Source organism: Echinops telfairi, unplaced genomic scaffold (assembly GCF_000313985.2).
Source record: "Echinops telfairi isolate 266 unplaced genomic scaffold, ASM31398v2 ScPeMD7_70;HRSCAF=299, whole genome shotgun sequence".
Lineage (NCBI taxonomy): Eukaryota > Metazoa > Chordata > Mammalia > Afrosoricida > Tenrecidae > Echinops > Echinops telfairi.
The window spans coordinates 46814507-46886595 of record NW_022103968.1 but is presented as its reverse complement, the minus strand read 5'-3'; the positions used below and the strand labels follow the sequence as shown (position 1 = coordinate 46886595).

At 39.2% G+C, this 72089-nt stretch overlaps 1 protein-coding gene across 1 annotated transcript; it reads left to right on the top strand.

Annotated features, from left to right (window-relative positions):
• The first annotated feature begins 44451 nt into the window (after window positions 1-44451).
• Window positions 44452-48628, top strand: ZWINT (ZW10 interacting kinetochore protein). Its single transcript, XM_004701369.3, is given in 8 exon segments — window positions 44452-44509; window positions 46507-46597; window positions 46705-46819; window positions 46968-47134; window positions 47279-47335; window positions 47782-47912; window positions 47992-48091; window positions 48093-48628. Coding segments are annotated over 8 exon segments (801 nt in total). The 5' UTR covers window positions 44452-44468; the 3' UTR covers window positions 48192-48628.
• Window positions 48629-72089: the final 23461 nt, after the last annotated feature.

Sequence of the window (72089 nt, the reverse complement as noted above, 5' to 3'; positions counted from 1 at the left end):
CCTTGCCAGTTGAAGCAGGGAACTGGCTAAGGCAGATGCACCCTGGTCCAACCATCAGAAAGCAAGAGACCCGAGAACTCGAAGGCAAGGCTCACCGAGGAATTTATCCCTCCACCCTTCAATTAATCCCACATGTGTTTTTCGGCCAGGTTGGCACAATCAACTAACTACCTCAGTGTGCGACTGTGAAATTTTGCTTCCTGCTCAGGAAAAATGTCACAGAAACTGTTGTGATGTTGAACATAGCTTAGAGCATAGGGCAGCGCTATGGGAAAACCTCAAGTGTATGACTAGTTTTCTCATTTCACAAAAGGTGAAATGTTGATTGATGACAAACCTCATCGGGACTTCCATCAACTTCTGAAAGGATGAAAATGTCGACCAACTTTGTGCACTTCTGCTCAAAGGCCTATGATGGATCATTAAAGAGATGGGGAAGTTATCTGGATTATCTTGGAGCTCAGTTCAGCGAATTTTAATGGAAGATTTTGGAATAAGAAGGGTCACTGTGAAATTTATGCCTCAGGTTCTGACTGACCAGAAAAAAACCCCAAAACATCGAGTAGAAACATGCCATGCTTTAAAAGAACAGCTATGAAGTGACCCAGACTGTTTTTTGAAGATCATTGCTAGTGACTAGATATGGTGCTATTGTTATAACCCTGAAATGAAATATCAATCAAGCCAGTGACACCATCATCACCTCACCCGGAAAAAGCTCATCAAGTGAAATCCAAGATCAAGGTGATGCTCACTTGTTTTTGATGTGAGGAGCATAGTACCTTTGGAGTTCATTCCACCAGATCAGACTGGTAATCAAGCTTTTATTTACAGGCGCTGCAAAGATTAGGTAACAGTGTGTGACAAATAAGGCCTGATTTATGCAGGGCAGAAGGGGCACTGGTTTTGCTACCATGACAATGCACCTGCTCATGTAGCCATCTCAGTGTGCCAATTATTGGCAAAAACCAGCATGCCTCTCTTGCCCCACTCACCTTAATCACCTAACCTCACTCTGTGCGACTTCTTTAGGTTTACATAAATGGAGAGGGACATGAAAAGACAGCAATTTGATGACATGGAAGAGGTGAAGAAAAAAATGAGGGAGGTGCTGTCAGCCATCCAAACAGATCAGTTTGAAAAATGTTTCCAAGAATGGAATCACACATTTGACAAACCTAGTACATGTAATAGAGCGTACTTTGAAAGTCATAAAGTTGTTTGTAAAAAATTTTAATACAAAGCTTTGTAAAAGAAATATGTTAAGGTAGGGAAGGTGTCAGTGAAGCTGACCAGGCAAACTTGGGTAGAATGTTGGAGCCCACAACCTGTTCTGAAAACAATAGCTTAGAACAATTTAAAGTGCAGATAAGTTAGATTGAATAGAAATAATGACAAAAAATTGCAAACACATGTGGCAAAAAATAGTGAGGAAACATGAGGAAAAGGTGATGGTCATGATAAATGCATATATTTCCCAAAGAATTAAGCAGCTTTCCAAGAGAATGAACTGAAACAAGAATTGCAACTTTACCATATCCTGCCTATAGTAGCTGCCTAAACAAGTTGCTATGCAGATTCCAATGTTTGGCCAGTATGTGTGGATCAGCACAAACCTGAGCTCCATAGGGTTTTCATTGGCTGTTTCATTTGTATTTTGTTTATGTTGTTGTTTTCTAGAAAAAGATTGCCAGGACTTTCTTCCACACTCCTCTGGTTGCATTTAAACACCAAACTCTCTGTGAGCAACTCCAGGCAGTCACCATTTGCACTTTATACTATTCCTGGGAACGGCTACATGTGATATGTCTGGGCATTTCTTAAAGGGAAAAAAGACATAGAGAGGTTATTTTTGGTATATAATTGGGGATTATTCTCCTTTTAAAAACAACTTCTGTTCTGAGGATCTGTTTTCAGGTTTCTGTTTAGGGAAAGTTACATTATCACATTAAAACTCAAAAATCAGACATCTGTGAAATTTTGTGTTAAAAGCCAAGAAGTTGAAGCATACAATTTCATTCTGCTTCCCCTTGATATAAATTGCAGATCAAACAGTGATCTGGATTGACAATGACCATATAAACTGAAATGAGTTGTATTCCATTTAACATCTAAAATGTCATACTGGGCATTACATGGGGCTTTAATTTTCAACTGCCCAGCCTTGTTCTTGGTGTGTGGATTTTCCAAATGTGCGACTTGACCTTTGGATGACAGGATTTTATACCTTGCATGAAAAAGTAAAAGTGTTTTTACATTGCTTTTAGCCAGAAATTGCTTATTTATTCATTCATTTATTTTAAAAATACATTTACTTTTTAAGTCAATATAACTTTAACTGATTTATTCTTAGCAGATGGTAACTCAAAAAGAAAAAAAATGTTTTTAATATTTTGTGTAATAGGAAGTACTTGAAAATTGAGACCTAAAACCGATTTCCTCAAAAATCAAATATTAATAGCCATAACTAAAACAATTAGCATATATTTGATGTCTCCTTTATGCCACATTTTTTTAAAGAATTGCTGAGCCTCACAATGTAGTTGTTACAAGCGTACTGAAGTTTTTTATTATCTGCAAAGGGAAGGCTATTACGCAGATAAAATAAACCCTCTGTTACAGAAGTTCACTGTGAAAGAGCAACATTCACAAAGAGGAATGTTTTCTCTATTGCTTGACTCACCAGATTTTCCCAGAATCTCTTTGGTGCATGCACATAAAAAATAATGTTAGAGGGAGGGGGAAAAAAAGACAGAAAACAAACTAAAATTTTTATTTACTGCTTCTACTGTTGTAAATTAAAATTAGGCAATGAAAAAACTTAATTATGTACAAATGATAATAAAAATAGAATAAAAAGCATAGGTGATTAATGAGAGCTAGTATACAGTATTGGGGGCCTTTGAAATCACACTATTATCTGACTCAAGCTCTGTCACTTCCTAGATGGTTTTGTTTTATTTTTAAATTGTAGAAATCCACTTCTTTGAGCTTCAGTTTCCTTATCTGTAAAATGAAATTGGTAGAGCTTCATTTCATGAGGACAACAAGGACATCTACCTTAACAAAGCAAAGAGTCATTAAGAAGACAAGAAAGAAAGGACTCAAATGGATGCCAAGAGGCTCTGAACTTGCTTTTGAATGTAGAGTAGCTGAAATGAATGGAAGAAATGATGAAGAAAAATTCCCAAGGGCACGCTCCAGAGTACAAAATAAAGGATTATAAAAAACTATGCAAAGACCTAGAATTACAAAAACTAAAGGGAAAAACATATAAAACATATAAAGGATTATTAAAAACTATGCAAAGACCTAGAATTACAAAAACTAAAGGGAAAAACTAAATGCAAAAAAGGAAATGTTAAGCCTCGAGTTGAAATATTGAAGGATTCTATGGATAAAATGTTGAACAGTGCAGGAAAAGAAGATGGGAAAAGTACAGTATTATTTTACATTCTGTATTTACTGTATTGAAAGCAACTTTGTCTGTGTTCAACAATTTCATGAGGTAGCATGTGATTCAGAATGAATGGTATGTAAGGAAGATGTACAAGTTGTACTGAAAGAATTAGTGAAAAACAGCCTCCAGGATTTGATAGAGTACCAATGAAATGGTACAACAAGCTGATGGAGCATTGGAAACACTAGTCTAAGCAAAGACATTTTAAAGACCACCAACTAATGAGAAAAGATGTTTATGTTCATTCCAAAGAAAGTTGACCCATTGAAATGCAGAAATTATCAACCAATATCATTCATATCACATAAAAGTAAAATTTTGCTGAAGAAAATTAAGAAATTGAGCAATATAATGACAAAGAGCTGTCAGAAATGCAAGCCAGATTGAGAGGACATAAAAAGAAGTATATTATTGCTGAATTGGCTTTATGCAAATAATACCAGATATATATTTACTTGCATTTTACTGACAATGCAAAGGCATTTCTCTTTGTGGATCATAAAACTACAGACACCGATATGAAGACTGAGAAGTCCAGAACAATCTATCATGTTCATACAGAATATTTACATGAACCAAAAGGTGGTTGTGGGTAGTCGTTCAAACAAAGGAATAAAGCTGCAATTAAAAGCAGGAAAGGGGTGTGTTAGGGTTGGATCCTTTCACCATACTTATTCAACCTGTATATTGCACAAATAATCCACGCACTTGGACTACAGGAAGTAGAACTTGTTACCAGGATTCATGGAAAACTTGTTAATAACCTGTGATACATCGATTACACAATCTTGCTTGCTGAAAACAAGTGGATTAAAAGTAACTAGCTGATAAAAATCAATGACCAAAACTTTCAGTATATATTGCAACTCAATGTAAAGAAACCCCAAGATTTCACATCTGGGCCAAGAGATGACATCAAAAGAAGTGGAGAAAGGTTTGAAATAGTCAAGGATTTCAGTTTACTTGTATCTATGATTAGCTCCATGGGAACAACAGTCAAGAAATTAAAGGATGTGTTATATTGGACAAATCTGCTGCACAGGGTCTCTCAGAAGTGTTGAGGATATGCCTGATCTAAGCCATAATATTTTTAATCACCTCATACTCATGTATGCATGTCAAAGTTGGACAATAAATAAGGAAGACAAGAGAAGATTTTATGCATTTGAATCATGATGTTGGCAAAGAATATTGAAAGAGCCACGGAGTGCCAAAAACAAACAAACAAAACATAAAATAAATCTGTCTTGGAATAAGTATAGTCAGCATGCTTCTTATAAGTGAAAATGGTGAAACTTGTCTCATACATGGATGTGCTGTTAGGAGAAACCCTGAAAAAGGACATCATACTTGCTAACCCAGAGGGTCAGAAAAAGAGCAGACCATTACTGAAACAGATGGGCTTTAATCATGAACTGATAGGCGGTTAATGAACTGACATTTATTTTCTCACAGGTTAGGACACAGTGGCTGCAGCAGCTGAACCAACCCTAGCTTTAAGGACGGCATAGTAAGAGGTGTGCTTCATGATTATGGTTGCTGTGAGCTGGGGCTGGCGAAGGCACCTAACAACAACAGCAAAATCAAACCAGATAAGAAAGTCCCTGGTATTTCCATGGGATGCAGAGGTTTAAAGAACGTTCTCACTCATCTTTAGAGTTGGTCCTCACATAACCTACTTTCTATATGTCTACATCTCGTTCTTTTTCAAAAGAGGACACTAAAAATCAAAGTTCAGACAATTTGTCCAATAATAGAAGGACCATATTTCATTTTTTTTCATTAACTCATTTATTTAATTATCACAAATATATTTAGTACCTCTTATGTTTCAGCAATGGATTAGATGCTAAGTGTACAATCAGTGTTTCAAAAAGCTTGTAGAAAAATTGAATGAAAAGATTATAGTACTTTTCCATTAACTTTTCTAAGCTCCCTCCTACTCCAATGAGCAAAACCAATAAGATATCTACCTATCCAGTATTGAAGTGGCTTTAAGGGACTGCAATTTACTTTCTCACAGAGTACGAGAAAGTCCAAATCCAGGGCTCTAGAAAGAGACTCTAAATATTTTCTCTAGTGGCAGATCTTTGTCTCTCTTCACCTTATTTTTCTAAACTCTTTGACAATCTTTTGGAATAATCTTCACCTCTATTTGTGCTTGCTTGCCTAATCTGCTATCTTATATATTAAAAGAAATTAATTTACAACACACCCTACACTAATAATTTTCCTTACATAACAAAGAAAACCTTATTCCTAAATGGGTCTATAAACAAAAAGGAAGCAAATCAGTCTTAGAAGTAATACATCCAGAATGTTGCTTTGAAGTGAGACTTACCTTACTTACTTTGGGTTATGATTGACAACAGATATTTGGGGTTGGAGGTGCATAATTTAATTCATAAGAGCATTATCCTTTGTGATCTTTATTTCACATTCTAATGACATGGACAAAATAAGTATGAGAAGTAAATATCATGATAATTTGAGAAACGTATCATGAATAAATATATAAAAGTAACAAATGAAATGATTTCTAAAAACCTGTAGAAACTGGAAACACGTGGGTGATCATACAGAGGAGAGTGTTCCATGGAGAGAGAATATCATATTTGAAGTCTTCTCACCTACTATTGTTTTAGGACAGTCCTGCACTATTGGTTGTGCTGTGTATGTTGTCAGAAGAACAAACAAATTAATCATAAAGACATAGGATGCCTCTGAGAAGTAATGCAAAGGCTTTGGCTCCCTTACATTGGACATAGAAAGAATGTCCAATTTGTAGAAAATGATACCAGAGTTGGTAAAGGTCAGCAAAAAATGAGGGAAATCCTCAACAAGATAGATTCTCAGTGTTGCTAAAATAAAGGACTCAAATATGCACGCAATCATAAAGATTTCAAAGGAGCATGCATTGTCATTCCATTCTTTATGAATAGAAGTGGAATCAGCAGCAACATCCTACAACTTTGTATTTTTGTTTAGGTATGTGATGAGAGAAGCATGGGTAGAGGTGTGTGTTTTTAGTGTCTTCTACCCATTATCATAGGTCTCAATCCCTCAGTGCTTGACCTTCTAGTTATGTTTGCTGTGATGCTTTTGATAAGACTATACAATGGGAGAAAGTGATCAAGATTAATACTTTGTGTCCATGATCAGGAAATGTTGGCCCCAGGAAACGTCTGCTTCATCTGCAGGCTCTTGCACATGGATTTTACTGGATCTCACCACCAAGGGTGAAGAGGCAGATATCAAATAAAGATTTCTTAAATTTATGGGTGCTCGATTGCATCTTGCCAAATGTGGAAACTGGTGAATTCTTTATGGTCTTAGTTTTACCTCATTAATCTTGTTAGACCTATGTATGTACATTTATATAGCAGGTAACAATGATGACTATAGAACTACACTCAAGGGGAATTATTAAAAGAATTGTAGGTGAATGGATATATTGGCTGGTGTAACATATGGCTGGTGTAATAAGGGTTCCTGGTGGGTAGAGGGGGAGAGGGAAGGAATAAAGGGGAGCCAATACCAAAAAGTTCAAGAATAAAGAAAATGTTTTTTAACTTATGATTACAGTTGTACAATTATGCTTGGTGTCATTGAATTATGCATTGTTATGATACTTGTCAGAACTCCCCATAAAATGATTTTTTTTAAAAAATAAGGCAGTTAAAGACATTCCCACTGGTCAAGCTGTGATCATTTTGGCATTAGCAAGAAAGCAATAGTGGGGGAGCTCCGTCATGTTGGCAACTGAGTAACACAGCAGAGGGGCTCCAGAGAAATCAGCGCTGGCGAGAAACTGAGAGGGAAAGTCCACTCTGCCAGGTCACAGGAGGAGCATCATAAAGAAAAGTAGACTCAGATCCACCGGGTTTTGAAGAGCTGAAGGCTTTTGGATTACCGCTGCGGAAATCAGCTGGGCCTAAGCTTTAGCCCCATCGTAGCTGCGGCCAGTACCTGGCTACTTTGGTTGGCCCATGGGCTTTACTCCAACACAGCAACAGTTGTGCTGCCTTTGGACAGGCTTTAAACCCTTCCAACCCCACCGTCAGGCTGTTGAGTTTATCTATTTTTTTTTCTCACTTTTTTTTCTCTCTTCTCTTTCCTACCACAGTTGCGGCTGGCTCAGTTTTTTTCAGGGTTTTTTTTAACGCCCTGTCTTTCCTTTCACATGTCACTGCTGGCCTCCAGAGCTCTCCCATAGGCCTAGGGCAACTCCCCCCAACTTCCATCCAGCTGGGTGAACTCCTGCTTGCCTCCTTTGACTCCCTCCAAGCAACTGGGGAACTTCTGCCACCCTTCAAATGGCTGGGGAAACTCCCGGCAGCCCTCCTCAACCCTCCAAGACATTGTAAAAATCATGCCCACCCTTTGGAGTGCTCCACTAGGCTGGGGGAATTTCTGCCACCCTTCCACAGTGCTACACGTAGCTGGGGGATCCCCTGCCTGCCCTCTGCAACCCTACATGTGGCTAAGGGAACTTCCTCCCACTTTCTTTAGTGCTTCAAATGGCCTAAGGCAGCCCCTCCAGTCCTCCCTAGCACTCCATGCTGCTGCAAGAACCTCTGTCTGACCTCCATGGCAATCTTCCTAACCAAGGCAATTCTGCATATAATCCGCAGTGCTTTCTACCAAATTGGGCACACTCACCTGCCTTCCTCGAGACTCCCATTGAGCAGGTATCACCCACACCCTCCAAGGTGTTCTAAGCAGCCATAGGCAACACCACCACGGCTTCCTGTGAGATAATCCAGCACAGCGCTATCCTTGTGGGCTCACAACCACCAGACTAATGTACTCTGAGAGGGCCATCCAACTTGCCCTATAAATAACAGGATACTGGTTGGCTAGGGAAAGAGTGAAACCACAGGAGGATAAAGCAATAACCTGACCACCCCAGCACAGTTAGCGGCAAGCAGTTTGAATAAGCATTCCTACGAGTCTCCCAAGGAGAGAGCCTAGTGCTATTTGACTCTGGAAAGTGACACTGGGCTCCACTAAAACAACACACAAACAGCAACCAGCCCCAAAAACCTCAAAGAAAAAAACAGGAGAAACAAAAGGCAATGTCAGAAGAAATCCTGAACCTAAAGATGTGCATAGAAGAAGCAGCTGTTTCTCTACCACAGAAAGAAATCTTCAGAATGCTGCTTGGAGTCATACAGGATATGAGGGAAGCAAAACAGAAAAAGGATGAAATGATAGAGGAGAAAAAGGCCACGTACCAAAGGGAAATACAAAAGTTAAGGGACAGCACCAAAGGGAAATACAAGAGATAAGGGAAGAGGTAACAAAAGCAAATAAAAAGTTAACAGACATCACTAACAGACCAGAAGAAGCAGAGAATCGTACCAGTGACTGCTAGGACAGCCAGGCAGATTCCAACAAACGGGAAAGACTGCAAAACAAGTTCATCAAGAAGCTGAAGGAAACCTAAGAACACCATCTGATGCCATGAAAAGAACCAATATTCAAGTAATTGGATTATCAGAACAAGAAGCCAACTGCAAAAATAGAGAGGGAATTCTTGGAAGAAAACTTCCGTAGCTTAATGAATGAGAACCAATTAACCATTCAGACCACATGCTGGGACACAAGTCAAATCTCTGTAAATTCAAGCACACAGAGATCATACAGGCTTCCCTCTTGGATTACTATGTCATAAGGGTTGTAATCAACAAAAGGATAATTAAGAAAATAAGGGCAAACAATTAGAGGATGAACAGCTCTCTATTGCAAAAGGAGTGGGTACTGACCAGATCAGAAATGAAATTAGGAAGTTTCTAGAAACCAACGTGAATGAGAATACATCATACCAAAACCTTTGGGACAAAGAAAAGACAGTTATCAGAGGAAGATTGATAGAAATACATGCACAGATTAAAAAGGAAGAGAGACTTATGACTGAGATGCTGGCACAAAACTTACAGCAATTAGAGCAGAATAAACAGGACAATTATATTAATAGCAAAAGAAAAGAAATAATAAATATCAGGGCTGAGATACATGAGAGGGAAAACGAGAAAGCTAAGAAAAATCTTAATGCAGCTAAAAGTTGCTTCTTTGAAAGGATTAACATAATCACTGGACCGCTGGCATATCCAACCAAAGAAAGGAAGAAACAAATTTCATTAGCAAGGATGAGGGATGAAACAGGGGACATTACAACAGACCCTAATGAAATCAAAAGGACAATTACACAGTACTACAAAGGCCTGTACTTCAATGAATTCAACAATTTGGAAGATATGGACAAATATTTATGGACTTGATTGGAAAAACAATCCCTGTCTAGACTGTCCCAGATGGATGTCAAGAGTCTCAACAGACCCATAGCAATAGAAGAAATAGGCAAGGTTATCAAGGGGTTACTAACAACAAAAATCCCGCAGGCCATAAGTCTTCATAGGATAATTTTACCAAGCATATAGAGAAGAACTGACACCAATCCTACACAAACTCTTCCAGAGCATCGAAACAGACGGCAAACTCTTGAACTCATTGTATAAAGCTAGTATAACTGTCTATGTCTGCAGGGATCCCACAAGAATCAAGAACTACAGAGCAATATCCTTAATGAGCATCGATGAAAAAAATCCTTAACAAAATACTGGACAATAGAATACAAAAATATATAAAACAAATAATTCACGATGACCAAGTGGGATTCATACCAGAGATGCAGGGATGGTTCAACATATGAAAATTGATCGGTATTATTCATCACATGGACATGAAAAATTATAAGAACCACATGATAATATTGATACATGTGGAAAAAGCATTTGACAATATCCAACACCCATGCCTGTTTAAGACAATCAAGAAGATAGGAAAGGAAGGAAAATTACTCAATACAGTATAATACAAGCTATATATGAAAAAACAACAGCCAACATGGTAGTCAATGGAGAAAAGGAGAAAACAATCTCACTGAAAAAGGGGACCAGGAAAGGATGCCCCTTGTCCCCACTCCCATCTACCATCATTCTGGACATCCTAGCTAACAACATAAGGCAAAGAAAAGACATCAAAGGCATTCTTCTGGGGAAGGAAGAGGTGAAACAATCATCATTTGGAGATGATATGATTTTATATATAGAAATCCCAAAAGCTCCACAAGGGGAATGCTGGAAGAAATAGCAGTGCTGGCAGAATGGCAGGATACACGATCTAGAAACAGAAGTCTATCGGAAAGTTATACACATCAGACAAGACCATGGAAAAGGGGATTAAAAAAGTAGTACCCTTCACAATAGCCAAGCACAAATTGAAATATATCAGGTTATATCAGGCTAAAAAACCAAAAGATTTGTATGAAGAAAATTCAGAGCACTAAAAGAAACCAAGAGTGACCTCAAGAAATGGAAGAATATCCATGCTCATAGATTAGAAGAACCAATATAGTAAAGATGTCAGTTTTGCCCAAGGCACAATTTAAGTTTAATGTTATCCCAATACTAATACCATCATCTTTCTTTAAAGAATTGGAAAACTTATTACCAACTGTGGTAGCTACATAATCTGGTGTCAATTTGAGACTTAAGAGTGAAAGGGTCGAGTTTAGCCTGTCAATCAGGTTGCAACTTGATCTCATTTTGAGGTGCTAAGGAGATAAATAGTTCACTGGAGACAGGACACTTACACACTCCCTTTGAGACATTTCGGCCAACAAGACACATGGAGCTACACTAGAGCCCTGGAGCTGAAGGAGCCACATGGAGACCCCTGCCAGTGCTGAGATGCTTCCACCGCCACTCAATCCAGAATACTTTCCACCCACTGGCCTGTGACTTTTCTGCATTCAGCATCATTGCATGTGTCTCTTTAATCTAAAGAGGAATTTACAAATTGGTATTGGACATATGGACTAATATAGGACTTATGGACTAGATCTGGACTGGGCTGGGATGCTTTCTCAATATTCAATTGTTCTTATATATAAAGCTTTTTCTTATACACATATGTGTGTCTATGAATTTGTTTCTCTAGCCTACTCAGACTAGCACACCAACTTCATATGGAGAAGCAAGAAGCCCAGAATTAGCAGAAAACTCCTCAAAAAGAAGGACAAGGTTGTAGGGCTTGATTTACCTTACTTTAACACCTATTATACAGTACAGTGGTCAAAACAGTGTGGCATTGATATAATCACAGATACTTAGATTAATGGAAAAGAACTGAAAACCCAGAAATACTCTGCTAGCTTACAATAAGAAAAAAAAAAATTGCCCACTGAGGAGATGGGCAAAGGACCTGAACAGAAGCTTCATAAGGCAGAAATCCAAATGGCCAATAAACATATGAGAAAATGTTCCTATTCATTAGCTATAAGAGAAATGCAACTAACACCCTCAAAGATAGCCCAATTCAAAAAATCAGAAAGTAATAAATGTTGGAGGAGTTGTGGTGAGATAGGAACTCTTTCCCACTCCTGGTGGACCTGTAGATATGTTTAGCCATTATGGAAATCGATTTGGCAATATCTATCTCGAGCAGATGAAAATTGAGCTACCATATGACCCAGCAATCCCCCCCTACTGGGCGCATACCCAGAAGAGGCAAGAAACAAACCATGGCCAGACATCTGTGTCCAATGTTCATTGCAGGGCAATTCACAATCTCAAGGAGTTGGAAACAACCCAAATTTCCATCACTGGACAAATGGATTAAAAAAACTGTGGTACATACATACATACAATGGAGTACTACACATCCCTAAAAAGCAGCGATAAATGCCCAAGGCACATTGCCACATGGGAAGAATTGGAGAAAATGATGCTAATCAAAGTAAGCCAAGCACAAAAGGACAAGTACAACGTGAGTCCACTGAGGTAAACTTAAAAAGCAAAAAGGGCATAGGGGAAAGGCTATTATATGCATACATTTATGGGGTTAGGTCCAAGTACTATGGCAGGGGACAGACCCAATCCAAGGATACATATGGCAACCAACTAAAGAGGAATGGAAAAGAAAGAAAGAAAAGAAAAAAGACATGGATAGTGGGGGAATAGGGCACTAACCCACCGAAGGTAAGGGTATTGTTTATACCTCACAGTAGAGGGAGAGAGGGACCAGACTTCAAGCTGTTGCACCAAGATGTGAAGGCAACATACTGGCATGAAGCAGTGAACCAACAGAGAGGTCTGCGGGGCCAGCCTCAATCCCGGCTACGTGAAACACACCCCCCCCAAAAAAGAATGCACTACAGAGGACATCACTGAAGCTACAGCTCAAGGATAGCGGCATGTCTGATCAGAGCACACAGGAGCAAACAAAGGGGGAAGAAGAGAGAGTGGAACACCTCCTGGCCCACCCAACCCAGAGGAAGATATTATTACTCATAGCAGCCAATGCACAGAGAGGATCATACAAACGGCCCCACTACGAGACACAACATTCCTCACTGATCTATAGTGCTATGGAGGACAACACTGGAGACAGTGTGGGAATTGTGCAGGGTCTGACCCCACCATACCGGGGTGAAACATTAAGGGCGTACAACAGAGCAGCAAGGGAAACAAAGCAATGAAGTCCCTGGGGTATACCAAAAATAGACTTGGGGGCTAGGGTGTGACACTCCATCAGATTCAACTGGAAAACCCTCCTAAAGGTCAACAAACAGACCTGGAACTATTTATAGATTTTTCTTTTCTGTTGGTGTTTTGTTTTGTTTTTGTGCTTATTATTGTTTTTGCATGTCTATCTAGATAAGATAGGCAGGATAAGCAATCCGGAGGTGAAAACAAAGAGACCAATGGTTCCGGAGGGATGCAGGAGAAAGGAAGGGGGCTGCCTATAAACCCAGGGACATGAGAACAATAAGTGATCTAAAATCGATGGTGAGGAGGGTGTAGGATGCTTGGTGGGGCTTGATCTAGTGCAGTGTAGCTGAGAGGAATTACTGAAATCCAGAATGAAGGTAGAACATACAGTGGACAAGAGGAAAGAAAAAAGGAAATAGAGGAAAGAACTAGGAGTCAAAGGACATTTAGAGACATCTAAATACAGGCATGCACATATGTAAATATATTTATATATAACTATAAGGAAATAGATCTATGTACATATATTATATGTTAAGTATTAAAGTAGCAGATGGACATCGGGCCTCTACTCAAGTACTCCCTCAACACAAGAACACTTTGTTCTAATAACATGGCACTCTGTGATGCTCACCTTCCTGGCAGGATTGCTGGAGACAAAGCAGGTGCATAAGCAAATGTGATGAAGAAAGCTGATGGTGCTGGCTATTAAAAGGTCTGGGGTCTGAAAGGCTTGAAGATAAACAAGCTGCCATCTAGTTCAGAAGCAACGAAGCCCACATGGAAGAAGCACACCAGCCTGTGTGATCATGAGGTGTCGAAGGGATCAAGTATCAGGCATCAAATACCCAGAACAAAAAATTACATCAATGTGAATGAGGGGGAGTATGGAGTGGAGACCCAAAGCCCATCTACAGATTTTGGACATCCCCTCACAGAAGGGTCACAAGGAAGAGACGAGCCAGTCAGTGTGCAGTATAGCACCAATGAAACATCCAACTTTCCTCTTGTTCTTTAATGCTCCCCACCCCACACTATCATGACCCCAATTCTACCTTACAAATCTGGCTAGACCAGAGCATGTACACCGGTACAGAGAAGAGCTCGCAACACTGGGAATCCAGGACAGATAAACCCCTCAGAACCAATAATGAGAGTAGCAATACCAGGAGGGGAAGAGGAAAGTGGGGCGAGACAGGGGGAACCAATCACCATGATTGACATATAACCCCTTCCAGGGGGACAAACAACAGGAAAGTGGGTGAAAGGAGATAACGGTTAGTGTAAGACGTGGAAAAAATAATAATTTATAAATTATTAATGTTTCATGACTGCAGGAATGAGAGGGAGGGGAAAGAGCTGCTACCAAGGGCTCAAGTAGAAAGAAAATGTTTTGAAAATGATGATGACAACATATGTACAAATGGGCATGATACAATGGATGGATGTATGGATTGTGATAATCAAAAAATTATTTTTTTAAAAGAAAGAAAGCAATAGTGAGGTACAGAACCATAAGAAGTGTACCAAAAGAAATACAGGCATAAGATTTTAATGGTGTTTACAGAAATTATCACATACTGGCTAATTTAAACTATGTACATTCTGTATTCAAGGTTTGGCCAACAGCAAAATTTCATCTTGACACACTAAACAAAATATCGAAATCTCAAAGGGGTGCAAAATCTAATTAGTTCTCCTTGAACAACAAATATTTGTGACAGATTTTATTATAATTTTAAAAAGACATAAGCTTGGAAAGTCCAATTATCTTCTAACAAGATGAACCTAATGAACACCAACTCCTGATGAATCATCTAGAAGCCTCCTGCAGCCCTGCGCTGTGCAGGACATGAGCGTCAGACCCCACAGATTCTCAGTGTGAGGTGACCAGAGATGATGAATCTGTGCCCCTCATGGATGAATATTTGTAACTCGGGAACAAGAAAGGAATCTACCTGTGGTCTTGTAGTGTTGGTCAGGTTGATATATAACAAGCTTTGTAACTGATCCATAATTTCATGTATGATTTGATTTTTAAGATGTTTGAAAATAAAAACCTATTACGTTTCAAAAACCAATCAACCAACAAACAAAAGGTGATAGAGCTGTGGGCTTTTCTGAGATGTTGTACTTTCTCCTTTTGTTTTTCCCATTAAAGTGGCATTTTGCATTAGGGGAAACAAATAGGCTTTTCATAAAATAACTGGAAACACATATAAGCGCTTTGAAGCTATAAAGGGTATTTCTTTCACTAGTAGATTTTTCCTTGAGAAAAAACATGAAACTGGTATAAATGGAAGAATGAAAAGAACCACTACCAAAAAAGTGTCTTATTCTCATGCTATTCAAATTATCAACATTCCCACGGGTTTTTGGTTTCAGAGGAAGTTAAATATAAAGAAGCAAAGAGTAAATTACTAAAATTTTTATGTTCTTCCAATGGACTTAAACTCCAAAGGCATCTAATGCAACATCATAGAATTAAAAACACAGTAGTATTTTATTTATTACTGAGAATGGTTGGGGATTTGAAACCCCAGTATGGCAAACCTGAGGGAAATTAATTCTGTGGTATTAAATTATGATACAGAATCAAACAAACGCACTGCCATCTAGTCCTTTCTGATACCCAGGGACCGAGGAGAACTGCTCTGGGTTTAAAGATCTTTACAGAAGTAGGCTCGCTTTTCTTCCTCGGAGGGGTTGGTGTGCTGGAACCATTTACCTTTTAGCTAACCCACTGGGCCACCAGGGCTCCTAAAAAGATGGGTTAAATTACTCTAATTCTTAGTTCTATCAGTGTCAGGTTGTATACAGCCCCTCAAGCCTGATAACTAAAAAGGGATTTAATTAATTCCAGACTAAATGCCCAACATGTTCTCTGTCCCACAAGGATTATTGTGAACACTTACAACCCACTCACTGCCCTCAAGTCAATTCCAACTCCTAGTGACCCTACAGGACAGGGCAGACCTGCTGCTGTGGGTTTCTGAGACCGACTCTTCACGGGGACAGAAAGCCTCCTCTTTCTCCAGCAGAGCAGCTGATGGCTTGGAATAGGAAAATGCTAAATAGATAAATGCTACAATTATTAAAAGACAATTCTACTGCACAAAATCTGGGGTATGGGTTAGAAGTTTGAAGGATTCATGCTTGCCTCTTAGAAATTTGTCTCTGAGTACATTCTCTCTATGTGTGCATACACTCTATCTATCTATCTATCTATCTATCTATCTATCTATCTATCATCTATTAACTATCTGTGTACACATGCAAGAATAAGTCAAAAGTATTGCTACAAAATTATAAAAACATTTACTAAACAAAAATATTAAAATGGGAAACTATTGATTCTCAATATGTTATTTATTTAGGTCTATATACTTCTCAACATGGTATTTCCATCTCTGCAACCTGTCCCTTAACAATTCTATGCTCTTTGATTTACACTACATCAAAATGAAGTTTGGGGCATCCTATATGTTCTTTTAAAAAAAAGTCTGATGTGGCAAGATCAAGGATTCCTAAAGAAATTCTTACAGGATCGCCTTTGCTACCCTAAAACACACAGTCTCCTGACCTATTTCTCACCAATGTAGTTTTCTATTTTCTTAGTTTTTAACTAATAAGCCCAATGTGATTATCTTGTGTCTTTTGAGGAAAATATATCAAGATTACCCCTTTGAGATAAACAAAAAAAGAAAGTCACCATAACATTCTGAGCTGACCTCTCTGTCTGGAATTTAACTGGCCCAGAGAAAGAGAAGGCTTTCCACTCCCATAAAGAATTAGTCTCAGAAACCCACAGGGACAGTTCATCCCATCCTAGGGGGTGGGAATGTGCAACTCAATCAATGGCAGTGCATTTGAGTGGATGCCCTCAGAACTCCGGTTGTTTTTGTTTGTTTGTTTTTATTAGTTTGGCTTTAATACATATATCATTCCACATTTCAATCACATCAGGTAGAATTATACAATTGCTACTACAATCAGTTTCCAACCATTCTTTTCCTACATGGACCCCTTGACATCATCTCCCTTTTACCCCACCACCAACACTGTACCCCACCACCCCACCCCCAAGCCTTATTCTGCTTGCTGCCCCATTAAGTTCATCAATACTGGGTTTTATATACCGAAAAAAAACAGAAAAGCATATAACACAACTTCAAGAGGCTGGCCTCCATTGACACAACACTTCTGAGATACACTTTCTATTGTGAACAAACAAAAACAGAAGAAAACAATACAAACCAAAAATAGAGATAACTTTGGAAACTAGATCAGGTCCAGCCTGCATCATAGAGGGGATTTGCTGACAAAGTTTAAACTGTTCAGGTCAGATTAATGGCTTTGATCTTCTATATTCTTCTCTCCCAAGCACTCTGTTTAGTGATCACTTTCCTTACAACCCTCAATTTTAGATCTGGGAAGTTCTCTGGAGGTTATTTCCTATGTCGTTCCACAAATGAATCTTCGGCTCCCACTGTCATCCATCGTCTTCTGCACACTAGATTCTCAGAATGTGGGCTGTGATAGCGATCCCTCTTTCAACTTCAGATTATATGGATTCCAATACTTTGGTGACTGATGATGGTGTGCCTCTTTCATGTGGACTTGATTGACATCTCACTTGGATGGCTGCTTGTTTGGAGACAAGCCTTTAAAACCCCAGATGCCATTTTCCTGCTTTGATTGGACCCCTTTTCTGAAGGAAACAAAGATAATGATATGTATGGGCATATTATCACAGTGATCAGTCCCTGGAAAGGACATGGAGCTTGGTTAAGTAGAGGGTCAGAGAAAAAGAAGACCATCAAGGAGAGGGATTGACATTGTGAGTACAACAGGCTTAAACATAATCAAGGGATGATGTTTAAGATCAGGGAGTGTAATCTTGTGTCTTGTTTAAGGTCGCTAGGGATTAGAACCTAGTGGATGACGGCTAACAATAACAACAATCTTATGTTAATAAAAACAATACTTGCAACTATTTGGGCAATGAACTGACATTTACTTTTCTGCACAACAAATATAGAAGTACAAAAATGCAACTTGTAAGTGAAAAATCTAACTCATTTAGGTTCAATACTACAATAGTTTTCTATCTTAACTCTTCTATGGAACTTATAAAAATTAACCTTGGCAGTTCAGATTTGTCATATTTATGTAATAATTTTCTCCATTTTTTTTCCATTTCAGATGAATTCTAAATGTTTAAAGTCTTTCACAATGAAAGAACGATAGCAGAGGAGGGACAGCTATTGTTTGGGCATTTTATCAGAAATCTCTATATCCATCCACATTCATCTGTTGAAGGCCATTAAGACTCTCAGCCTTGAAACGGCTGAGAAGTCTCATGACCCAGGTGTCAGTATCTGCTGTTTGCTTTTGCGGCTTGACATTGAGACTAAGAAAAAGAACAAGGACGTATGTGAGTTCTGGGAAACCAGGATGGTTAATTTTCTCAAGGATGCTTGGTTTGGAAAAACATAGAGTTGTTGATGTGTATCCAATGTGCTTGGTTAACAAGGAGAAAAATATAACCCCGGGTTGTTTTTGCATGTATAAAAGGAAGATGTAGAATAAACTCGGGGCTTCAGTATTCACTGTTGCCCTCCCAATACTTTCTGTCTCTCTTTTTTTCCTTAATCCTCACTCCCCCTTTCAGGACCGTTCGACTCGTCAGCAGGCAGGCTCCGACAGTCATCATACAACTCTTTTGGTGGAATCCATATTTTGTGCACTCCATTTTCTCCACTTTTGATTTACTTTCTCTTTACAATGGAGATCATTTTCCAGTGCTCCCCAAGAAAGATGAAGTAAGAGATGTGCAATATTTTACTTAGGTAAAATAATTGCCACGTTGGGTGCTTTTCTACTTTTGCAGTTCATAATAATTTAGACAAAAAAAATCACAGGTTTAAAAAATGTATGTCAGTGAAATATGGATTCAAATAATAAAGTCACATTTCTCAGTGATCAAAATGAGCATCTTTTAAAAGTGTGTAAATTACTAAACCATAGTAGTAATTATCATATTATAATATAAATTATAACATTGCTAAAAAAATCTACCCCTTTTCTCTAGTTGTTATTTTCAATAAAACATTACTAAGGAAAACTTATGGGATAATTACAAAGATGTTTTGTAAAAAATGTACTAAATCTTATCAAGATGTGATAACTTACCAGTACTTACTTCTGGCCCAAACCTATATTTGACTTTCTGAGTAATATCTTGACATTTTTTTCTAAACCCATGCTCTCTCATCTTTTTTGTTTTGCATTCATGCATTTTCTCAGGGCATAAATGTAGGAGTTATTTTCAACAACTTCTTCCTTAATGGTTGTGATCACATCCAAACCATAATCAAGTATTCTATACTTAAACTTGCATCTCAAATCTCTCAGGTCCTCTCCAGCATTGCTATTTTTTTGCGTGTTGTTTGTTTGTTTGAAAGCAGCATGCCTTTCACTTACATGAGAGTTTCAAAATGTTAATAGAACAATTCCATTTGTTTATAATTCCATTTTTCCACTAACTTTTTGAAGCCACTTTGTATTATTCAGGTGGTCTCTAAATAGTTTTCTTTTTTTTTTTGTACCTTTATTCTCCACATATTAATTAGAGAATTAATTTTAAATCTTAAAAGGAAATATGCCATTCCTATGACTAAAGTCCTTCAGTAACTTCCAGGTGCCCTATACAAGATCAAATTCAAACGTTGTTGCATGCCTTGCAAGACTCTTTGGGGTACAATCATGTTTACTTACTCTACTCGTCTCATACATACTCTAACCACACTGGAATTCTTACTGCTGCTGGGTATTTCTGAAATAATTCCTGTGTCAAAGTCCTCACACATACTATTCTAGGGTCCTCAAATACACGCCCTCCTCTTACTCACCTCAGTGGTACGTCTTATCTTTTTAAATTGGATGCTATCATCTGAGTATTCCTTGATTTCCCAAGTTAAATTATGTGACTCTGATATTTGCTCCCATGGAGCATGCTCAGTTCCTTGCTCGTCGGTCCTAAGAGTCACCAGGAGCCAGGATCGACTAGTCGGTAGTGAGTCTGGGTTTTTGTTTGTTTGTTCGTTTGTTTGTGTAACAAGGATAGCTCTTTTTCCCTTTTAAAGACACTTTCTTCTTATATTGTAAACAATGTCCATCTACAACTCAATGGTCAGTAGTTAGTTGTCAGCACTTAAAGAGATGGATGCTATGAAATGAACCCCTTTAGCATGATGAAAATGTACCCCGATTTTTTTTTTTAACAAAGAAAGGAGAAATTAACAAAAATCCAGTCGTTTCTGCCAGGCATATGGTAGTTGGGAAAATTTAAGGGAATAAAAGTCTTTATAATTATGAAGACACTCAAATTTAATTGCTAACTTACTGAGACTGTAATTCTTTACAAGAGTAGAAAACCTTTTCTTTCTCCAGAGGAGTGACTGGTGATTTCTAATTGCTGACCTTGTGGCTTGCAGCCTAATCTATAACCACTACACTACCAGAGCTCCTTAGAGGTAATTATTGGCATAAATTTCATGCAGCGTGAGAGAGTTTTAAAAGTAGACTTTCTGTTCCTATTTATATTTTCTTTCAGGAAAGATTGGAGACAATATGATAGCTGCCTAAAAAGAGAAATAGTAAAATGATAGCCTACATTAGTGTTAATATGTTGAAAATGTCCAGCATATTTAGAAATGCCTTTGCAGAGTTAAATCATTATCCCATTCCTTGATGCTGATGACTTTAATTTTTACAAATGACTTGTAATGACATTGTCAACTGACTAGCCAATTATTGCTTTTCTCTGATATTGTTCGGATTGAAATATTAGACATAATTTATTTGAAGTACAAATAATAAAAATTATTTTGTACAAAGGTGAAAAATGAACTCACTACAAGTGTATTTTGGGTTGTATTGCGAAGGAATAAATTTTTGAGCTGATAATTTGCTGCTGTCTGTTTTAAGTACTAGTGCAACTTCATTGGTGTTTCAGGATGGAATATCTCATTGCATTCAGTAGGTTTCGTTCTGAAATTTTCAAGAGAAAACACGATCAGAATAGCAGAAAAACTAAGAATACTCGTATAATCAATTGTTAAGGCCTAAAGTGTTTTAAAGGTCATGGAGCATGTTTCCGTCATTTTACCCTTGAAGACACTTCAGCCTGTGGTAGTGAAGCAGCTCACCCAAATCTTGCAGCAGGCTGTAGGCAGACCTATGATTGGGGACTAGTTCTGTGATTACCCAGCCAATACTTCCTCTATAGTATGAGGTCCTCCTTGTGACTAATTTTAAGGTCAAATCTGATTTAAGACTTAGAAGATCATCAAGGGCATCACGAAAACTACCGTATGTCCTTCCCTATTCCTTGAAAGAAAATATTGGTTGGTTCAAAAGCAAAAGACTCTCATGCTCTGTTGTTTGAAATCCTGGATTCTTTGCCTTTACTTCCCTCTGAGCCCAACTTCTATTAATATTGTGTTCCCAGATGCCTAGGGATCTAGAACTAAGCCAGTGTAGCATGTGATTCCTCACAAGAAAATACAAGATAGACCATTATGGGCCATGGATTTTATAACGTCAGTTGGCCCTTCTCTTTGGATGGCATCACCAGACTCTTAATATGTAAGAGAAACTGCACCTTGACATCGTAGTTTCTTGGGTTGCCACTCAAGCCCTCCCTGGTTCACTCACCCCTATTCTTAATCTTACATCCTAGTTTTTATTTGAACTCTATGCCCTTGTATAGTTTTAGATCTATGTTGATACATAAACCAGATAAAAGTTTGTGGAGAAAGTTTTAAAATATAGCAGCTTTCTAAAACATGAATCATCTCAGGTAAAAGAAAAATTCATTCTTCCTCATAATCTAAGATACCGAAACTGATATCACCACACAATAGACAGATGTTCAAGAGTTGTCTAAACATGACTCATTTACATATTTACATATATTTTTAGAATATATCTTTTCACTTTTGTATGCATACTTCTACATAGATACCTGTGTGTGTGTGTGTGTAGTGATAGCATTACTTTCACATTTTGCATATAATTTCATTAAGGAAAGACTTAATGAATAGGCATAATTTTAACTTCAGTTTAAAATTTTTTCCATGAGAGATACTGATATAAACTCACGTTACATCTTTATTCATTTTGGGCATATTACATTCATTTTACTACCTAAGTATATATTTTATGAAACATCGTAGCATTTTCTAGGAACTAATTATGTTTATGTATTAAAACCTGTTCATCTTTCTTTGTAATTTTCATTTTGTTTCAGTAAATACTTTACATATATATATACACACTATTGCTCCTTCTTGCCTATTGAGTGTATAGGTGTTCGTATCTAGTTGTATACTTATATTTATTTTAATACAAAGGAGTGATTAACTAGAGGAAAGTTGTTAGTGAAATGTAGAGCCCTCAGCTTTAATATGAAAAATATCTATTGCTTATATTATTATTTCATTTTAATGTATTTTAATGATTCATGTTTTTAGACAGGCAATAAGATAAAAGCAGTTCAATTACATATACAGTGAACCCTCGTTTATCGCGGTTACTCGGTTCTAGACCCTACCGTGATAAATGAAATCCCGCGAAGTAGGATTCCTTATTTGTAAATCAAATATTTTCGTAGTTAGAGCATAGAGGACATGAAAAAACACCCTTTAGTCACCATTACACTCATATTACCCAATTTATTAAACGAAAAAGGGAAAATACAGTAAAACAGTTTGGACGTTACAATGATCCAAACGGCTAGGACAGACTCCGTTGTTACTATGAACTTATTACGACTTGTCACGATGCGCTTTGCTTCCTTGTTGAAAGTGAAAGTAGCCGTAGCACAGATGTTTTTGCCTCTTTACGGATGGAGCGAACGGGAGACTCATTCAAGTCGAAATGGCGTGCAACCTCCACGATTTTCTTGCCATCTTTGATCATATCCAAAAGTTTTACCTTTTCCTGGATGGTGAGCATCTTCCTTTGGTGCTTATTTTTGTCAGAAGGCTTAGAAGAAGCAGCTCGTTTAGGAGCCATCATAGGGCTTAGATAAAATTTCTTAAAAATCACAAACAATTACAGTACACTGTACAAAATCAAAAGTGCATCTGATACGTAGCTCCGATACGTAGCGATGCAGACAGAAGCGTGTACAGTATGAGCCAATCAGTGGCAGTAATGACAGAGCATGCGCTGTTACGCAAAAACCGCGATAGAGTGAAGCCGTGGAAGTCGAAGCGCGAAGTGGCGAGGGTTCACTGTAATAGGAAATTTAATTCCATTCTCCAAGAACAAATAAAGCATGGCATTAAAGTTGTTGCAGAAAGAGAAAAAATTATGCAATCAATATTAAATAGTTTAAAAATGTGACCTCCAAGGTTATTGTTAGGTAACTGTGACTAGTTCAAAGTTAGGAAATTATTTAAAAAACTTAAAAAGTCATTATAAAATACCATGGTAGGAGTAATTCAAACTCTCTTTGGGTTCCTTAATTTTTGTACATATTATGCTACTGTCCATTACAGATTGTATCCACACATTGTCTGCCTACAATAGCTATGATATTCTAATTAATATGAAGAACATAAGATGAAGAACCTCAGTCATTCTAATGATATTATTGGAGTATAGCTCAGAACATTATTATCTAATACTGAGTGCTCTGCTAACTAATTTAAATTAATTACTTGACACAAACTTCCTAAGAGATTTATAAGCTACATATTAAAATTTTCAGTAGGTTACATAAGAAAAATAATGGTTAGATAAATTAAATACCTTATCCAGCATTCCATCCTATGATCACCTATTAGAGTTTGATCAGATGCTAAACTTTGTTGAAGCCCATGACACCTATTTAATGATCAAGACCCTAGTTGTACAGTCTACGCACATGTCAAAGTCATACGTCAATTGTAATTCAAATGATATTACTCAGATCTGGCAGTTCCTAACACACTCACTGCATATAGTGTGACACAAGAAACATGAACACAGCAATGCCCTGGTTCGTCTACTAAAATCCAAGCACTCCACATGTGCTGCTTCCACAAATGTGATCTTACCCCTGCACCTATAGGCTTTCCATGTCTGTCAGAGCATAACCCAGAGCCATAAACCATATGGCACGTAGGAGAAAAATCCCATGAGCAAGTTCATTCTCAACAGGCAAGGCAAGTAGAAGCTACAGTCAAATCTGTTGTTTATCTTTCCAAATTTAAAAACTTTAATAATGCCCTCTGAGGAAATGGCATGTACACCAGATCCTGACTTCCTCTGGTGAAACAAAAGGGAAAGTCCATCCAACTCCACGCCAGCCCAAGGCGAATTGCCAAGGGCAGAGATCAGGCATCCCTTACCCACCATTATTTCTATATTTTGACCCCAATTATCCCTCTCACTGCACTCTACCTCTCTATTGGGTTGAAATTTCCTTGCAATGGTCACACAGAACTCATCCACATGGTCAGCAGTAGGAAACCACCAGCCACTCAACTTTCTACTCCTGTAAACAGTTTAAAGAGTTACGATCTCAGAAAGCTACAGGAAGGTCGTTCTAAGTCAGCACTGACTTGATGGCAGTAACAACACGTTATTAAATATTAAATAGTAATAATCCTTTCTCCAAAATGCCTTTTCTCAGTCATGCGAGCAGGCAGATCTCTTTCTGGTCCTTAACCTCTCGGTCAGTTGGTCTCTTGGTCTCTGCCATGTTATTGACCAGGAAGTCCCCCGCTCTGCCTCAGATGTTGCTACAGATCCTCTGCTCTGTGTCACGGCCCAGTTCCGCATTCCTGCTGCCTCAACTGCTTCTACCACTTCAGATAAACCTCTGGCTTATACTTTGTTGGTCGCTTTCCTTACCTGATAGTCACAGGTTTCTCTCACTTTCAGCCTCTGAGATGGCTCGCTCATGCCCAGAGGCATGGTAAAACTGAGTGAGAGTCAACCATCCCTTATTTACATGGCCTCACCCAGTTACAAGATTATGGATGGAAGAGGCAGACCAAGGAATTTCACTTACCACACCTCCCCAGTGCTGTCTGACTGAAATCCATGAAAAGGTGGAAGGAAAAAAGAGAGAGAAAGAGAAAAGAAGAGTGCTCACACAGAAGTAGACATCAGGTGTAGTAAATAGGCTTGCTTTTTTGTTGTTGTTGTTGATCTTTGATGCCTGATACCTGATCCTTCAATGCCTTGTGATCTCACAGGCTGGTGTGCTTCTTCCATGTGGGCTTAGTTGTTTCTCAGTTAGATGACCACTTGTTTATCTTCTATCCTATAGGACCCCAGATTCTATATCTTTTGATAGCTGGGTACTGTCAGCTTTCTTCACCGCATTTGGCTGTACTTCTTCAAAGACAGATTTGTTTGTCCTTCTGGCAGTACATGGTACATTCAATATTAATTGGCAACACTATTATTCAAATGCACGAATTCTTATCTGCTCTCCCTGAATTCATTGTTCAGCTTCCACTGACACATTAAAAAGACCATTTCTTGGATCATGCACACCATAATCCTCAAAGTGACATCTTTGCTTTTTCAGTGGGTCTTGTGCAGCAGATTTATCAAATGCAATCAATCCTTTGATATCTTGACTGCTGCTTCAATGAGCATTAATTATGGATTCAAGTAAGAGGATACTCTTGGCAACTTCAAACTTTTCTCCATTTATCATGATGTTATCTATCCGTCCAGTTGTGAGTGTATTGCTCTTGTTTTGTTTTGCTGTGAGTTGCCATTCCTACTGAAGGCTGCCATTGTTGCTCTTCATCAGTAAGTCTTCAAGTCCTTTCACTTTCAGCACCATGTTGCAGAATGTCAATAAACCTTCTTCCACTCTTACCATCAGATTGTTCTTCATATATTCTGGCTTCTTAGACTATTTGTTCGTCATCCAGACTGAATAGCTATGGAGAAAAGATACAATACTGACACACCCCTTTTCTGATTTTAAACCGTGGAGCATCTTCTTTGTCTGTGTACATATTCTACGCGAGCAAAATGAAGGGTTCTGGAATTCCCCTTCTTTTCAATACTATCCCTAGTTTTTTATGATCCACAAAATCTAATGGATTTGCATAGTCAATAAAACACAAGTAAACAACTTTCTGGTATGCTATACTTTCAGCCATGATAGCTTGGATGTCAGTAAAGGGAAAGAAAAAAGATAACCTTCATTCCACGTCCCCTCTTGAATGTGAGTTGAATGTCTGCCATCTCTCTATTGATGTACAAGTACAACAGTTTTAATTATCTTAAGCAAAATTTTACTTGTAGGTTATATTAATAATATTATTTGATAATTTCCACATTCTGTTGACAGCTGTCTGAAATGGACACAATTCTAGATTTCTTGTAGTTGGAAGGCCAGGTGGCTGTCTTCCACATTTCTTGACATGCACTAGTCAATGCTTCCCTTGCTGTATATGTTTTTTGAAAAATCTTGGTATTACATCAACTTCTTGGTATTACATCAACTTCTAAAGCGCTGGTTTCTTTGTTTGCTTGCTTGCTAATGCCTAGTCTAGGACAGAAGTTTCAACAACGGCACAGGCTGTTTTAACAGTTGGATGGGCCTTAGCCAATCCATGTTTGTCCTTGTTAAAATAGCCACCGGGTTGGTTTCTCTCGATATGTGAACATATTTGGAAAATAAGAGCAGTGACCAGATGCTCATAGGTGAAAGCTCTGTTGAGCCTTTCATTTTTGGCAGCTCAACCTTCGACTTATGCCTCACATATGCCGTTGCTTGAGACGATGCACGGAATCCCCTATTGTTTTATACCAATTCAATCTGGTTCCTGTTGTTCCTACTACTCCACAGCTGTGTCAAAGGCCATGCAAACTGCCTTCGGGGCTCCAACTATATGCTTAATAGCAGACGCTTTTAAGCAGAGCATCAATTTTGACTTTCAAAACAATTGAGAGCCACAGCATACATGGCCACAAGGAATGCAGAAATTTAAGCAAAGCCTTTTATTTTATAAATGAGAAAACACACATTTATACAGTTAAAATAAATTGCTACAAATTCTACATTGGTAACACAAATTACACTAGTGTACTTTCCAATATATGTTTTACTAGAAGAGTCTCTCAATAACAGCATTCTTTATTTTCTTTCCTTTAACTTTTTCAACCTTTCTTTGCTTCTATTCCTTGATATATGCAACCGCATGTGTTATTTCATTCACAATTTTTTTGTTCTTGTTAGATACCTAACATTATCCAGGAACACTGTACATTTCTTAGTATACATAAATACAAGCTATAATCATAGTTATAAAAATAACAGCTAAGTGTTTGAGGACTAGATCATACAGACTCTCCTCCCCACCCCACCCCATCTGATTTTCCTTTCCAAATTTAATTAACTATCCTGGACGTTATTATTATTGTTGTTATTATTATTAGTGGTGAAATAATTCTGATTGCTGAAGAGAAGAGATTGACTGCTGACTGAAGGAATGATGGTATGTTGAATTTCCTAGGTGTTCTGATTTTCCTGACACTCCAGATTGGTTAATGAAGAGGTAGGTCTGCAATGCAACGATTCCATCTGCTTATAGCACCAGCAATAGTATACCTCTGCCTTTTTGCTCCCAACTAAAGGGCATGAGGAGACTAAGACCCAGGGACTTTCCCTCTTCACCCCAAAAGATTTCCCATTGAGCCTACAAATGAGACCATCTGGAATTGAGCAGGAGCTCCAGCAGGATAACATTGTACGGGTTCAGAAACTAAACCATCACTAAAATAAGATCAGAAGAGTAGGCTGAAACGTATATACTTAACCAAAACAAGCTGACTATTTGATAAATTGGAAGACATAGGTGGAAACAAGAAGAGTATCTTAACTTAATAACCGAAGTGTCCCAGACATAATAAATAATCACTTGTTATACAAAGACCCAGGAAAATGACAATTTAATAAAGAAGACAATCAATAAATTGTAATATTGAGATTAATCTGATAATTGGATTTGTTTGACAAGAATTTTAAAACAACTTCCACAAAAATGCACTGGCTCTAAATAAATTTTCCTGAAACATTTTTAAAATGAAACAAAATATAAGCAACAAGTAAATGCCAAAAAAGAAACAAATACAGATTATAGAAGAACTGAAAGCTACAATAACTGAAATTAAAACAAATACTCTCACAGAATTAACTGAACAATAAAATGTCAATGACAAGAATAGTTCCAGTGAATTTGATGACAGATTGATATATTCAATCTGATCATCATAAAAAACATTGAATGGAAAATGTATTAACAAAGCCTATATGATCTACAGTATGGGCAAAAATAAAAGATCTAAAAGTTATATTATCAGAGTACCAGAATGAGAGAAGAGTTATGGGGCTTATATAGTACTTGGAAGAATAATAATAAAAAAGTTCCCACTTGTGACAAAATGCTATCTAATTAAAAAAAAATACAAATTCCAAATAGGATAAATCCACAGTTATCTGCACCATATAATCATTCAATGTGTGAAAATTAAAGAAGAAATACTCATTAAAATAGGCAGAAAGAAATACTGGAACTTAAAGTTGTATTTACAGAAAAGCATCAATTTGAATAACAGGAGATTCCCCATCTCAAACGTGGGGGCCAGAAGAAAGTAGCATATTGGTCTGGGGCAGAAAGGAAAGCACTATTAGATCCAAATGATGCATTTGTGAAACTCCATGGGAAAACGTGTGGAGGTACAGTGGGCAAACACTGAGCTGTTGGACCAATCAGTTCTTCCAAGCACACTGGCTAGTCCACACCCGAAAGGTGTGGTTCTTTTCTTCTGTAAAGACTTTTCTTCTGTAAAGACTCTGGGGACTTGGAAACCCTACTTTGTTTATAATGCCTCTGTGAGTCAGAATCAAATCAATAACAATAAATATTTTTGTTAACCATCATGAATAAGGGAGAACATAAAGGCATTCTCGGATGAAGGAATATTAAAATGATTTGTTGTTAGAAAACCTACACAAAAAGCTAAAACAAATGTAACAATAAAGTAATAAATAAAATAAGTAAATCGAGATGTGAACATAAATTATCCTTCATCTTCTGAGTTCTATTAAAGTTGTTTTTTGGTTGAAGCAGTTATGGATATCGGATGTGATACTGAATATATGTTAAGCAAATAGTTAAATTAATTATATGTAAAACATGGGAAGGTTAAAGGAACCTGAAGAGGAGTAAATTTTCAACACTTTACTCAAGGCAGAAGACATTGATACTAGAAAGTGTGACACATTATATGCGTGCAGGAACAGCTACTAAAAATATTGTACACCTTGCTATCACAAAGAATACTGTAAATAACTCAAAATGAAACACTGAAAAATGTTTAAGTAATCCACGGAGAGTCAAGAAGAGAAAACACTAAAAGAAGAAACAGAACAAATTAAAAATATTCAGGTAGAACTAAGCTTTATCGTATCAGTGAATTTTTTTTTAAGTTAAAGTGGCTAAAAAATAAAAAAGATTCAAGGACAGTTTATCAGCAAATAGAAAAAAAGAGGAAAAAAAACACCTGTAAGTGGAGAATTGTTTGTGTCGTTAATTAAAACACCGGGCTCCAAAGTACTTTAATGGTGAATTATATTCTTTTCAACAAATGGCACTGCAAAAACATGCCCAGGGGATAGTGTTTGAATTCCGATAACTTCACAAGGCCAAGTAATAAAAGCCAAGAGTCCAAGGATGATTTCTATGAGGCATAGGTCAGACTTGCCTTCACTCTCTAACCTTTTACCAATTCTGACCCCATCTATCCCTTCAGCTGCACACTCTTCTTCTAGGTTGGATTTGATCATTCATTTCAGTGGTAGTGAACTCAGGGTACACAGATAATAATCACATTATGGGTTTTATTATAGAAGTAACAGGTTACAATTCTGGATCAGGAATGGCCAAGACACACACATGAAAGAAAGAAAGAGAGAGAGAGAGAGAGAAAGAAAGAGAGAGAGAGAGAGAGAGAGAGGAAGGAAGGAAGGAAGACTTCCACCTGGATAGTTGCTTTTCATCCATACCCTAGTCACACCTCCCTCTGGCCTTGGGCCCATGACGAGGCTCTTGTTTTGTTCTGGCAAGTATTACAAAGTTTTTTTAGTTTTGCTGATTAAATTCCCAAAGGCATCCTAACTCTGTCAGCAAACCTACTACCCAAAGGAACTCTTCACTGTGTGACCTGAAAACCCACCAGACTACCTCTTGCCAGTCTCCTGGTTGTATGGCCTCTGAGATAGCTGGATTTCTACTGCTGATTCTCACTGTCGTACTCTGTGTTGTCACAGTTCTCTCTCCTAAATCTATGGTATTCAGGACAAGGATCATGGGTCCAAAGTATACAGTTCGTTCCTGGCTCTTCTTTCTTAATGGTATTGAAGTCCTCTCCCTCCTGTCTCTGCCATGGCTACTTTTAAGTTGCCATGGCTACTTTTAAGTTTAGTAAGATGCCAAAATATTAGGATTCCACACACCCAATTTGCACAGTCTCACCCCCAACCAGAATGCCAGATAATGTACTTATATTATTAGCAACCTATATACACTCCTTTGTGGGCCATAAGCAGGTCATATTGGCACCGCCCTAAACACTCATTTGGATACAGTTACAAAGACTGGAAGAGCATGTCAAGTAATTTATTACAGTACCGCAGTTGCTGAAGCATATCAATATCGAAAACATGAACTGCAACATTATTCTCAGGCTATATATACAAACATTGATTTGTAATGGATCACCAATATATACATAAACCTCTGGCAGAAACATTTCAGAAAATTCCTAGTGAGTTCGGATTAGGTAAATATTTCTTAGATGAAATTGAAAATATCCTGAAATAACACATTGATAATTTGGACAGCAATTAATTTTTTTTTAAGTTTGTTCTTCAGAAAGTGTGTAAAAATGGAAAATGTTGGCCATATATGTGAAGAAAATATTTTCAAAACGTAATTCTGACAAAGCTCTAATGTCTAGAGTCAAGACTATAAACAGAACACTTACATAGCTCAATAAAAATCAAGGATCATTTTTTAAAAATACACAAAAGATTTGATCAAGCACTTTACAAGAAAATTCTACTGATTACCAATGATTAAGTCAGAAAATGTCCAAACTCATTAGTCAGTTAGAAAATGTAGTGTAATATTACAATGAGAGACAACTACATACCCATTTAAATAACTGAAATTCAAACCAAAACAAGCACAAGGCCTGGCAATATCCAGTCTTGTGAAGTGGTAGAGCAAAGGAAAAGTCCATACTTTTTTATGTGCAGCTACTTTATAAAATATTTGTCAGTTTCTTATAAAAAACAAACATATGCTTCAATGATCCAGCAATTATTTCACTAGAAAATTAAAAGATACATATATACAGACTCACTTAAAATGATCATTGTGACTTAATTTTATAATATCAAAAATGAGAAAGTACCATATTTTAATTTTTAAGCTTCAAAATGTTATTTCTATTGAATTCCTCTACCTCACTATAATTCTTATTCAAATATTTCTTGCTTCTTGCTCTCTGTTCTTCCATATTAATGACATAATAATTTTGTTACATTTCTAAAGTTTTCCTTTTGATTGTATGAATGCAATAGTTAACATGGAACGAACTTTGATTTTATAGAAGTTAATTTTCTCATCCAGCCACACAGAGGAGTAAAAGTTAAGGTAGTAAAAAGAACTAAGCAGTCTGGTTCTAGATGATGGAGTTAAACACTAAACCGAAAATCAAACCTACTGTCATCAAATCAATTTGCATTCATAGCAGTCCTATAAGAAAGAGTAGAGGTGCCCTTTAGCTGTAAATCCTTACTGGACCAGCAAACCTCATTTTTCTAATAACAAAGCCCACAGAGAAGAAGCACACAAAACTGTGTGAACACGAGGTGTTGAAGGGATCAGGTAACAGACACCAAAGAACAAAAACCATCAGTGTGCGACCACCTTCCCCACATAAACACTGAGGATGAATGTGTGCATAAGTAAGTGTGATGAAGGCTGATGGTGCCCAGCTATCAAGACCTACAGAATCTGGGGACTTAAAGGCTTGAAAGTAGACAAGCGGCCATCTAGCCCAGAAGCAACAAAGCCCACATGGAAGCAGCACACCAACATGTGTGATCATGAAGGGCCAAAGGGACCAGGCTTCAAACACCAAAGGCGGGAGAGGAAAAAAAAAATCATATCATCGTGAATGAGGCTGGCGCGTGATGGGGACCCAATGCCCATCTGTAGACAACTGGACATACCTTGCAGAGGGGTAGTGGGGAGGAGACGAGTCACTTAGGGTTCAGTATAGCAATAATGAAACCCACAACCTTCCTCTAGTTCTTAAACGCTTCCTCCCCCAACTACCATGACCCCAATTCTACCTTGCAAACTTGGTTAGACCAGAGGATGCACAGCGGTACGGGTGGGAACTGGAAACGCAGGGAATCTAGGACAGATGAACCCCTCAGGACCAGCGGGGTAGAAAGGGGGAATCCATCACAAGGATCTACATATAACCTTCTCTATGGGGGATGGGCAACAGAAGGGTGGGTGAAGGGAGACTCTGGGCAGTGTAAGATAAGATATAATAATAATTTATAAATGATTAAGGGTTCATGAGATAGAGGGGAGTGGGGAGGGAGGGGGACGGGAAAAAAGGAAAATGAGCTAATTCCAGGAACCCAAGAGGAAAGCGAATTTTGAGAATGATGAAGGCAACAAATGTATAAGTGTGCTTTACACAATTGATGTATGTATTGTGATGGTTTGTATGAGCCCCAATAAAATGATTTTAAAACTTTTTTAAAAAAAATAAAAAACTCAATAACAACAAAAATATGTATTGACTTTACAACCTTAAATTTTCTCTCATATTTTTCTTCAAGTATTTTGAATGCCCTAAATTTCTATGTCAAAATAACTCATTGAAAGATCTAATATTAGGCAGAGCTTCTAATTGTTTATGAAAACACCAGTGATTCATAAAGTTGCAAAAAGATAGTTAATCTCACATTAGATACCTAGGAAAAGGTCATTGCAATAATTTGGAAAAATCTGAACCAGTGGGGTACTTTTGCATATATCTTTTTTTTTAATTTGATACAGAGATTAACTATATCTACAAAAATATGTTCACATGAAGGACACTGCAAAGTGCCAACATAAAAAATAAAAATACCAGTAAATCATAACTTTTAAAACTGCAAAGTATACTGTAGCATAGTAATAGTGAAACTCAATATTCTAATTACCACTTTAAACTTTTTTTAAAGTTTATAGAGAAAAAGACCAACACAATTAGTTGAGTTTTTATTCGTTAACACACTTTAGTAATGAAAATATAGTTATCTGAGAACAAGATTATTCCTTTTTCCATAAATCATCTTAAAAAGTCAAACCGACTAGTAATATCTATAGCTGTCAGGTAAGTATTGCACTGCCAGCCACAATGCTGGTGGTTCCAATGGACCAGCAGCTCTGCAAGGGAAAGCTGAAGAGCCCTGCTCCATCAGGATGTGCACCCTTGCAAACCCCACACGACGGCCAGAAGTCTGTGTGTCTGCTGCTTTCACAGGCATATTACAGGAGCCCGCGCGGTACAACAGGTAAGCACTCAACTTGGAAGCAAAATATTAACAGTTGGGACCCACGTAACCACTCTACAGGAGAAAGACCTGCAATCTACTCCGGGAAAGATCATTCCCAAGAAAGCCCTCTGGGGCAGTCTAGCTTGTCATTTGGGTTGCTGTGAGCTGCCGATCTATTCAACAGCGCCAAATCACAACATAGCCAAGCCATAAAAGACATGGACGAGAAGGACTTGGGGAATCCCCAGATTCTGTTCTTGGTTGTTGTCCTTGTTGTTTTACACCCCACACAATGGATGCACCTAAGACACTAACTAATCTAAAAGCCGCAGGCCAGCAAAAACAAATTCAACGTGGAGTTGAGCCGGAGCAATGAAGGGTAACAGATGGCCCATCTTGAACTGAAAGGGAAAGATTTATATAAATAAGCCTCACTTGTAAATGATACAGAAGCAATGGAAATGATCTAAACATCATTGTAAATGCAAGCGATCCATAAAAATGAGTGAGAGATTTAAAAATAATCCTTTTAGCTTTCAGGCTTTCATCACGGTGTTTTGGTTCATTACTGTCAGAAAACAAAGAATAAGGAGCTGGAGGGGTACATCATGATTAGAAAAGATTCAAAAGGTTTTCACAGGCATTTGCTCCTAGCAAGACATCTTTTCTCATGTGGGTCTTGCAATTTAGTTCAGATGGTCTGTGTCCAAATTGCACGGATGCTGAGCATTGTTAGAGGGAAGACAGACTAAAATAGGGAACTGAATAGTTTGTAAGTCAGAATCTATCCAAATGGAACGAGTAAGCTGAAGCAAGATTGCCTTATGAGCTGCAATTTAGATGCTAAACATGGAGCTCTCTCTTACAACAGGATGTAATAACTTGCTCTGAGAATTCTAGCGAAGCACAGCTGTAGCTAACATGAGACTAATACCACCTCCCAGAATTATAGTTCACGGAAGAATAGAAACAGCTTTCTAGGCTAAATATTAAAAGCCTCTAAATGGTATCTCTTAATTGTTTTAAGGAAACTCAAAATTAGAGTTTCACCTTTGTTGATCAAGGAGACAGTGAAAATAAATGAGAGGAAATCCTACTAAATATGAACACCCCTGGAAAAGGAATGGTTTACTCTAAGATAAAGAGCCCTGTGGGATAGGGGTTCTGAGTTGGGCTGCGATCCCCATGGCCTGCGGTCCAAACCAGCAGCCGCTCTTCAGGGGAGCAAGGCTGGGCTTTCTACTCCACTGAAACAGTTACAGCCTTCGAAACCCACCGGGGTCATTCCCTATCCTACAGACTCACTATGAGTCAGCATTGACTCGATAACAATGAGGCAACTAGGTTAATTTAATCCATGTTGCATGTTTTTAAGCATTTCCTGAGTTCTTATAGACTCTGTAGGTAATTTCTGCAGTTACTCATGTTCTGGCTGCATTTAAACATGGTTTTGAAAAGAGGTTCCTGGGCACAGCAACTCATAAATAGCCACAAGTAAGTGGGTAGGTACCAAACACAAGCCAGCATATTTTTCAAAAGTAATTTTATTTAGTTTGTTACAAGAGAGTTCTTACCATGGTTAATAGTATTTGCTCAATCCGTTTCCACTCAGGAAGACTTCCTGTGTACCGAGTAGAACTACCCCAAGACATTCTGAGTGGGTTCAAACTACCAACCTTGTGACTACTAGTGGAGCATCTAAACCTTTGTGCCACCCTGGGACTCTCCAATATCTTTATTGTATCTATTTAATAAATGATAAAATTAAGTTATTAATTAAGTAAATGACCCAAGGTGATAAATGTTCTTCTTGATGACCTGAGGCTGAACCTGGATTTATCTTTTTCCAAAAGCAATGTCTTTTAGATTTTGCATAAATTATGCTATTCAAACCCTGATTACCTATTCTCTCTCCAAACAAACAAAGCTTACTGCCTTTGAGTTGATACTGATTCATAGTGATCCCATAGTACAGAGTAGGACTGCCCTGTGGGTTTCCAAAACTGTAAACGTTCAGGGGAGTAGAAAACATTATCTTTCTCCCACAGAGCGCCTATTGGTTTTGAATGCAGACCTTGTGGCTCGCAGGCCAATGTGTAACCACCATGCTGCCAAGGATCCTTGGTTATCTGTACCACGAGAGAAAAACTCATTTTCTCCGATGAAACCGATGCGTCTCTTACCTAGTTGGAATTAACTTGACAGTAGTGGGTTGGGTTTGTGACCAATGTATATGGGAATGCAAACAACCTGGAATAACCAGGAATAAATAAGACATTTTTGCTAAAAAAAAAGTTGGAAAATGTTCCATTTTCCACGTCTCAATTTCTAAGCGTACTAGACAACTGCAAAAGTCAAAACAATGCAGTGTTACTGTAAGAATAAAAATGCCGCTCAATGAAAGAGAATTGAGAGTTCAGTAAAAAACTAAAAGCAAAACAATTATGGTCAGTTGGTTTTTGACAAAAGGATTGCATTGAAATTAAATGAAGAAAGGATAATCTTTTCAACGAATGCTGCCGGAATAATTGGATGTCCATATGCAAAAATAGGAATTTATACCCTTCTGCCCATCATACCATACATAATAATGAACACAAACAGGATCATAGACATAATTGTAAAGATTAAAACAGAGAAAATGTTCATGAATGTGGGCGAGGTAAAGAGACAACATAGAGACTGGGATGACATATTTGCAAATTACATCTATGCTAAAAAGACATCTAGTAAATAAATAAGTAGTTAAATTAAATATTACAAAATAAGATAAAAACTTTTTAAAAATAGACAAATATTTAAAGAAACATTTCATCCAGAAGTTATACAAATGGAACAATAAGCATATGAAAAGGTGCCCATCATCATTAGTCACTGGTGGAAAATAAAAATTAATATTATAATGAGCTAAGACTTCACACCAATTAGAATGATTATAATCAAAGCAGGCAAACAGAGCATATGAAGAGATGAAGGAAGTCAGAACTCTCATCTACTGTTGGTGAGAATGCAAAATAATATAACCTCCTTAGAAAGAACCTTTAAAAATGAAACAAAAACTTACCATATGACTCAGTAATTTCCCTCGGTGACATCTGTCTACATAAGAGAAATATAAACATATGCACACACAAAAACTTGTGAAGGTTTTCATGGCAATATTATTCATAAAATCCAAAAGCTGGAAACAATCCAAGGTCCGTCCATTTATGAATATATAAGCTAAAGTGTTGCATATTGGTGACCTTTATTCATCAATAAAGGCAAGTAATTCCTAACACACGCTACAGCACAATCTTCAAAAACATTGTGGTAAGTAAATATAGGCATATGTCTATAAACCCTGGTGGCACAGTGGGTTAAACATTGGATTGCTGATCAAAAGATTTTTGGTTCAAATCCCGAACCCCTCACCAGAAGAAAGATGAGGCAGTTTGCACCACAGAGTGGTTCTACTCTGATCTATAAGCTCACTGTGAGTCAACACTAACTCAACGCCAGTCCACATTTCAGGTCTTTTATGTTTGGTTTCTATAGACAAAAAATGATGTGGCTTAGTCTCAAGGTAGGCCCTGAGATTCGCTACAAAATAGGTACAAATAAATAGCTTAGGAGTGATTGAAACTGGATTGTGTTGATGGTTAAACAACTCTACAAGTTTAATAAAATAATATTTTAAATTATGCACTCAGTTTTGGTAGATATTATTTTATATAATGTATATTTCAATAAGGCTCTTGGTTATTTTTAAAATAAAAATTTTAAGTGGGGATGCCTTACTCCAAGAAAAACAGCAAACACACACAAGTCCACGAATATATACATTCTAGAGTTTAGCCTCCTTTTTAATTGTTATGTTTACCACACAATCAGTTCCATTTGAGCCATAATTTACCTCAATGTGTTAAAATGCCTAAACCAAAGGAGTAATAATTTATCAAACTTGCAGCTTTTAATCAAATTTTCATCATATTTTGTTATGCTCTTGAATTAGAGACAAGAGTTACTATAATACCTGTGGTAGTTACATAATCTGGTGTCACTCTGGGACTTAAGAGCATTAACAGTGAAGAGGTGGCATCTACTCTGTCAATCAGGTCATAGCCAATGAGGCTTCTGTGTGGACAGGGTCTTCCCTTAAGGATTCTGGGAATTCCAGTAGTTTCTCCTTGGAGGTGGAAGACACTTCTCTTTCGACCCTTGAAGACTTTCCGTTGACAAGGCTCACTTCCTGTGAGACATCCCTGAAAAGAACCCACATGGACTATCCTGATGCAGCCCTGGGTGCTGCAGAAGCCACATGGAGACCGACCCTTTGCCAGTGTTGAGATGTTTATGCCAACACTGGATCCAAAGACTTTCTACCCCCTGGCCTGTGATCATCCTGCATTCAGTGTCGTTGCATGTGTTTCCTGAATTTGAAGAGGACTTTATAAATCGGCATCAGACACATGGGCTAACATTGGACTTATGGACTTGCTCTGGTTTGGGCTGGGGTGTTTTCTCAATATTAAATTGCCCTTGTATATAAGCCTCTGTCATAGACACATGAGTGTCCATGGGTTTGTTTCTCTAGTCTACTCGAACTAACACCATTCCCAAATCTGAAAATACATATTCAGCAGGATAAGTTATTTAAGTTCTAAAGCCATCTTTCAAGAATGTCTAAGAAATATAGAGAGCTCTATTTACTAGGCTAACGTTAAATAAAACAGAAGTAGTTCCATATGTGAGAATGTAAAAGAGAAAGATATTTGGTGGCAGACATGTTTTCTAGCCTATTCTGTGGGTAATTGTCGCCTATTGCTATGGTGGTCATGTGCTATGGAGATGGTCCTAAGAGGGACGCTGTGTAAACTAACCTAAAATGCTGCCAGGTCCTGTGGGATCCTCACAATTGCTGAGGAGCTTCCTCTTTTTTGCTGACCCTCGAATTTATGATCTATTATGTCCTCTGGCAGAAGCTGGTTCCCCTTGACTACATGCCCAAAGTCAGCGTGGCGAATCCTCTCCAATGGCACTTCCAAGGAGCTTCTGGCTGCACTTCACTCAAGACAAACTGCTCTATGGTAGAGTGAATCTTTTTTGTCAGTGCCATACTTCAAACTCACTTAAATTCATACAATCATTGCTAGGTGCCAGTGTCATCGCTGATTTATAATGATCCTATGGATAACAGAAGAAAACCCATGCCTCCTGCATGATCCTCACAATTAAGATATTTGAGTCCAGGGTTGTAGCTATTTATCAAGTCATTTCATTGTGGCTCTTCTGTTTGTCAATATATTATCAAGCACAATGTCCTTTTGCAGGGACTCATCACCTGATAATATGCCCAAAGTATGTGCGTCAAGTCTTGCCATCCTTATGTTGAGGGAGCATTTCCATTGTAGTACTTATTCCACAACAGATTTGTTTATTCTTCTGGCAGTCCGTAGCACATGCTTCTTCCCCAAGACCATATAACGGGGCTTCAAAACTTCGTGGAAAACTGGAATTAAAAGACATTGGATTTTTTTTCTATTAACTTTTTGAAGCACCTTCGTATTTAATGTATTTAATCTAGATTAAAAAATTAATTAATTTGAAGTGTTTACTGGGAGACTCTGCTTTCTTTTACATTTTGCTGCAATTTTCATTAGCAAGTGAATGAAGTCCTCATCGCTCTCCGCATGCAAGGCTGTGTTACCTGCATATCAAAGGTTGTTTGTAGTCTTCGTCCATTCCTCATAGCAGGTTTTCTTTCCTTCAGATAGTCCAGCTTCTCATAGCATTTGCTCAGCATACAGATAAAATGAGTATGGTGGAAGAATACAACCCAAACACATGCCCTTTCTAATTTTAGCTTCTATAGAATCCCTTTGGTCTGTTCAAATAACCACGTCTTGGTATGTGCACAGGTTCTCCAGCCCATAGATCCTGTTTATCAATATATTGCTTATGGGTCCAGTTGTGGAGATGTTGGTTTCTTTATGTTGAGTGGTAATCCAACCTGAAGATTGTCCAGCCTTCATCACTAAATATCTCAAGATTTTCTGATTTTCAGAGAGCAAACAATATCATCAGCAAAGTGAAGCCACATACAAAGTCCTTATTCAGACAGTCCAGTCTCTAAGATTATTTGCTTAGCATATCGATTGAATAAAGATTGTGAAAAGATGTCATCCTGATGCACATGTTTCCTAATTTAAAATCCCACAGTGACCCTGTTCTGTCCAAATCACTGCCTGTTAGTCTCTATAAAGGTTTCACATACACACAATGAAATGCTCTGTACTTTTTAATCTTCATTATGTTACCTACAATTTGTTATGATTCCAACAGTTAAAAGCCTTTGCATAGTTAGTTTAGCACTGGTAAACATCTTTCTGGTATTTTCTGCTTTTAGTCAAGATCCAGCTGGGATTAGCAAATGTGTTGTCTTTGGAATACAGCTTGAATTTCTGGCAGCTTCCTGCTGGAACAAGGTGTAGTTGCCATTTATGTTGTTGAAAAGGAAAGTTTTTGCAAAGAATAAGTCTTGGGTTTTGTAAAAATCTATCATGTGATCTCCCTTGCTGCTTCTTTATCAAGACCATATCTTCTGTCGATCCTCCTTATTTGTTGCCAACTTCCATATCCAAGTTATCTGTAATTATCACTGCATCTTGATTAACTTCAGACCGTCCGAGTTGAGAAAAGCTTCTAGTTTTCCATCTTTGGGATCAGTGGCAGTGTGTGAACTGGAAGAGCAGATTAACGAGCCTTCCTTGTGGGGGTATTGTCCTGTTGCTGACAGCTGTAGGCTTCAGATTAAAGCTCAATATAATCTTTTTGATTAAGAATGTGATGCCATTCCTCTTCAATGTGTCAATTATAAGATAGAGCATATGATTTTCCAATTCAAAGTGGCCAATCCAAGTCCTTTACAACTCACTACTCTAGGATATCGATTTTCTAGCATTCAATTCGTTTGGACAACTCCCAATCCTCCTTGATATGTATCGCATACAGAAATAGATTTTAATTCACTTTTTAGACACTCCTTGAAAAATGTCTAGGAACATGTGCTTTATCTACTTAAATCAATTTACCTTTAGTCTATATTTTAATAAATGTCATAATTCAATTATATTTGAGAGAAATTTTGACAAAAAAACAAACAAAATATCAGTGACTATGTAGAGAAAAAAAATCAATCTTAAAATGACACATCCTACACTGGTACAGATAGGAACTAGAAACAGGGAATCCAGAACAGAAGAACCCCTCAGGATCAATAATGAGAATTGGGATACCGGGAGGGTAGAGGGAAGATGAGGGAGAAAGGGGGAACCAATTACAAGGATCTACATATAACCCCCTCCCTGGAGGTCCAGACAGCAGAGAAGTGGGTGAAGGGAGATGTCGGACTATGTAAGATATGACAAAATAATAATAATTTATAAATTATATAAAGGGTTCATGGGGGAGGGGGTGGGGGGAGGGAAGGGGAAAACGAGGAGCTGATACCAAGGGCTCAAGTAGAAAGCAAATGTTTTGAGAATGATTAGGGAAACAAATGTACAAAAGTGCTTGATACAATGGATGGATGGATGGATTGTGATGAGTTGTACAAGGCCCCAATAAAATAACTTTTAAATAAATATTTAATCGAATTTTTAAAATGACACATCCTGAGGAAAAAAGAAATGAATTTTAAAATATTACTTGTTAAAGTTTTCAATGACAGATAGACACATACACATACATGTGCTACTTAATTTTAAAGTTTCACTCATTGAATTTCCCATGACTCATTTTTATAGACTTGCCATAGGATAGAGAAGATATCAAACCAGAGCTTCAAATGCTGAAACAATGCTACAAGCACTGGACATAGCAAACAAATGTTTCTGTACTGTCGAATATTTGTCACCAAGATATGATGCATGTTGTTATTGTAGGGTTTCACAAAGCAAGAAAAACATTTTTATTTAGAGAACTGCAAAGATATACCTTATTTAAATATTTATGTTTACCTAATAGCAAATCTCCAATGAATCTGCTCCATGGCCACTTCATGCACCCCCACAGAAGGGTTGATTTTCTGCTCAGTGTTGATGGAAGCATGGTTTTCAGAGCTGTTTCACACAAGCTACACAATAAAAATTTCAAAATTAGTGAGGAAATTTTCTGTTTAAAAAAACATGCTTTATGTTTTGACTTTCCATTTGTTCAATGAGTCTGAGTAGTTGTTTTCGTCTTAATAATGAAAACATAATACCCACATCAATTGTATACTTAAAAGGATTTATTTCCCTGCTGGTTGTGTTATTATTTTCTGCAACAGTGGTAAAGAGGTTGGGCAATAGACATTTTCAAGGTATAATTTATAGCCATTAGAGTTGGATGAACTGCAAGTAAGTACTCTTTATTCTTTTAAATGTATATAATTTATACATTATAACTTCTTTATGACAAATGTGACTTCTTAACCTTTGGATCTTTTTCATCCTGTTGGTTATGTCTAGAGGAATAAAATGTAATTTTTTTCAAATGAGATATGGGATATACATGCCTATTATAACTAAAAGATCATTTGAACCAGTATAATGCAATGAAACTTCTTGTGGTGGAAGTGTTTATAGTCCGTATTTTTTAGTTCTGTGATCATTAGGTGCCTCAGAATGAGTTTGCCAGAGAAACAAAACAAATTACATTTACACATATATTAACATTGTACTTACATAGTTACACATATATATAGTTGTTAGGTGGGTTCGAGTACAGTTCCAACACATAGCAACCTTATGTACAACAGAATGCAACACCACCCGGTCCTGGTCCATCCTTACCATGAGTGTTAGGTGTGAGCCCATTGTTACTGCCACTGTGTCAACCCATTTCTCTGAGGGGCTTCCTCTTTTTCAATTTCAATTGATTACATCATGGCTGTGATCTAAATAAGGATGTTGCATTCCACCCTACTCTTACCTAATTCTGGTAGCTTACAACTACTTAGCTGCAGTTGCATTGTGTTAGATTAGGTCATGGGGAACTCCTCCATGTTAACTGCCAAACCACCGAGAACCTTAACCCAGCCAAGCTAACCCAAAACCTAGTAAGTACACTTGGCATATGTGACCTTTGAATACTGCTATGCCGCTAATGTGACTAACAAAATGCTGCATTTCATTTAGCTTAAAGTTAAATGTAAATAGCTACATATAGCTAGAGGCAACCATTTGGACAGCAAAAAGACTTAAAATTGATCCATTCCCTCCCAAGGCTGCAAGTATTGGCAAGTTTAGTACTGAACATTTTCGCAAATTTATGTGATGTCAGAAATTCTAGGATTCCAGATCACTTCACAGAATGTCATTTTGATTGCTATTTGTTGCTTGACACCTTCACGGGTTGGTCTTTGATTTATCCTAATGATGTCAAAATTGAGATGTCAATTGTGAGATCCTTGAGCATACTGAAAAGAACTTACACTACAGACAATATTCCCAGAGAAACTGAGATAAATAGGGATCTATTTATCCTCAAACATAAATAGATTTAGCCAATACCTGCTACCTTAATAAAATGTGCCTCAGAATTTCCAGTCACTTTCTTAAAGTGAGAGAAGCCCTAGCGGAGTGGTAGTGACGTGCTTCTGTGCTATCTTAAAGGTTAGTAGTTCAAAACCAGTGAAGGAAAGGTGTAGATATCTATTTCTGTAAAATTTTAGTTTTGGAAACAAAATCAGGCAGTTTTATCATGTTCAATTGGTTTGCTATAAATCATAATCAAGTCTATGGCTTGTCAGAGTACAGATAAGCGATGTAAATGTTAAATTCGGGAAAATAGGACAGTACGTGAGTTGGGCATTATGTGAACTCATTATATACATGCAGTTCTATGCAATTCTGAGTTAGATCCCATAAAGACTATTAAGAAGTCCGAAAACTTTATACACACTGTATACAGGAGGCTATTTTGGGTTTTACTTCTGAGATTAAGCCAGATTTATTTACTCCACTCAGTGGCCCAGGGATTATGAAGTTACCCATGTGATAGAAACACTCACTATTCTCGCCCCAGTGTGATCCCCTTGCACTGAAGCCTGCAATTCTCTCCCTAGCTTCCTCACGCACGCACGCTCATTTGTACTGGGCGGCTTTCTGCAGATGGCGGGAGTTCTCCCTGAGCAGTGATTTCGTTTCCCGTACAGCCTGCAGAGACCATCCTTTGGACTCCTGGGATTTTAGGTCCCTCTAATCCACTCCGGACATGCGCTGAGCTCTGTTTGCGTCCCCTCTCCCGGCACCATATCCTGGGACATCTCTAAAGCCAGTAAACAGGGAAACCATGGAGCGCAGATCAATTGTTCCCGTTACGACAAGTTTACTGCTCTTCGTTTCGGGAAGTATCCACTGTCTTGGAAAGCAGTTCCACTTTTCTTCTACAACCGTTAAAAAAAAAAAAAAAAAAAAGATAAACTAAATTCTGGAATGTACCCTGGGAGCTCGGCTAAGTGTCCAAAGAGCAGAAAGGCAGAAAGCCCAGTACGCGCAGGTTAATTCCTCCTCCGCTTCCCTACGTCAGCACCACTTACTGATTAGCGCGCAGGCGCAGAATCCGCAAACACAAATACGCCTGCGCGGAACAAAGGAGGAAGCCAACGCGTTAACCACGCCTGCCAATCAGAAAGCACGATAGTCTTTCTTCCCGCCTATTTACCCAGGAGCCAATCGGCTGCTCGGACGCTCCGTCCGCGGTGGATTCAAAGTGGCTGAGAAGTTGCCGTGAACTGGGACGTGTGTGGAAGCCAGACCGGGGAAGAATGGAGGCGGCTGCGACCGAAATGGAGGCGGAGGTCTTAAAGTGAGTGTCTCCTGGGGTAGCGGGGATGGAACGAGAAGGATCATACGTGCCCCCGCGTACTGTAGAGGCTCCCTCCTCCCTAGGACGACAGTTTTGGCTCGACTCCGCGGGAAAGGGATCCTGACCTTTGGTCCCTCGTTTTAGGTTGTTCAGATGCCCCCACCCCCTCCCAGAATAAGAAAACCGCTGCCACTCCCCACCTAAACACACTCCCAGAGTTAGCAGGCCTCCACAACCTGTCGTTGGTTGCCCTTTCAGGCAGAAGACTTTCAAGCCCACGGGACATCCTGAACGGGCCGTTTAATTCTCTCCCCTTCCCAACAAGGGCTCATCTCTCTCCCTCTCCTCTCCCCCTCTTCCCCCACTTCCCCCTTTTCCCTCTCTCCCCTCTCCTGTCTCTCCCTCTCTCACAACACCTCCCTCCCTCTCTCATCCCCCTCCTCTCTCCCCCTCCCTGTTCCTGTAGGGGCTTGTCTGGGTGTGTCCTGGGTGGAGGTCAGCAGGCTCTGGACCCATCTTGTAATGTGTGTGTCCCAGGCATGGTTCTCTGCCTGTGCTTCTGTACCCTCACCTGTAACTGTGGTGTATGCTCTACCACCAATCATGATTTTGTGTGTGTTGGGGGGGGAGGGGGGGGCAGCTAACTGCCATCAAGTAATTAATAGCAAGCCTGTGGCACAGGGTAGAACTGCCCTGGTGACTTTCTGAGACTGATTCTCCTGAGCAGAAAGCCCGGTCTTTCTCCAGATTTTGTTACAGTTTCTTTTATTTTCCATGTCCTGTTGAAGTGGCTGTGTGGTTATACATCCTTGAAGGGCAATATGACCTCATGCTAGTGATCTCCCGCATCCCAATGCTATGGTTTTGTCTTTTTCTTGTTTAAGGCTATGGGGTTAAAGGGAAGAGGGAACCCCACAAAACATCACAGGTTTGGTAGGTGCAATTGTACAGCGATAATAAGTAGAGATTATAGTAAAGTCATAGAGAGCATGAGAGTTAAAGGATGGAGTCAAGTAATGGAGTCAGACGCAATTCATGGTAGCATATCTCACCTCAGCTCCGCTTGATGGTCCTCGTGGAGGGGGCTTAGCCATCAGAGAAGAAGCCGCTGCTTCATCCTCCTTAGCCACCTTCTCCAGCCACCCTCGGCCAGCCACCTCCGAGAACCAGGGAGCCTCATTATTTATTGCTAACCACGCATGATATCACTTTAGGGGGATCTGATTACAGTCATACATCACAGAAAGGGGCAATACAATTCATTCTAGAACAAGTTTGATCACTTTGATGTTTCATATAATAAAACAGACAACTACTATTCTGGGAGGCATGGGAGGGGTAGCGACCTAGGCAATACAATCAATAGGAGGAGGATGACCTAGGGGTGTGCCCACATTTGTTGTGGGATAAACAGTGGTGTCTGCTTGATCTCCACAGCTGATAATGGCTACCTAACCTTGGTCATCCTTAGGCGGGTTTGACCTCTCTGGTATCTCCTGCAAGTACACAGACCACCACTATCCTTATCAGAAGGGAGTGGGTCTTATTAGGGTGAGTCAGACTATAGTCTAGATGTCTGATGTTAGGGAGAATAATCTCTGACCTATTTTCGCTGCCTAATGAACATCTCAAGCTAAGTCTGGCATATATTCTGGGGAGACAATTTAAGAGAAATCCTATTCCTCACATATGGCATAATAAATATTCGCCTTAAATTTTATTTGAGAATTGGGGTCTCTTTTCTACCTTTAGATCCACTTAATCCTTTGTTCTACTGGGGTTCCTTGCTCTGCTATTTTGTACCTCCTCTTTTGCCATCCATACGCGTATCACCCATGTTCCTCAGCAGTGGGTCCCTCGGGTCCTTGTGCACACCCTGGTCATAAGGAGAGAGACTCATCATTAACACTCACGCACTTCCATATTTACATGTACCTATATCTTCAGAACTGACACTCTAGAGGCCTGATATTATCCCTGTTCTCTTACCTTTCCAGGGCATTGGCCAAATTGAGTACCGTTCTGGAGCCCGCAGGCTTGCAGGAAGAAGCAGAGCTGCCTGCACAGATGTTGGCTGAGTTTGTGATGGTACGTACAAGATAGGAAGCCTGAGACTGCCCTGGGTCCTCATGTGGTGCTTTGTTGCGTTATACTGCCAGGAGGCAAAGATGCTGCCTATCTATCCTTCTGAACAGGACTCTCGGAAGAAGGACAAGCTTCTGTGTAGCCAGCTGCAGGTAGCGGACTTCCTGCAGAGTTTCATGGTGAATGAGGACACTGCCCAGGGTCTAGCTTCTGAAGACACAAGCCGTGAGTAGGCACAAGGTTGGGGTAAGATCTGGCCTCAAGGGGGAAGAAAAGGGGTGCCAGGTGAGTTGATTGGCTGGTGGCCCCAGTATTGTAGGAAGGCAACCAAGTCAGACTCACCCATGCCCTCATTTCTGTTGATTTATTTTAGGGAAAATGGCAGCAGAAGCCAAGGAGCAGTGGAAAGAGCTGAAGGCCACCTATCAGGAACACGTGGAGGCCATCACAAGCGGTCTGAAGCAGGCCCTGCCTCTGATGGAGGAGGCCCGGCTGAAGCAGGCCCAGCTCCAGGGGGCGCTTGAGCAGCTCCAGGCCAAGGTCTATTCAGGGGGGTTGACGAGGGGGAAGACCAGAGGAAGTCTGACATTTTAAAATGTCAGACTCATTTCTAACCCAAAATTCAGCGAGAATAATGGACACACCTCTCTGTCATCCCCTCTCTCTCACTGTGTTTGCCCACAGAAGCAAGTGGCCATGGAGACACAAAGGGCAGCCCAGCAGCAGTGGCAACTACAGCAGGTGGGCCTATCTCCCCTTGAGAGCCTCCCCTTCTACTAGCATGCCATCACATGGATGGTGTCCTCTGTCTGTTAAACCTGTGTGAAGTCTGTGTAGGGTATTAACAATGTGGGCTTGAATCTTAGGTGCCACCCTTAGCACTAAATGAGGTAGATCACCTAATTTTCGGGGCATCTGCTTCTTCACCTATGAATCAGGGGCAGTGATAACACCTACTACATAGTGTTGTTTGGAGGATGAAGTCACTTGTCCTTCTAGAACGTGCTCTGAGTTGTACTTGGTGTAGACCAGGCTGAATAAATGTTGTCGCCTGTGTGCTGCTTCCTTCCGAAGCGCCTCCTTGGTGGGCATGAGTCAGGAGCTGGGTCAAGAGTAAAGGACTTGTGGGTGGGTGAGGCTCTATCTTGGCTCCTACTCAGCTTTCTCGGCACCTTTACTCCTGGTAGGAGATGCATGTGCAGCATGTGGCAGAAATAAGAGATCGACAGAGGGAAACTCAGCAGGAGGTTGAACGGCTGTATCAGGACCTCGGAAGCTTGATGAGTCAGGCCGAACAGGAACGGGATAAGCTGCACAGGTGAGGTTACGAGTCTAGGCTGAAGGCTGGAGTGGACCGCTTGGGGATCCCTCCCCTCACATTTACCCCTTCCTCCCAGACACCAGGCCTTCCTGCAGCTACTGTGCAACCTGCAGAATCAGATGCTCCCCGAGGCGGAGGCAGAGCGGCAGCCACCTCAGTAGTCTGTCTGTCCACCATGATATTCCTGAAGGTAAACCTCAGGAACGGACTTGGCCCAAGGAGCAAAACCACGGGCTCAGCCTGGGAGGAGATGGGGTGACCCTCTCAGGTGAATGACATAAGATGGGTGGATAGGAGACAAATTGGAAGCTAAACCGCACAATCTATGAACTTGAGAACATTAACTTCTGTGACCCAGATCGGGACACAGCCTTGTCGTCATGTGTTTCCTCTTGGGCAAAGGGAAAGAACTGTAGATACTCAAGTGCAAACATGGCAAGATCTGGCACTGGTGTGAAGGGAAGGTGCAGCCAGGAATGGGTGAGGAGGGGCTGGCCCAAACTATCATTTCTCTTTCTAATTTTGGTTTACACTCTGCAAATGTCATAGTAAGGTACATACAAATTTATATTATCTTTTAAACTGAGCTATAGAGTTGCTAGTTGTCAGGATCGATGACAGCAATGAATTTGGTTTGGTGGTTTGGAACCTTTATTGTAGTGTTATTTACTATTGATAAAATAATTTATTATTAATAAAAGCTTCAAAAAGTTTGTGGGGAAATTTTTTTTCTCCCATTTTCCCATGTAATTTTTGAATCTCCCTTATAAGGTAACCAGCTTTCTTTAGGTTAGCCTTGGCCTGACAGTTTTCTTCGGTCTTTATCCTTTTGCTTATCCTAGTTTTAAGATTTTCTCCTTTTTTTTTTTCTATTTTATTTCCTTATCATTTGTTCCCTTCTTGCCTTATGGATTTATTTGTTTTTCTGTCTTTTAAATTTTTATTTGTATCAAAAAATTTTAAACCCATTACAACTTAAAATATATATATATATATATATATATATGTTTGCTCACAAGTGTACGTAATCATACTATTGAGAAAGAAGGGACTATATCATCTTACATAATTGTTAAATATGCAGACTCAAGAAAGGTCCCTACAAAAGATCAATAAATATTTGATGAAAACTTGTGGCTGAAAAGATGAAAATGAATCGGTATATTTGAAATCACAAATACGGTATCCCAGACTTTTAAGTGTGTCTTAGAAAATTCTATGAGATTTTACATAGGTAATGCTCATAATGACATTTATGAATGGCACTTCTGTTTATCCATCTCTTCCAAAATAGGAGACTTCAAAAAGCTTGGGGGGGTGGGGGGGGGTTTGTGGAAAAGTTTATTAATATATAGGAGAGTTTCAAAGGTTTGGAAAATTCCATTATCTTTTAACTCCATTTCCCCATGATATTTTAATTTTAGGATTATTTTATACCTAAATTCTGAATATTGAGATGTAACACGTTGCCATCAATCTCCATTCAGCTACTTGGTATGACCAAGGGGTAGACGCAAAAGAAAACAAAAAAGTACAGAGAGCTAGAACATGGTTCACAGTACCAACTTACAAATTCTTTGGTAATAATTTCTTTGAGTGTTGATAGTAGACGACTCCCAAGGAAATAGCGATTAAAGTTGTTGCAAATTTTCCAACTGCTGAGGTGTTACTGTGCTCCATTTACCCTTGAGCATATTCCTTCCTGTTACTGAGTTCTTCAGTTCTGTGCTGCGCTGTCCCCCAGAAATTCACAAAACATTATGGAAGTGTCTCATGGTTGTGGGTACTGCTCAGTCCCAATTCTGTAGGTCAGACAGGTAAGCCCAGAAGTTAGAGCAGGTCTTGCTTCTATCAAACAGTCAAGACATGGAGGTGTGATTTTTGTCTTTTGGGAACCCAGGTCATGTCGTGGTTATTTGCTGGGCTTCTATCCAAAGATTAGCAGTTCAACCAGCTGCTCATTGGGACAAAGATGGGGGTTTTCACTGCCATAAAGAATTAACAGTCTTAGAAATTCACGGGGCAGTTCGACCCTATTCTTTAAGATGTTGTGAGGCAGCATCAACTCTGGTAGTGCATGAGATCAGACCGTCCCCCCAGGGAAATCATGGATGGTGTCTCCTCACACTACTAAAATAGTGTCAAAATGTGCCCAAAGATAAAAGTGTGACTCGGTCCACACCCTCTACTAAAGTTAGGTGTTAATGCCACTCCAATCCTATTAGTGTAATAGAGGACACCCTCTAAAATTGGATTATAGTCACAGCATACCAAAAATCAAGCTCACTGTCATCCAATAAATGCTGACTAATAGCTACTATCAATGCAGAACTGCCCCTGCAGGTTTCTGAGACTGATGAGTAGAAAGCTCATGGCTGGTTTGGAACTGATTGGATCGCAGCCCCATGTGTAAGCACTACACCACCTGGGCTCCCAGTCATAGCTTAGAATCCAGAAGTATAACATCACGCAAGAAGTTATAGCTTGAAGGACATATTAACTGTGATTCAAGTTCTCACCAAAATTGTTTTTTTTTAACATTTATGGGTTTTATCTTTGGCAAGTAAATGTTTGTGTTATCAGTAAGGTGGCCAGACGTCCCGGACAGTCGCGATTTTTGGAAAGAATGCATGACAAGCTAGGGAACGGTCTATTTGGTCCATATAGACCAAATTTTTAATCAAGACCCCCCCATGTCCCCCCGGTCAATGGTGTCCCGCTTGAAATCTGGTCACCTTAGTATCAGCCTGAATAGCTTTACCAGAGCTCATTCCTTTTCATATTTTTTAAGTTTATATAACAAAAGTTCCATTTTATTCTACCTGGCTATAAGAAGAAAGGCTATATTCTGCCACTTTATTTCTGTTGTGATAAACTTACACATTTTGCACCACTGGCAAAAATGAAGGCCTTAAATCAACTCCTGAAATTCAACAACTCTTTCCTGTGCTAGCAGTGCATAGTCATGTAAACTTGCAATTGTAAATGTTATTGTGGTATTGTTTATATGAACTTATTCTATAGAATAAAAGAAGTAACTACAAAAATACAGGGCTGTTATTCATAAAATTTGAGAAGTTTCTGCTAACTTTGAAAATGGAATGATGAAATAGTTCTACAAAAATTGCTAATTTCCCCCACTTTAAGAACCGTCCTGTGATCAACACATCCTTTTAAAGAGCTTTGTAACACTTGCCTGAGCAGGACAGGAGGTGGGCCGAGAGACCAGATGAGTGAAAAACCAGAGCGCGTTTGGCCTGCTAGCAGAGCTGAGAAGGAACTGCTGACCAAAGGACTGTATTTGGAGTTATTTCTGATCCTGGATGCCTTATGGGAGCCTGATGGTAACTGTGGGTTGTTAATTATAAGGCCAGCACCTTGAGCCTGTTACCTACTCTGCACCAGAAACTTTCCATCCTTGAACATTGTGAATTCCAAGTGGTCACTGCAAGGAATTACCAAACCCAACAGGAGTGGTGATGCCAGGGAGGCACAGAAACGCTTATGTTAGAAGCGGTAAAAATGTTGGGAGGGAGGAAATGTATGTAGATATTGTAGATACTACCATAGGAATCAGCCCTAAGCTGGGCTGATAATAAATCTTCCTGCTTGGAGGTCAGATGCTGCCGCCATGCCATCCTTAGAATTATTCCCAATCCAGGTTTGTATCTTGGGCTCAGTAAATTAGTGCTTGAGTTTGGAATACATTCATTAATGTGTCCCTTTTTCTCTGGAGGTAAACATGTCTCCATCATTGCTGAAGAGCTGAAATACATTGTGTTAGTCTGGGTACTTTAGAGAAACAAATCCACAGAAATATGTATGAGAGAGTTTTATATAAAGGGTCAGTGCACATCAAGAAAACATCCCAACCCAGTACAACCCAATCCCATAAGTCCAATATTAGCTCATGTCTAACACCAATCCACAAAGTCCTCCATCTCACAAAACAGACGCAATGATGCCAACCTCAGGAGGAAAGACAAATCAGTGAACATGTTAGCATCTCAGCGCTGGCAGGGGTCTCCACATGACTGGTCCAGTACCCAGGGCTGCATTGGGATAGGTCCATGTGGCTTCTTAGGGATATTTCACAGGAAGTGAGCCTTTCCAGCTGAAGCAGGGAACTGGCTAAGGCAGCTGCACCCTGGTCCAATCATCAGAAAGCAAGAGACCTGAGAAATAGAAAGGAGGCTCGCTGAGCCCCTCAATTACCCCCCAAGTTTATTGGCCAGGTTGGCACAATAAACTTTAATTATCTCATACATTTAAGAAATTCGATAACATTAAAGCTACAAGAAAGTGATAGCAAAATGGAGCCTTTACTTTGGAAGGCTTTGGAATCTATTCTGACACACAACCACCCTGTATTGGGTTTCCAAAACTAAATCTCTTTGGGAACAGAAAGCCTCAATTTTTAGGAAGACTGGTGAACCACCCACCTGTTGGTAGCAGTTCTGCACTTACCCAGCAGTACCACCAGGGCTCCTGTTTTATTTAGTTTCACTACATAAAATATAAGTAGATTGCAGTGCTTGTAATTATGGAAGGCTGCATATTACATCCAGCAAAATAATCACGACGGCAGCACAATGACACCTGTATTTGGACAGTGACAGTTACCAATTAAAACAAGTACACATCAGCTGGAAGCTAATTGGAAACCAATTCCAGAGATTAGTGCTGCTGCTTGGCATATTAGTTACCATGGACTCAAGAATTGATTTTCTGAGGATATTGGAAAGCATTTTCAGCATTGCAACCTCATGCAATGTCTCTAAAATGTTACTTCTTAACATTTCAGGAAGAACAATTCAAAATAGGACAGAACAAGGTCCACATTGTAAAACAATTTGTGTTAGGCCAGGTTGTTTAGAGAAACAAATGCAATGGCACTCATGTATAAGAAAGAACTGTATGTCAAGAAATAGTATATATCAAGGCATCCCAGCCCAGACCAACTCAAGTCCCAAAGTCTGATACTCTTCATAAGTCCCTCTTCAGATTCACACAGCAGCGTCCTGAAGCCTACAGATCATAGGTGGGTGCAGAATCGCATGCAGAAAGTCAGAGGGGCAGGGAGGGAGTTGACAGTTCTCAGGGATGGCAGCAGGGTCCCAGCACTCAGAAAGAGGCGTTTCCCTGTGCCTTATAAGATGGCCACATCCAAAGGAGACATCATCAGGCTGGGTGACCTGACTGACAAGTTGGAATCTACCTTTACACTTTCATAGATCTTCAAGTTGGCATAACATCATCTAATGGCCACACAATTACAGAAATAAACAAGTGGTTTCACACCAATTAGTAAAATAGCCGTGTTTTTTAAACATCCTATGGCTACCATAACTTTAAACAACAAAATTTTAAATTTCATAATAAACTTTATTCAGTGTTGAAAATTTTTCAGAGATTACTGGAATGTTGTGATAAAAGAAGGTATAGTTTAGGTACCTCTGAAGGAGTTTTACTTAAGGAGCTTTTCTTGTGAATTGGTTAAAGCCCATGACTGTTCATTGAAAGGTTACTAGTTCTAACCCATCAACTGCTCCATGAAGAAATAAGTGACAGTCTGCTGGAAACCCGAAATTGGAATTGACTCAATGGCAATGACTTTTGTTTGTTTGTTTGTCTTTTGGCTGTGGGCTCTGTGGCATTTAGCAACAGGATATACTAATTCTTTTCATATAGGAGCAAGAAAATTCTTACTTGATTTTTAAAAAATGTACTGGTATAATAAAGACCTTTTACATTGATTAACCTTTCCCTCCCCATATCTGTCACCATCCCAGGAATTTTCAGAAACTACATCACTAATCAAACTACAATGAGATGGTGGAGTTAGCGAGGCTAGAAATAATTATTGAGTATAAAAGTTAATTTTACAACAAAAGGTGGCCTAATAAATTCTAGAAATTATTATATTTTGCATGTATTATATAAGAGACAAAGGGAAGAGGAGAACCTTCTACTGAGTAAAATCAACCAGTCGCAGAAGTAAAAATATTGTATGAGATCACGGTTACAGCAGAAACAAAAAAATCCAGCACCTCCATACCAAAGGTAGCAGACTTTGAAGTTGGCCAAGAGGGGGTAGGACAAGGGAAGGGAGATAACGCAATGGGCTATATGTTGAGATATATGGATTAACTTTCATGACATGGGAGACAGTGGTCCACAAGAAGGAGAAGGTCGACATGTGGGAACAGGTGAGGGGTAAACTACTTGCCGTTTAATAAGTGGTTTAAACTCATGGATACCAAGTTGATCTGAAATATGAATTCCATTTTATTTACAATAATAATAATAAAATAGCATAAAGCTCCCAAACCTAACTCTAGATTCTCCAGGCAGATACTCATGAAAATCTCCTTTAACTGTCGGTGATAGTAGCAATGTATTTCTTTCACTGAGAATAACCATTTCTCAAAGGATCCTCTTCTCAAGTAAAACATTTTGGTAGGCTTCAACTGTGATTTTATTTTAAAGCAGATCTAACTAGCACTGCAACATATCCCATTTTTATCACCAAAGATGCAAAAATATATTGCTCTAAAGTGATCATACACTATTTCTTCATTCTTTTCCTCTCATTCTGAGCTTAAACCTTGAGACATATCAGGTTTGAAGAGACAATTGGGCTATTTATAGCTTAAACTATATACTATGTTATAATAAAATGTTCCTGGATTTTTAAGGACATAGGATTTTTTGAAATATATTGCCTCACACTTATAGGCATGTCCACATTTTATAAGCACTATTGAAATGCATCCTTTCTAAGAACAAGCACTCTTAAGTTGTGGTGTAACTAAAGAATTCCCTCTCTTCTGGCCCTTCACCTAAAGAAGGAACAAGTGTTTTGTTTGGTAAATTTATCATATGCTCTGCTTCCACCTGCAAGTCAAAGAAACTGATTAGTGTAGCTATTTGCTAGTACAAAATGTTTTGTTATTCTAGGCTCGTTGGAAAATGTCTTTTCTCCATTTGATTTATGGATTGTCTCAGTTGTGAGTCATTTTAATATGTACATTCATATCATGTTTGTGTGCCTCTTTACTTCTCACACCATGTCCACTACTTTATCCCTCCCTTACCTATACTTCAATTCTCTGTACTGCAAACCAAAGATAAATACACTTTCATATAAGATTATTTAACATCTATCATAAATGATCCTCAATTGGTGTGAAGTATTGAGAGAGTTAAGGTTTATTGTGCCAACCTGGCCGTAAAACAGATGTAGGATTAACTGAAGGGTGGAGAGAGAAATGGCTCAGTGAGCCTCATCTTTCTAGTTCTCAGGTCTCTTGCTTTCTGATGGTTCCGACCAGGGTGCAGCTGCCTTAGCCAGGTTCCTGATTCAGCTGGCAAGGCTCACTTTCTGCAAGACATCCCTGAGGAGAAGCCACATGCACCTACCCCGATGCAGCCCTGGGTGCTGGAGCAGCCGTGTGAAGACCCCGCCAGCACTGAGATGCTTACACATTCACTGATTCGGCTTTCCTCCTGTGGTCGGCGTCATAGTGTGTGTTTTGTGAGATGGAGAAGGACTTGTGGATTGGTGTCGGACATATAGGTTAATGTTGGACTTATGGGCTTGGACAGCACTGGGTTGGGATGCTTTCTTAATGTACACTTAGCCTTTATATAAAACTCTCATATATATGGGTTTCTGTGGATTTGTTTCCCTAATTTACCCAGACTAACACAAGTATCTTAACTATTATAATTCCATGGTGTTATTTCAGGTCCTCAATTTGAAGATTTCATGCCACAATGAAATTTAGAGGTGTGAAGAAAGTCCTACAGCGATTTAATTTTCCTTTCTAACTTTCAGAAGTCACCTGTCATTTTTACATTTTAGCATTTATTCTGTAATTCTCCCAACCCAGTTCATCCATCCTCACACAAGCACACATACACAAGAGTGAGTTCTATCTCCAATAGTAAGGTTCAGAGATGGTTGTCATTTCTCCATTTTGATTTTTTTCCCTCAGATCAAAATAGGATTGAAGATTCTGTTTAAGGGAATCCAGGACGGATGAGCCCTATAAGACCAGTGGTGTGAGTGGCCCCTATAAGACCAGTGGTGTGAGTGGCAAAACAGGGAGGGTAAAGGGAGAATGGGTAGGAAAGAGGGAACCGATTACATGGAACTGTGTGTGACCTCCTCCCTGGGGGACGTCGGACAGGGCAAGATATGACACAATACCCATTTATAAACTATCAAGGGCTCATGCGGGAGGGGGGAGCGGGGAGGGAGGGGAAAAATGAGGACCTAATGTCGGGGGTTTAAATGGAGAGAAAATGTTTTGAGAAACGATGTACAAATGCGCTTTACACAATTGATGTGTGTATGGATTGGGATAACAGTTGTATGAGCCCCTAATAAAATGTTAAAAAAGAAAAAAAAAAAAAAAGATTCTGTTTACCCGTGGAAAAATCTTTTCTAATATCGTTATTTAAAATTGTGTCAAGTAAGACATATTGAGCAACTGATGTTGAAAGTCTGATAAATAAATTGAAGGTGTTGATTGCAACCGTAAGGATACAAAGAAATATCAAGTTTAAATTCCTTAGTAGCTATCCTGTATAAATCAATGACAGTAACATAGTATAGGTGTAAGCTAGTAGTTTTATAAGTGGCTCGTTTTCACTGTAATCTCTGGATATCTCAAAATCAGAAAAAAACAAAACCAAACCCAAAGTCTTTAGATAAGATACAATTTGATTACATCTCTTTCTAGTTGGTGCTTTCTCATTTCCAAAGACTATTAACTTTATTTTCAATAGTTGTTTTTAGAAATAATTTAACATGATAGGAAATATGAGGTTGTGGGAATGCAGAATCATATTCTAGACTGGCTTTCTAAGTAAGGATACACTTTATTTGTTACTTACTGAAAAAAAAGTTAGCCAAAATAAACTGAGCTACATTTTTATACTTATTTCTTCAGGAGATAAATGCATAGGTGTTTTGTATCTACTAGATAGGAAGTTGCCAAGAACTCAATTTTATTTGGATCTATAATTAAGGCTCACAGAATCAGTAGTAAAGAAATCAAATGACATATTAAATTGGGTGTGTCTGCTGTGCATGTACCAAAGTTACCACAAAGAAAGAAGAGCTGGGAATGGAATGCCTCATTTGGACTCGGGATCCATGGAGATGTATGAATATATGGAAAATATCCTAGATCCAGGAGACAAAGAAAAAATTGTAGTGTATAGAAGAAGTGAGCTGAGGAGAAATGCTGGCAGAAATAGAAATGAGACATTTGGGTGGCATGCCTCTGGGCAGCTAGAGGCACTAGGCTGAGTGATGCACAAAGTGAGAGGTCTGAGCACCATGGGGTAAAGCTTATTGGCAGAGCGAGATTTCTCTGGGCACTCACTGGTGACACTAAAGTACTTTATAACACTTGCTTGAGCAGGTTAGAGCCAGGGCTGGCCCCAACAGCATGAGAGGCCAGGATCTTAAAGACTGAAGGCCAGCTAGGAGCCTGTCAGCCTGACTGAGGAGCAACAACAACAAAAACTATCCTGATTAAAGAGCTGTCACTTCAGCTAGACACCTTGCTCGATGAAAGTGAGGAGGACTTGAAGCACTTGCTGATTAAGAACAGGGATCGCAGCCTTCGGTATGGATGACAACCGAATGCAAAGAAATCCCAAATCTTCACAAATGGACCGATAGCTAACACCATGATAACCGGTCAATTGAGAAAAGATTGAAGTTGTCAACGTTTTCATCTTGCTGGGATCCACAATGACTGCCCATGGGGGCAGCATTAAAGAACCAAAGGATGCATTGCATTGGGTAAATCAGCTGCATAAGATCTCTTCAAAGGATTGAAGAGCAAGAATGTCACTTTGAGAACAAAGAGACACGTGACCCAAGTCATGACCTTTTCTCTCACCTCATATGCATTCGAAAAGTAGACGTTTAATAAGGAAGATTGAAAAATAATTGATGAATTTAACTTATGGTTAGTGAATAGTACCTGAAGATTCGTGATAATACCATGGATTGCCAAAAAATAAACAAACAAAAAAATCTGTCTTGGAAGATTATACAACCAGAAATCTCTTTAGAAGCCAAGATGGCAAACGTATGTACCGTAGACTTCGGACACGTCACCAGCAGAGACCAGTCTTGGCATAACAGAAGGGCAGTGAAAAAGAGGAAGCCCCTCAAGGAAACGGGATGAATGGACATGGCAGTGGGAACAATGGGCTCAAACAGACACCAGTGTGAGGACGGCACAGGACCGGCCACTGTGTCTATTGTGGCCGATAGAGTTGCCATCAGTCCGAGCCAACTTGATAGGCCCTCACAACACCACCCTGGGTTGTTCTTGATCTGGAATTGAATCTCGTCATCCATAGACACCCAAATCATGAGTATTGTATAGGAGTTCTTGTGGCCGTTAGACGGAACTAACAACCCAAAGAGAAGTAGAGAGTGACAGAACTGGTACAACAGCGAGAGGAGGTGTGTCTGTCCTTCCTTTCTCCAGGTCTCCCGCACTGTGGTGAGAGAGGCAGGCAAAGACTGAAGGCAAACGCAGCAGCTTGACTTGGTCGGCCACGTGAAGGTTTGCCCCAGGGCTGGAGGTGCCAAGAGGGTGACCTGAGCCTCAGGAGGGTTTTCCGTGGTAGTCGTTGCTAGGTGGCATCAGATTGTTGCTCATCACAGGATGATTCAGTGCAAGAGCTAACCTGTGCATTCTCAGTCAGGAAGAGAACGCTTATAAAACTGGCATTTTGTTCACATTTGGGGCCTTGATCTTCTGGACTCGGCCTCCTTGCTTTATATTATGGTCTCACTTATGTAATAAAGTAACTAAATCAGAGCTTTGCCTCAAAATAACATCTCAGCTCTCCGTCTCAAGAATACACGCTGGACTAATGATAATGGTGATTTTCTCTCCCCCTTAGGAAGTTAGAGGGGGTTAGATATATAGCTTCTTCTTTTTATAAAAGTAATATGATTTATGATTTTCTTTCTAGTTATACTTTATCCACAATTGAAGGTTCCTTCATTTTGCAAATGTCTCATTTGCATTGCTATTTATTTGATATTCCAATATTGAAAACCATTCTTTCAGATATTTCTCCAGTTCGTGTTTTTGCACATATGGTGCATTTAATTTATGTTACCTTTTCTTCTCACAAATGTCAGTAATAATAGGGGGAAAAAGAGAAAAGAAGAGTGGGGCAGCTGAAATAGCTCTGAAAGCATAAATAAAATAACTTAAGAAGAGTTCAAAATTTATAAATTGTGCATGAAAGTTTTATAAAAGGGAAGTTCAAGTACATGAGTAAAAACAAGGAATATTTGGCCAAGTGAATGCAGGTAAAATACAAATGACCAAATAGGAAAGAATATGGTCACTGTGATTCGGCCTCTACCATTAACTGACTAGGAGTAAAATCTTTGTGGAAAGCATGGAATTGAACATAGTTCAGCAGTTTACTCTCTTCTCCCCTGGAGTGTCCAGAGAAACAAACGGCTCAGCTGCCTCGCTCGGTAAAGGTTTGAACCACATTCATTCATTTGTGAAAAGATACTTTCAATGAAATACTTTACATGAGGCTTTAGCAACCTTAAAGAACAGAGGAGAAATGTCTCAAAGGGAGTCCAAAACCGCACATTTTTGTGGAAGGCAACAACTGCCACATCAGCTGTTGGGTTTGAGCAGCCAGTCTTTAGTCAGCACTAAAAGAACTTTACCAACAGTTCCACCAGGGCTTACAAGCCTCTATTAGGTCGCACTATTGATAAGCAATAGACTGCTAAAACCAGGTCCATAGTTCTAACCCACAAGCAGCTCTGAGGGAGAAAGGTGAGGTTGTCAACTCCCATTAAACATGTACCATGAAATATATACAGCCTTGGACACCCTGTGTAAGGACGATATGAGTTTGTGTTAGTCTAGGTAGACTAGAGAAGCAAATTCATAGAGTGTTTTATATAAAGAATAATTGCACATTAAGGAAAACATCTCAGCCCAGTCCACATCAAGTCCATAAGTCCAATATTAGCTCATATGTCCGATACTAATCTATAAAGTTCTCTTCAGATTCATGAAACACATGCAATGACGCTAAATGCAGGAAGATTACAGGCCAGTGGGTGGGAAGTCTTGTGGATCCAGTGCTGTTATAAGCATCTTAGTGCTTGTAGGGGTCTCCAAGTGGGCTCCTCCACCTTAGGACACTAGCATAGCTCCCTGTGTCTTGTCAGCTGCAATGTCTCCCAGAGAGTGAGCATGTGTCCTGCCTCCAGCAAGCTATTTATCTCCTAGGTGCCTCCAAATGAGGTCATCAAGCTGTGACCTGATTGACAGGCTGGACTCCACCCCTTCACTCTTAAGTCTCAAATTGACAACAGATTATGTATGTAACTCCAACTGCGTTGCAATTGATTGAATCACAGTGGATTCGGTTTTGAGTTTATTTTGATTGCTTATTGTAAATAATCCTGGGCTTGAAGAACTCAGAAGGTTTGATTGGCTGGCTAATTTGAGGTAGTTGGTAGCACAAGTTTAAACATAAACATAATCAGATATGTACACTATGGTATAATATGTCCAAAAGAGTTAAATATTTAGCTTCATTTCTCAACTTTTTCACATACAGGCAGCTTCAAAAACTTGGTGGAAAAATGCGATGAGAAGATAATGAAATTTTCCCATGAACTTTTTGAAGGCCCTGTTACACAACTGAATGATCATCTGTTGCTCAGAAATGCACTGTACTATAATCCTATGCTCCCAACATTTCCAGACTCTCCAAGAACGTGGATTTTGCTTTGTTTCATCTTTGTCCCTGGTGTTTGCCTATATCCTTTGAAACATGGTCCAGTTTGGCATCGCTTAAGATTTATGACTTGCCTGGGCCTCTTTTGGCATTTAAACTTTGGAGCGGAAACACTCTCAAGTTCTTCTTTATTGTTTTTCTTTTTTTTTTTTTTTTTTGGTACATGTTGGCTTTGAAGTCTGGATTACATTATCTATTTTCACACTGTTCCATTGAAAACCAGAAGTTTATGCTCTGCTAATAGAAAAGCTTTAGGATGAAGTAGTTAATAATTAAGTCACTGGTTTGGAAAAGAATAGATTTTTAAAATGTTAACCTTAACTCACTGCCATCTGGTCAATGCTGACTCAAAGTGATCCCCTGTGGGTTTCTAAGACTGCAACTGCTAATGATGGTGGAAAGCCCAGTGTTTCTCCTGAGTAGCATCTGGTGGTTTTGAACTGTTGACTGCACGGATTGCAACCCAATGCATAACCACTACACCACCATAGCTCCTTACACATGCTAAGTAGTCCATTTACTGCCAAATTTGTAACCCACAATATTTCTCCATCCAATTTATTTATTCTTTAGGATAAGGGTGTTGTATATTAAATTTCTGGTTTAATTTAACAAAGGACCATCCTAAATTATATTTGGAAAATGAACTATACTATCTCTGAGTGCAAGTTATTTATTTGCCAAGCAATGCCAGGAAGGTTTGGATTTGAGTGGCGAAGTTAGTGAGAAAAAGGGAGAAAGGCAATTCACATATGATGTGTTGACGCACATGCTACTGCTGTGGGCTTTGGAGGCTCAAAAACACTGTCATCTTTAAGTAATATCTCAAAACGTTCTTCCGTGTTCCGAGTGGCAAGAAAGGGAAGATTCTAATGGACAGTGCAAATTGTCCCTTTGTCACAGGTTGCGGTTCTTCCAGAGGTGTGGACTTTCTGCCTCGGTGTAAGACAATGATCTCTGGTCATGTCCCCCCTAGCTCTTCGAATCTGTGGGTGTGACAGTTAAGGGAAAAGAGGTTATTTCCACTCTGGCACCATGTGTTCCAAAACTTGCGTGTTGATACTTAACATTTTAGAACCAGAATTGAATATTTTCTCTCTCAAAACTTACAAGGAAAAACACTAATGTAGGCAGAGTTTGCTGTTTCATACTTCAGAAATATGGTCCTCCTAGCAGGTGGGTTTCATTCAGGAAGTGAGTGTAAGGGTAGTGATGTCAAGGAAGAGTGAAAGAGCACAAAGCACCTTTGTGAGTGTCTGAATTTCCCCAAAATAAAGTCATCTACTATACAATTTCATTTCTGGCTGATTTGCAAACCATCACCCTGCTGAGGAGAATCTGGCTTATTCTCATAATCATAAGCCAGGTGTGGTGGAATGGAAGGTGTCCCAGCCAAGTGATGGATCAGCTGGTTCTGCCAGAGCCTCCTCAGTTGAATATGACTGATGGCACCTTGGCTACACAAACTGCTTGATATTTGACTCTGCTTATTTGTACAGTATCTAGGGATGTGCTTGCTTGCCAATCACACAAACACTCGCAGATACTTTTTTCCCAGTAGCAATTTATAAAAATAATTCATATGAAATATTGCTTCCAGAGTTGTTAATGAAGCTAGATGATATTAAATGGTGGCATTGCTTCCCTCCCACATTTTTATCTTTTCCTACTGTGCCAGGAAGCATTCTCCCAACTTCCATGTTCTTAAAGATATACTGCACAATAGAAGTTTGGAGGGGGAAAAAAGTAGTGTAAGCATTAATGTACCACAGTATTGTATTTTAGAGACCCCTGGCTGTTAAGTGATTATCCATTAAGCACAAAGATGTGAGTTTAAACCTACACAGCCATTTGGTGGGCAAAGACTTGACAACCTGCTTCTGTAAACATTACAGCCCAGAAAGCCCAGTGGGGCAATTATACTGTCACATGATGCTGCTACGAGCTGAAATCAGCTCAGCTGTATCCAACAACATGCGAGTTTAAGTTCCATTTAATACTAGCTATTTTATTATAATATATGACTTTAAAAAGTGACCTCCAAACCACGATGGCTCATATGTTGTTTTCATTTTCATCTGTGTCCTGAAGCCTGTTTCTTGTCTTATATCATCTACTTATCCCCCAATTATATTAACCTAAATTCCAGAATTGGTCTTTCTATTCAACATTTCATATCTCCTTTTCCACCAGGATTCTTCCCTAATATTTTAGCGTGAGAAAATATAGAAACAGACCTTTAAATAAAAAATAATGATAAAAGTGCCATTATAGCTAGGAATATAGCTAGGAAAGGGAAAAATAACCCTAGTTGTGTAGCAGTTAACGAGTTAGACTGCTAACTTCAGGGTCAGCAGTTTGAAACCACCAGCCTCTCTACCAGTGAATGATGAGGCTTTCTTCTCCTATAAAGAGTTACCATACCAGAAACCTCCAGGGGCAGTTCTACTCTGACCTGTAAGGTTGCTATGAGTCTGAATTGCCTCGATCGCAGTGAGTGAATGGAGAGAGATTGACATGGGGTGTGAAGCTTCATTATAAAAATATGCGAGTAAATAAAAAATATTTATACTCGGGTTCCAGTTCCAGTTCACACATTCATAGGTTTATTTCAAATAAAATGTGTTTAAATATGTCTGTTTGATAGTGGGTGGCTGTAGACAAGTTCTTGTAATAATGCACCCATCCTGTCTCATTAGGGTGCCTTCAAAAACAAAGATCTAATCAAAACAACAGCTTCTGAGGTGATATGCTGGGCCAGCTGAACTCAAGGCAGAGGGATTCCAAAGGGATACAACTGGTAGATTTTCTCAAGGAAACAAGACCATCACAGAGGCTCATTTGGAAGAAGTCTTGGGAAAAGTCAAAACTGCTTTGGGAAGACACAGTCCATCCAGCAAAGTTGTGCCAAGGAATTTTTCTCCCTCACAACACTGCTGTATCTGCTGACTCATTGAGGGCAGCAAGAACGGACCTATGATCACTTCACTGAGAAATCTGACCCCATCCAGCTGATAGTTCTGAACTTGTCCTTACAACTTCTTTGTGTCTAGCAAACTCAAACTCAAAGTTCTCAAAGTAACACAATTTGAGTCTCCTGAGGATGCCATTTTGGGCCGAGGTAAGCAGACGAGCTGAGGCATACACTGATGATGATCAAAGTAGTAAGGATAACAACATAAAGAAAACAAACATTCTCACAACTGGACCAGTAGAGACCATCAAGCGAAATGGAAGGAAGACTGAAATTGTCAAAGGTTTTAATTTCCTTATATTCAAAATCAGTGCTCATGGATGCAACAGTCAAGAATTCAAGCACTGGGCAAATCTGCTGCAAGATGCCCTTCAGAGGATTGAGGTGTGCCTGATGCAAACCATGAAATTTTCAATCATCCCATTTATATGTTGGAAATGAATAAGAAAGAACAGAGGAGAACTGATACATTTGAATTACAGTGCTGGAGAGGAATTTTGAAACTATGACAAGCTTCCAGAAGAACAAACATGTTGTGGAAGAAATACAGCCAGAAAGCTCCTTAAAAGTGAAGATGACAAGACTTCATTTTACATAACTTGATGTGTTATAAAGAGGGACTTGTCCTTTGAAAAGTGTTCCACCAAAAAAGGAAGAACCCATGTGGACATGACCCCCCTTCCCCCAGAAGGATTCCCTTCAGAGGACAGCACTGAAACTACAGTTCAGGGAGGGGGGTGCATCTGATCAGAGCACACAGGAGCAAAGGAAGAGGGAAGGAGAGAGAGTGGAACACATCCTGGCCCACCAAGCCCCGAGGATGATATTCCTAATCAGAGCAGCCAATGCACAGAGAGGACCATAGAGCTGGCCCCACCATGAGACAAAACTTCCCTCACTGACCCATAGCACTTTGAGGGACAACACTGGAGGCACAGCGCGGGAATTGTGCCTGATCTGACCCCACTACACCGGGGCGAAAAGCTAAGGGCATGCAACAGAGCAGCCAGGAGAGCAGAGCAAGGAAGTCCCCGGGAATACCAAAAATAGACTTTGTGGCCAGGGCGAGGCACCCCATCACATCCCACTGGAAAACACTCCTAAAGGTCAACAAACAGACTTAGAAGTATTTGTAGGCTTTTCTTTTTTTTTTCCTCATTGGCTTTGTTGTTGTTGTTTGTTTTCTTTTGTTGTTTTGTTTTGCTCTATCTTGTTTTTGTGTTTAATATTGTCTCTGCATGTCTATCTAGATGAGATAAGTGGGATAATCAATCTGGATTGACAGTTCAGGGGCACACAGGAGAGGGTGGGGCAGGGGAAAGGAAGTGGATGTTAACAAACCCAGGGACAAGAGAACAACAAGTGATCTAAAATTGATGGCAAGGAGGGCGTAGGATTCCTAGTAGGGCTTGATCAAGGGCAATGTAACCGAAAGGAATTACTGAAATCTGAATGAAGGCTAAACATGATAAAGGGGCAAGAGGAAAGTAAAAGGAAATAGAGGAAAGAAAAAACTAGGAGACAAAGTACATTTATAGAGGTCTAAATTCAGGCATGTACATATGAAAATATATTTATATATGATGATAGGGAAATAGATCTATGTACATATACTTATATGTTAAGTATTAAGGTAGCAGACAGACATTGGGCCTCTACTCAAGTACTCCCTCAATGCAAGAACACTTTGTTCTAATAACCTGGCATTCTGTGATGCTCAGGTTCCCGACACAATCACTGAAGACAAAGCAGGTACATAAGCAAATGTGGTGAAGAAGGCTGACAGTGCCTGGCTTTCAAAAGATATAGTGCCTGGGTTCTTAAAGGCTTGAAGACAAACAAGAGGCCATCTAGCTGAGAAGCAACAACGCCCACATGGAAGAAGCAGACTAGCCTCTGCGTGATCATGAAGTGTTGATGGGATCAGATTTCAGATATCAAAGACCCAGAACAAAAAATCATATCAATAGGAATGAGGTGGGGTGGCGGTTCAGAGTGGATACCCAAAGCCCATCTGTAGATAATTGGACCTCCCCTTACAGAAGGGTCACAAGGAAAAGATGAGCCACTCTGGGTGCAGGATAGCACTAATGAAACATACAACTTTCCTCTGGTTCTTTAATGCTTCCTCCCTACCCACCATCATGACTTCACTTCTACATTACAAATCTGGCTAGACCAGAGCATGTACATTGGTACAGATAAGAGCTTGAAACAGGGAATCCAGGACAGATAAACCCCTCAGGACTCATATTGAGAGCAGCGATACCAGTAGGGGAAGGGGAAGGTGGGGTGAAAAGAGGGAACCAATCACAATGATCTGCATATAGCCCCTTCCCTGGGGGATGGACAACAAAAAAGTAGGTGAAGGGAGACATCGGTCAGTGTGAGATAAGAAAAAAGAATAATAATTTATAAATTATAAAGGGCATGTGAGGGAGGGAGGGTGGGAAAAAAATGAGGAGCTGATACCAAGGGCTCAAGTACAAAGAAAATGCTTTGAGAACCATGATGGCAACAAATGTGCATGACACAATGGATGGATGGATTGTGATAAGAGCTGTAAGAGCCGGCAATAAAATGATTTTAAAAAGCAAAAAAAAAAACCTCAATGAGATGGATTGACACAGTTCCTGCAACTGTGGGTTCAAACGTAACCATTTTAGGAGGGTCAAGAACAGTGCAGTGAAGTTCATTCTGTTGTTAACTGGGGTGCGATGAGTCAGAACTGATTTGATGGCATCTAGTGGCATAGAGGTTGAGACGGGCTGCGATCCAAAAGGTCAGCAGGTAGAAGCTACCAGCTACACTGCATGAGATAGACAGGGCTTTCTACTCCTGTGAAGAGTTACCGTCTCAAAAATTCACAGGGGCAGTTCTAGCCTGTCCTAAAGCATTGCTATGAGGTGGCATAGACTCAATGGCAGTGACTTTGAAAATGAAATAACAAGAAACAGAAGAGCACACAATTCATTAAGTAAGCGTTAGAGAGATGGTAACATTTTTTGCAGAAATGAGAAACAATAGATTTAGATATTGATATTTTTGTTTAATGAGAGTTTTTATGATATTTTAACAATAAATTTATTTTTGGTTGTTTTGTTTCTATTACTCTGATTTCCCTACCCCTATACAGTTTAGGAATTAAAGGTTTTATTCCACATTTTTTCTCCCTTATGTCAGAGTCCACTAATTGTGATCCTGATTAGAACGAGATGGAAGAACTAGCTTTCTGGTCTCAGGGTAAATGAACAGGAGTCCTGTCTTAAGTGACTAAGTTCAGCTTTACCAAGAACCAACTAAGGCAACCAAACAATAAAATATCTGTGAAAGGTGATAATGCTTACTGTTCACAAAATGCACGTGACAACAACCTAAAACCTATTCCTCCATTGTGTCCACACTGCCGCCACTCAAGCTCCTTTCCCTGGGCCTTATGTCATTAATTAAAGCTGAGCACCAATGGCCAGAAATTAGAAGCATTTCAGTGACTATTTGAATATGTTGACCCCAATTTTAAAATACCATATCATATCAATGGAGGCCAGGATTCAGATCTGGATACAAAAAACAATCAAAGCTTGATGAAGGATAAATGCTTCTTCTGGAAAGTTCTGAAAGAAGGAATTCTTTGAAACTAATCCTTCTTAACATGACTCCTATCTCTGTGAAGGGGATGGCTGTCTCAAAGGGTCTGCGCCCCTTGAGGGAGTTAATGCTGTTGTAATGACAATTTCTGAAGAAGGATCTTTGCTGTCCTTCTGGACAAGATTTTTAAAGAATCAAGAAGATGGAAATGTCGTCTGTGGTGCCAGGTGGTTTGTGGTTAACTGGAGAAGTCTCCCTTAAGAGACGTGGTTGAATTCTGCAGTTGATGCTGGATCAACCTTGATCCCTGGAAAACAAGGGAGAGGAAGTGCACTCTTCTTGTTCTGCCAGGTGCTCCAGCTCGCCGAGACCTCATGTGTGTTCGCGTAGCACTGTACTAGATAGGAATTGGAAGGAACCATGGTGCCATTGTCATTACCCTTGGACTGCTAACTGCAAGATCAGTAGTTCAAAAACACCAGCTGCTCCACCAGAGAAAGATAAGGCTTTTTACTCCTGTGTGTTAGACAGGGTTCTTAGAGAAACAAAACGAGAACCCTAATAATTTTATATATATTTATACAGATAGATGTATAAGATAAGAAATAGTTAGTTAAATTATAAAGCAGTAAAAATGGCTCAGTGCAACTCACTCCCATGAGACAGTTGTGAGGCACTGGCAGTCCTTCAAGTCTTGAGGCTATCTAGGCACAGGCACAGGCTATCCGGGCACAGGCAGCAAACAGCAAGGCAGGTCACTAACATCAGCCAGATGACAGGGTCTGAGAGTCCCCAGCTCAAGAGATGTAAATTCCAATGATGTGGCGAAGCAGGTCTTGAAGCAACCTCAAATTACAGCAACACAGTCCACGGGTTAGGTGTCCCACAGGTAGTGTAGCTTGCAAATGGAGGCACAGAACAAGCAAGGCAGCCACACACTGGTTCGATGATCAAAGAGCAAGAGACAAGAAAGGTGAGGCTCACAGAGCCATTTATCTCTCCGCCCTTCAATTAATCCCACATGTGTTTATTGGCCAGGTTGGTACAATAGACTAACTTCCTCACTCCTGTAAAGAGTTACATTCTTAGAAACTCACAAGGGCAGTTCTACCCTGTCCTATAGGGTTGCCATGAGTTGGCATCAATTCAGTGGCTGTGGGTTTGGTTTTGGTGTGTAGATGGACCTGGAAGAAACCCTGATGGTTTACTGAGTTACTCATTGAGATGCTGCCCACGAAGTTAGCAGTTCAAATTCACCAGTTTCTCCTAGGGAAAGAGATGAGTCTATCTGTTACCATAATGTATTCAAGTTTCAGAAAACCTAAAGGGGCCTCTAGGGTCCTATTTAGGCACTATGAGTTGGAATCGACTTGGTGGTGGTGAGTTTGGTTTTTGGTAGGTGGACCTCATGTTGCTGACCTATAATCATTGGACTGGCAACAGCAAGCTTGGTGGTTCAAACACACCAGGTGCTCCCTGGGATAAAGAGGAAACTATGTTCTACCATAAAGATTTTCCGTCTCAGAAATTTTACATAGGGTCACTACAAGTCAGAATAGATTCTGTAGCAGTCCGCTTGGTTTAACTTGAAGTGGATTTGAAATAACCAACTTCAGATTAGCAGCTGATTACATTAACCATTACATCACTTAAAAATGGAAATCATTTTGAAAAGTAAAATCACTAATTATTTAATAAAATTATGTATACAGAAATTTATACATATCATTAAAAGGAATATAATATATCCTACTGGAAAACATAAGTTTTATCAGAATTTCAAGGTCCATACCAAATGGAAACTTGTAAGATGAATCCTTCTTTTAAATTTCTTACATTAGAAACAAAAAATATGCTCACAAAGTAAGCAGTTTACTGGTTGGAGTTTCCAAACAACAATAAAAATTGGACTGGAAGTATAAACTAGTCTAACAAAGTATGTACCTTGATGTCATTAATGTTACTTGAACTCTTTATTGTTGTTTTTAATTCAGATTTGCAATATATGCCTTTGTTATAAATATGCCAGAGTTTCTATTATTTGGAAGAGGAAAATACAATTTGCCTGGATTCTATTTGCTTCAACTATATTTCATTTAATTTACTAAATTCAAACACTATGAGTCATTTATTTGATTATCCGAGCCTTTTGTTCATATTACAATATTGAGGTAAGGCAGAAGTGTTTACATTTTTTAATTATTTTTTTTAACAATGTCCATTCTGTTATTTGAGTTTATTCAGAATTTTGCATCATTCAGAAAGAAGAAAAACAATCAAGATCACATTAGCATCTAGCAATATTTTTTACTATAAAATATTTGGAATAAATATTAAAGTTGCTATTATGTTATAAACAAGAGAGGGCAAGAAGGTCTCTTGTATTTAATGATAATTTCGGTGAAACTTTTTTTAATACCTCAAGAATTTAATACTCTTTTACTCTCAATATGTATAAGACTTTTTTGGCTCTAATAGCTGCTCTTGTAAACTATTATATAATGTTTGTTTCATCAACAACCATGACACATGATTAAAAGAACTGAAAATTCTCAGCATAGTCTATTTAAAATGAAGGTAAAGTTATTTAAGTTATTAAAGTATTTATAAATATACTCAACATAATACCAATTCTGTTTTCATTTTCAAAATAAACTAATTGTACCATATTCTCCTACTTAGAATTATAATTTTCTCTTTCCCTTTCACTTTTCCTAGTGGTATACCTGAATGTATAATAACTTAAGCTTGATCTTCATTCTATTTGTGGGAAACAGAAAGATTTCCCCCAAGGAGTCTCCCCCAAATATATGTTAGACTTAGGACAAAGCTTGCAGCTAATGGTAAATGATGGTCAAGTTACCTCCCAGAAGGCAGTCAGTTGCCAGACTACTATCTGGTCCCACTACAGGTAGGGCCCACTCCCTGCTGTTAAGGACAATGGGCTACTTCTCCCTAAATGTTTGCCCCATCAGTCTGGTCCCTGTAGATGAGGTTTACACCCTATGGATAGTGATTTCTATGGAGATCCAGAGAACAGGTCAAACCTGCTCAGTGACATCCAAAGTTAGGCTGCCATCCTGAATCTGGGATCCCCCCTTCTTGTCACATGTGTGCCCCCAGTCCCTCCTCTCCTTTTGCTTGTATGTCCCTAGATTGTCCCCGCTCTCATTGCTGTATAACCTATAGTGTAACCCCTTCCTGTAACGTATGTCTTTACCTGTAATTAGGGGGCTTGCATGCCCCCCCACCCATCAAAGGTAAGTAAGCCTGGGTTAGCAATAAAGATCCCCCTTGGCCTCTCATCTGCTCCCTCTCCTCTCTGATCCTCTCTCCCCTGTTCCCTTTCCCCTTGTCCTCCTTCCCCTCCCCCTCTCCCCTGCCCTCAGTCTCCCATCTCCACCGGGACCACCAAGAGGGGGTGAGGTGAGCATGTTACTATGAAACATGTCTGACTCCATTATTTCAATCTCTCTTTTATCTCCCATGCTCTCTATGACTTCATTATAATCTTTATATATATTTTAACAGTACAATTGTGCCTATCGAACCCATGATTAGTTGTGGGAGGCTGGCCTTTCCCTCATGCTCTTCTTTCTTTAAGAAATTAAGAATAACCATATTAGATTTTATACATAAAATCTAGCATTTATGTGTATCTGCCTTGAGGAACATTTTAAATTATATTCAGATTTCTTTGTATTTTCTTATATATATTTCACTTTTATACAATTATCTTTACTAGAAAATTTAGTTCCATAATTCCATTTTTTTCTTTAAACACATTCTATTTAATGTGCCATTCTCTGAAAAGAACAGCTATTTGTCTTAGCGCTATCTATTTGCGTCATTCCTCCGTCAGACTACCTCCTTGATCCGCTGTTTAACATATGCTCTGAAATGTGTGCTACTTTATAAAAATTAAACCATGACACTGATCCTCATTTGGACCAGTGACTCCAAACCAAACTCACTGACATCGAGTCAATGCCGACTCTACAGGGCAGAACTGCTTGTGTGAGTTTTGGTGACTGTAACTGTTCATGGAAGTAGAACACCCTGTCTTTCCTCTGTGAAGCAGGCTAGTGTTTTGACCTCTTGACCTGGAGGATGGCAGTCCCATGTGTAACCTACACCTCCAGGGCAGATCAGTGATTAGAGAACAACAAAATTATTTCTCTACCAATTGTGTTCAGGCTTTGCCTAGGACTCAACTTTGTAATGATACCAAGAGAACTTATTTGTTGTAAGTAATTCCTTAGTACTGTCTATGTGCTATGCTCTGCACTTAGCAATTTATCCTCAGTCTAAGATTTGAGCCAGGTTTAATTATATATATTTTAAGTAATAGTAGTTACTTGATGAAGATTAATGATTAGAGCGTTCAGTATGGATTAACTCAACATAAAGAAAACAAAAAGTCTCATAACTAAGCTACAAACACCCTCATGATAAATGGAGAAAATATAGAAGCTGCCAGGAAATACATTTTACTTGCATACCCAAGGAAGCCTGCTGTTAGAATGGTTACACATTGGGCTGCAATTGAGGTCACTAGTTAAGTTAGAAACCACCAGACGCTCCACAAGCGAAAGACTGAGCTTTCTACTCCACTGAAGAGTAACGTACGTTTTTGAAAGCCTCAGGAGCAGTTCTATTCTGTTCCATTCTATTCAGCCATGAGTTGCCATTGACTCAGAGGCTGTATGTTTTTAAAATCCTTTTTATCAATTGGGATTCATAGATATATCAAATCATTCCATAATTCAATCACATTCAGCAGA